This window comes from Haliotis rubra, unplaced genomic scaffold (assembly GCF_003918875.1).
Source record: "Haliotis rubra isolate DU_JTF1 unplaced genomic scaffold, ASM391887v1 Scf302, whole genome shotgun sequence".
NCBI lineage: Eukaryota > Metazoa > Mollusca > Gastropoda > Lepetellida > Haliotidae > Haliotis > Haliotis rubra.
Window position 1 is genome coordinate 33,209 of NW_025766972.1, and position 72,089 is coordinate 105,297.

General features: G+C 42.7%; 2 protein-coding genes and 1 pseudogene across 2 annotated transcripts in view; 2 read left to right on the plus strand and 1 right to left on the minus strand.

The window, feature by feature from the left end:
* Nucleotides 1–5,730: 5,730 nt before the first annotated feature.
* On the plus strand, nucleotides 5,731–28,323 carry LOC124282743 (metalloreductase STEAP4-like). Its single transcript, XM_046718764.1, has 2 exons — nucleotides 5,731–5,776; nucleotides 26,418–28,323. The coding sequence occupies exons 1-2, from the start codon at nucleotides 5,759–5,761 to the stop codon at nucleotides 27,864–27,866; spliced, it is 1,467 nt and encodes a 488-aa protein (XP_046574720.1). The 5' UTR covers nucleotides 5,731–5,758; the 3' UTR covers nucleotides 27,867–28,323.
* A 13,031-nt stretch (nucleotides 28,324–41,354) lies between these two features.
* LOC124282761 lies at nucleotides 41,355–59,735 on the minus strand (annotated as a pseudogene).
* An 11,449-nt stretch (nucleotides 59,736–71,184) lies between these two features.
* The window catches only part of LOC124282762 (monocarboxylate transporter 14-like), a 3,307-nt gene continuing 2,402 nt past the window's right edge, over nucleotides 71,185–72,089 (plus strand). Inside the window, exons 1-2 of the mRNA XM_046718788.1 lie at nucleotides 71,185–71,374; nucleotides 71,890–72,033. Of these exons, the coding sequence (XP_046574744.1) occupies nucleotides 71,185–71,374; nucleotides 71,890–72,033 (334 nt within the window). The remainder of the gene's footprint in view (nucleotides 71,375–71,889; nucleotides 72,034–72,089) is intronic.

Here is a 72,089-nt window from a genome sequence, read left to right on the forward strand (position 1 = left end):
ACATCTTGAATGTGCGGACATCATGTGAATATGTTTATGACAAATGTTGTACATAGTTTTACACTGAAGTTTTTCAACATGCAAGACTTCTTTTTCAAGAGGGGGAATGTTATGAGAATGTCTTATATATCTATACATAATTCTGTATATAAATTTTTATATGTCTGAAGTCATTCTAAAATATATTTACATTCCCTAACATACCTGTTCACCTTAATTGAGAAGCTATGCTTACCAGTGACCACTCTCCATTGTCTGTAAGTAAGCTGGGGTAATGAAACAACGATGTTATATAATTGTAGCTTGGGTTTTTGACTTGTTCAAGCAAGGTAACACACATATGTCGGCAAGTTTAAACTGTCTACTTGAATATGCCATGTCGGCATAAAGTGAATTTCATGTGAAGGATTCTATGTGTTATTATTCTGAGGAATGTGATGGAGCAGGAACAATTGTATATCAAGGTGATAACCAAAGTAAGACTTTTGACATATACCATGATACTTGTTTTGCACATTTGTATATATGTATAGACTGCCAGTATTAAAACTATTTTAAATTGTTGTGTGATCTCTCCACTCGTAACACAGTGGTAAGCGAGTTGAACCGACATCAAGCTCCTACGTTCAGACAGTGAAATATCGAGATCAACGATGCATTAATAATTGTTATCAGCAACTGAAACAGAAGATAGTCCAAGCCTCCTGTCCCAGTGAACGGGAGAATATGCCTGTTTTGTGCGGAGGTAAACTGAATGACTGACTGAGTTTGGTTTTACGCCGCTTTTAGCAATATTCCAGCAACATCACGGCGGGGGACACCAGAAATGGGCTTAACACATTGTGCCCATGTGGGGATTCGAACCCGGGTGTTCGGCGTGACGAGCCAACGCTTTAACCATTAGGCTACCCCACCGCCCGCGGTGGTAGACACGCAACAGAAGACGAAACCCTCTTTCGTATTTATTGTCACTTCTACTCGCATTTGAGATACAGGTTATTTTTCAGGGACTGAATGTGACATCCCAAGTTTTATCTTTCGTGGGTGCAGTCCCACATGGGCACAATGTGTGAAGCCCATTTCTGGTGTCCCCCGCCGTGATGTTGCTGGAATATTGCTAAAAGCGGCGTAAAACCAAACTCAGTCAGTCAGTCAGTCGTGGGTGCAGTATAGTGTTCTATTCCCAGAGGGTGTTTCAGTTGTGTTAAATAATCGTATTATTTTGCTATTTTGCCATCACGTTATTGAATGTTGGTTGGATTTTTTTATAATCCTACAACTGTCATTGTGTTTTAATCATATTTTAGAAGGGGAGGGGTACGGGCGGAACTCTTTCCACGCTGCATTGCAGGACATTGTCATTTGTAGAGTGGTCATTTAACTCCCCTATCCAACTAAAATGGGTGGAATTTGTGTCTAAAAGGAGAAAACAGTATCATACATTTAATTTTAAGTGCAAACAACTTACTCGCAACGGGCTCTTGACCCAACAATGTTAGATCATGAAACAAGATTATGACGTCATTATGGAGCTTGACGTCACCTGCTGTGACGTCATTTGACAACAGAACTGATAATGGCCCGTAGTTGAGGAATCAGCGGGCCGCTCATTCCTGTAACTTGAAGGCTGTTTCATCATAATTCCGTCCATTTTATCTATAATACTATGATCAATTCATCATTGTCAGATTTAGTCTGTGTGCACATAAAACGTGTGTAGTTTGAAAAGGGAACTACTTTTTCAGGCGATGGTGTAAGTTCAAGGAGTGATATGATTAACCTTTGTCCTAGAGGAACTTTGACCTGGTTTAAATAATGAATTTCTTTCACGAAAAAAACAGCGTAAAACGAGTTGAATTAGAATGGGGATAACTGTACTGTGTGTGACGAATTGGGGACGTATACCGGTGGTTATATAGCCGCAAATGTAACGTTATATAACCACTGGTATACGTCCCCAATTCGTCAAACACAGTACAGTTATCCCCTAAATAAACTATTTATCTCTAATCTCTCTCGGTCATTTGGTGGAAGTTCATTCAGACAAACGTTGTCTTAAATCGGTCACGTTAACATTGATTTGAAATTGACATGCAATTGACATGGAACTGCAGGCTTTGAAGCACGTAAAGCGGGTTCACGCATAATCTGTGAGCTGTAAAAACCAATCAACTTGGTTACAGGCCGGGAGAGCCACATTTCCGAAACAGACAGCCAAAATTGATGTGGCTCTCCCGGCAATAGTTACGGTTGCGTGAACATGGAATGTGGCTCTCCCGGCAATAGTTACGGTTGCGTGAACATGGGATGTGGCTCTCCCGGCAATAGTTACGGTTGCGTGAACATGGGATGTGGCTCTCCCGGCAATAGTTACGGTTGCGTGAACATAGAATGTGGCTCTCTGGGCTTTTCTGTCAAAACATATTTAGTGATTCAAACGCGTTACCCTATCTAACAAAACAAGACATGTTTCCTCATAATTTTATTCATATATTTTATTTCTATAATTATCACAATATAATATACTAATAGGTACTTTACATATAATATTACAACATAATAATAAATCTTAATATGTAAAACATAATAATGATAATGGTTTAGTTTGTTGCCATGTGTACAAACAGATAAAATGGCGTAAGATCACAAAATATCATTTACAAACATTATTTTTTATACCCCCTACTGCAGATGAAGGAGGTCGCCCACATGGTCCGTATACACCATGTCACTCAGGCGTTGGTTCAGAAGCTTGGTCTTCAGTGATGCAATACGAGCGTCAATGGTTCTGTATTTCTTTCTTCGTGAAGGTGCTGTCCACTGGTCAGATAGTCTCAGGACAGCAACCTCTGTGAGAGACTGCTCACGCTGAAATAGCTTTACTATCTCGTAAATGTTAGGGTGGCTTATAGCGGCCCAGCTGGTTTTCGAAATCAGTTAGATTAATCTGGACATTCAACGCTCTCTTTATACCCTATAAAATCATTCTATACGTGAAATTGATGCAAATACTGCTTGAATAGTACTACGTGTGTAAACAGAAAATAGAAAAATGTTACTTTGCAAGCACAAATGTTAACAAAGATAATTCTAGGTGTTATTCAACACTTTTTCACAATATCAAAGACACGTTGTACTTGTTTTCACTAATGCAAATCATCAGAAAATGTTTTTAATGAAATCATAGGAATGATTCTTTTACAATTTTACACACTCTACAACAGTTGTTTCTTGTTTAATAATTGAAAAATGGTGACTTTAAAAGGTTTATCTCTGTCTCAAAGCAGAATTTTATTTCAACCTTTCTCTTGGACATTTAAATCACTGTTATTGGGTTTTTTCGGCATGGTCGAAAATATATCGTTCATAGTTTTTAAGTAATTCATAAAGGTAGGAGGGTAACGTTTCTTTTGGCGTTTAGTGTAGGAACAGTCTTTTACCGGTATTGCTTAAACACCACGCTTGTGAGAAGGAAAGATTATTCGTTTCTTGTGAAAACAATATTATACATGGAGACACTCTTTTACCGGTTACGGTAATCCATTATTTAATTAATCTATTGGAAATATGGCTTTACCGGCTACAGCCATGCAATTGAAATGTGGCCTTCCCGGCAATAGCCATTTTTGAAATGTGGCTTTCCCGGCCTGACACCATCAACTTAACGTGTGGAAAATCACGAACTAACACCTGGCTCAAGCGGGATGTTTTTAGAGGCTTTACGGTGTCCGGCTCTCATTTCTCATGACCCATAGGGTGTTATGCTCCACTTTCTTGGTTAAAACGGCTCATCTCGAATGAAACATTACCGAATGTATATGATATTGGTTGAGTATGGATTTCTTTTTATATAGGTAACGAATTACTTATCTCCCATCAATACCAAATGCAAACTGTCAGGTAGGCTTAATCGAATATATATTTCACTCAACATTGTGGTAGATAATATGACTCATTGTCTGGAAATAGACTCGTGTCCACGAAACGTTTCACCTATAGCACTGGCACTGTTCGAACTAGTTTAATAAATACAATACATTATGCAGACAGGAATCATGTCAAGAATTTATTTCTCCAGCTGAAATTAGTTGATTAATTTCACTTTTGACCTTGTTTGATTTTTTAAATTTTTATTTATATATTTTTTTAAAAGATTCTTTAATGATCTGAGTGCACGTGAATTAATACGCTCAGCGGTTCAAGTATTGATCCACGGTTCACTGTGACCTTGTAAGTTCACGTGAAAGGACTTGGGGGATTACACACGTGAGTGACCTACTTCCGGACAGGTGTGTTGATTCATATGCGCTGTAGATAAACAACATACCCTATCGGGAAGTAAAATTCTAGAACCGACAATTACTGCATTCTTTTGTTAGCTCACTATTACATCTATAATGTCACAATAAAGGCACTGTCTGGGATTACAGACTTCCTATTGTTAGTGACAATCTACGCGGAATCTCTAAACGTCAACTGAGTAAATATATCTTTTATGTAAGATCTTTATCGGGCATGGGTACGTTAACAGGAACATGTGTTACGTATCAACGTACAACTCGGCGAACCATAGTCGAGGCATTATCTGTACAACTGAAATATAGGTTGAATTAATGGGATTTAAAGGGATATAACTGTAAGAATAACAACAATGATAACAATATGATGATGAGTGAGTGAGTTTGGTTTTACGCCGCTTTTAGCAATATTTGAGCAATATTACGACGGGGGACACCAGAAATGGGCTCCACACATTGCACCCATGTGGGTATTCAAACCCGGGGCTTCGGCGTGACGAGCAAACTCTTTAACCACTAGGCTACCCCACCGCCCGATATCATGATGATAACAATAACATACAATTATAGACTGGTGATGAGGTCAATGCCTGTTTTTTATGGACCCGCGAAAGCAATATTGACCTCTTCGTCCTCGGTCAATATTTCTTTTCGCATAAAAACAGGCACTGACCGATTTCGATTTCACCAGTCCATGATTGTTTTATTATGTAATAAACGAAAAAAAAGCTTCTGAAAAACAAAACATGTCCATTTAGTCAAGAAACGTAATTTTATTTTCACTACAAACCAATGACGTTATGTCAACAATACTGTGACATGTAAACAATAGAATGACGTCATAGGTTGACGCCCCTATCTATTTTTAGTAACTCAAGTCAATATAACTTTTGGTCGGACCTGTGTTGGAGTCAATATGCTTTTCTGTCGACGGTCACGTGACCGCCTCTACACCATTCGGGTAGCTGGAAATATATGCTTACATTATAACAACTATGAAGATGATGAATAATGATGACGATGAACATGTGCCGGTATGACTTCCGCCCGTATCCCCCCTAAATTTTAACGATGGGGAAAAATTTCTTTGAGTGGCATTTTTAGAAGTTGGATATGTCATTCAGTATGTTCAGATACAATTATAGTAATATGTTAAAACTCATCCTTATCAGATGAGAAATATATATTCAGTTGATATGATTTGACTAGAATGAAATGTAAAGGGGGATACGGGCGGAAGTCTTTCCCACATACACCTGCCACGTCTGTACACGTCAAACACGCATAACGCAATTCGAAAATCTCCTGATATTGACAACTGAAAACATGTTGATTGGCCAACTGACTGTCGGTTGGGCGGGACGGGTTGAAATAGACAAGCTCTTGTCGCCTGGAGTTGATTAGTCTTGCGACAGCCGTCGGTATCGAGCGCACGAGCCGCACGCGAAGATTGTACTGCAATGGCGTGCTGTCGGCAGGTGAGTGAATTGCTGTCGTAAATAACATGAAATTAACACGGTTTTGACATCTGAATGTTTGAATATGTCACTGTATATGCAGGTGCTTGTATAAATGGCACGGTCATCTCAGGTTCTGATTATTTGTGGTGGTTGTTTAGCCTAGTGGTTAAAGAGGTTGATCGCCACATCAAAGTCCAAGTCAAAACATTGACTATAGTTTGGCATGAAATGCATGTGGACCCGTTTTTTTGTAAATATCTCTTCATCCAATGACCCAATCGATCTCAAACTGTGCAAGTCGATGTTTTGTCAGACAAACTAATCACATTGTAAATCAGACCCGTGAAGATCCGGGTTAGAATTGGTCTTCAGTAACCCATGCTTGTCGTAAAAGGCGACTATGCTTGTCGTAAGAGGCGACTAACGGGATCGGGTGGTCAGGCTCGCTGACTTGGTTGACACATGTCATCGGTTCCCAATTGCGCAGATCGATGCTCATGCTGTTGATCACTGGATTGTCTGGTCCAGACTCGATTATTTACAGACCGCCGCCATATAGCTGGGATATTGCTGAGTGCGGCGTAAACCTAAACTCACCTCACCTCACCTCATTGTAAATCACCGATTTCATGCATTTGTATTAAAGAATCTGTCTATGTAACTGTCAACAAAATAAACAGCAGAACGCAGACTGCTTGCAGAGGGAGGGAGCCAATGACCTGTAACAGCGGCAGTGTTGGGTCAAAAAGGTAAATGTACGTTCAGTTCATGATAGTTACCTGTGCACTGCATAGTGATAGACCGTTTGGATCATTCACATTGACTACTTCTAGCTGTCATCATGAAAGCCTATTCAGATGATGCTAAACGTTTAATTAGAACATCCACTTGCACAGTTTGAGATCTATTGGATCATTGGATGAAGAGATATTTACAAAAAACCGGGTCCACATGCATTCCATGTCAAACTATACACAACAGTCTCGTTTCCTGCTGACTGGGTTCCGTCCTATTGGGCAATAACAATAACCAGTCCAGAATTTTGAGACCAACTCGATCAACTGGATAGATAAATATCCATCATTATTATTTAATACATCTAATCACTTGTATATTGCAACACTTCGCTCCTTCTAGTCCTTGCAAACACGTCGTGCAGCGTGCTCCGTCGTACAGCGTGCTCTGACAAACGGAAATCTGGAAATCTCAAAACGAATCTCGGCGGATAGAAATGTTTGGCGGTATTGTACAGCCTTGATAGTGTATCAATCACATTGTACGTTAGATGAACACATTTAATAAGCGCAGAAAACACATAACAGGTGTAACCAGTGAGCCAGATGAATTGTGAATCATTTTACGACCTCATCAAACCTGGGCAGTCTATGACGTCTTAGTTAACGTCATGGTGCCTAAACCTTGCCATAAAATATAGAAATACGATTTTTAAAAAAAACATAAACTTAAAATTCATTTGTAAATACCAGCTTCTTATGAAACTAGGAATTGCAATTTCGTGTAACCATAGTTGTTTGTAGTGTCTCTTTTCACTTTCATACGAGAAAATTCGGCTCGGCTGAAAAGAAGGTCATTTTCTGATTTGGTTCATGAGACTCTTGTTTCGGTTTGCGGGTTTGATTCCCGAAATAGGTACAATGTGTGGAGCCCATTTCTGGTGTCTCCCGCCTTGATATTCAAGTCAAAACATTGATTACACAACAGTCTCGTTTCATGTTGATTGAGTTCCGTCCTATTGCGCAACTTAGTACAATAACCAGTCCAGAATTTTGAGACCAATTCATTCATTCATGAAACAGCTAAGCACTTGTATATTGCAAGACTACGCTCCTTCTAATCCTTGCAAACACGTCGTGCAGCGTGCTCTGTCGTACAGCTTGCTCTGACAAACGGAAATCATTTTGCGTTACAACAATACACTGAATAAGCGCAAAGAACACATAAAAGTGAGTCAGATGAAATGTGAATCATAGTACGACCTCATCAAAAAGGGGCAGTCTGTGACGTCTTAGTTAACAACATGCTGCCTAAACCTCGTCATAAAATATAGAAATACGACTATTTTAAAATTTAGAATTAAAATTCATTTGCAAGTACCATTTTCTGATGTAACAAGGAATTGGAATTCAGTGTAACAATAGTTGTTTGTAGTGTCTCCTTTAACTTTCACACGAGGTAATTCGGATCGGCTGAAAAGCAGGTCATACTGGTTAATGAGACTCATGTTTCGGTTTGCTGGAATATTGCTAAAAGCGGCGGGAAAATAAACTCACTCAGTCACTCAGTCACTCACTCACTCACTCACTCACTCACTCACTCACTCACTCACTCTCACTCACTCACACACACTCACTCACTCACTCACTCACTCACTCACTCACTCACTCACTCACTCACTCTAATCATCTGTGCTTGTGTTAATTAGTAAGATTTAGTTTCGCTCTCAGCGACACCGACATGCATGCTATGTAACAAAATGCCACTTAGTCTATGCATATTACACAAAGCCCAACAGACAATTTTGTTCTGTGGTGTTGGTATTTAAAAGCAGTAATGTATATTTATGTTAACTGTTCCTATTATGAATAATATCGCAGTACTGTTTGCTACAACTGTTCTAATATGTAATCATATCCAACATCGAGAGATTTAATTATGATATATAGCTCATAGCTTGTGATTAAATAAATATATAAATGGTATCCATTAAGAATATGTAAATACACATGCCGTTTTACACCCTGAGAGTTGTATACGCCCTTGGCCTGATGTCGACAGAGACTTATTATTAACAAGTAGTAGAAGTAATGGGGGTATGAGATCAAGTCCAACAAAAGCCTCTGCAAAGCTGTATTTCACAAATAAAGCTTTTGTTAGACCCTTAGATCTTACCCGCCATTGCCTACTACTGTTTGAACCCCCAGTTAACTTCCCGGCCACACGTTGCACTACTGTGTCGCACGTGGCACTACTGTGCCGCTATGACTGCGAACTAGCACGTGTTACGTTGACCTCGATGAAACAGTTTAATGTGAATCGCCTATGATCTCTTTGGTGTTTGTAATAAAGGCTTGCTGGGCTTTTCGTACTCCCTGTTCTATGTACTTTTTTTTTCTCGTCTTCGCTGATAGCAGACTTACGAGACTAGGATCGAATCTCTTGTTTCATTTTGTTATATTTTGTGAGTTCAGAGAGGATTGAACGAAACTCTTCCTCTGAGATCCCACTGTCAGTGAGTGCCGTGTTCAGCTTTGCTACGGCCAGAACCCTGATCTCATCGTGTTTCAATGCCTTACGATGCAGTCTGCGGGATGCAAACTTAAGCACCAACCCTGCCATCCCTACCACCCCAGCTGTTATTTCAATGCCTAGAACTATAGGTGTGGCCACGATGGTGGCTAACAACCCAACACCTGCCGCCCCTAGTCCCATGCTGGTTGTCATAAGGGCAGTATCAGTCCCGTCCACGATATTGAAAGCTCTATGGTACTTCTTATATAGTGCTTTCCGAGTGTCACGGTCTTGTTCTAGTTGGCGTTTTACATCACATAACTGTCTCAAGCGGAACCCGTCTACGGTTTCCAGGGTCTTCGCTACTTCCTCTACGACTGGGTATAGCCCCATCCTGTGTGTATATAATATATCTTACCAGATTTTTTTTAATTGGGCTTTTGTTAATAGTCGGTCAACGTACTTTAGGCTTATAAGGTTTAGATTCGGGTGTACGAAGATACTGGAAACGATAATAGGGGACTTTTGGGCTATGCCAACCCCCGGCAGGTCTATCGAGGGGAGCAGTAATGTCCGTTGGTCCCCCAATTGTATGGCGATACGGCAACGTTTGGAGGATGATACGGTGTTATCCCAATATACTGACACCCCAGGTAAAAGGAGCAGGCCTGAATCCCTAACAATACTACCCCCTAGCATGACTTCTATGATGAGTGTGGAGTCTGATGCCATAACTACTAAGGTATTGGACTTCAACTCTGACTCCACGGGTGGCATTAACAGGTTGCCCGGGTGGCTGGGGTTTTGGTAAGCTAGCACCTCTCCATAACTCAGTATGAAAGACGTGAGGGTGAAGCCGGTGTTCTTAATTTCGGTGACATGCCCCTCTTCATTTAAAGAGATGTAAGGTGAGGTGAGGATTATGTTGATCAGCCATTTGGGTTCTTTAAAGTCTGCCAGAGGCTGCCGTATGTAGGCGCCGTCTCTTAATAGCAGAACGTACAAGGCGTCTTCCTCGTCGGGCTGATCGAATCCCTCCGTGTCTACTAGATCGTTAAGTGTGACGTGGGGGCGATCGACTATTGCTGCCCGCCTATACACGTTACCTTTCAAGCATAGGGCATACAAGGCGCCTACCTTGCCGGGCTGATCGAACCCCTCCTTGTCCCCTAGATCGTTAAGCGTAGCGTTGGGACGGGGCCTAGTCATTGCTATAATACTATTACGAGATAGTTTCCAATTGTTTTTCTGATAATCTCTCAGGGGTGCACTTCACCCCCATGAAGTGTATGTTGCCGGGTAGGAAGATCTTGGTTAGTGATATCGTGTCTTCCACGATCACGGTGACTCCCTGCAGACTGGTTTTGGAGTCGGCACCCACCTGCACATAAATAGTGCCAATGTGATACTGGTGTCGTTGCCCTCACCGGAGTTTGACACCCTTTACGATTTCAACTTCATCCGGTGATGGTTCCCCTAGGTAGACTTGGATGGCCAGCATTGAGTTCGTCGGTAGACTCTCCAGGATGTTGACCACGCCTTCGAATTCAGCCACCAACTGCAATGTCACGTTTTGCACGCCCGGCTTGCTAGATAGCATGTGGGCTGCCATACTGGCGACTGGGCTGATGACTACGCTACGTCTATGAGCCGGGACGTAAGCCACAAGCAGGGTTCCATTATTCAAGACTTTGTTTAGGTAGTTGTATTTTTTCTCCGTGAACACGTAGGGGGAGCCGAGCCTAATATTGAGAAACCAGTCGACTTTAGCGGGCAACAACACCCACTTGTCGTCGTCGGTTAAGATGAGGGAATACTGCTTATTTTTGGTGACGGTAGTGCTCTCAACATCTTCTAAGTCGAACAGTTTGCCTCCGAACGATGGGTACACTGCCCATCTATTATCACCGGTCGTACCGAGTGTTGGGGTCTGATCCTGAGGTATCTACTATATCGCTTAGGTTTCTAGTACCACCAATGATGGGGACTTCAACGCGTTTGTAAATGTTGTTTTTCAGTTGCAAGGCGTACAATTTACCATCTATTAAAGGGTCGTCGAATCCGTGTATGTCCCCGAGGTCGGAGATCCTCGCATTGATGCATTTTTTCACCTTCATTCCGGGGCCTTGTGCACTGGTCATTTTATGTGCAGCGTTATATTGAGGTATCCTATATTCACGGGATTATGATTTATATCTAACACCGATTTTATCAGCTCAGGAATGTTGCCCTGGGTTAACCTCTTATACTGCCGTGGTGAAAACGACTCGGTTCTGCCGTCGTTGTATTTCTCCGTTTTCACTGGTACTGCTCTCAGTATCGTGGAATGGTGACCCCCTTGAATGTTGTACGTTGAGCTCACTTGACCGAGATGAATGCACAGCTCTCGGTACGATACTAGGTCGGGTAACTTCGTGCCTGTGACGGTAGTTGTTGGTTTTATCTCGTCAGGCGACGTACCGAGTGTCCTCACCAATGGTCGGCTGAGCCTCAAGGGGTTTCTTCCATTGTTGATTAACACCACTGTGCCATTTGCGTCGTTCAACTTGAGTTCGGCTCCCAATGGTTTGAAGACCTCGTCACTTAGTGAGCACACGCTGTAGTAGCAGTCAGTTATCTGGTTGCGGGCGCCACCGACGAACAGCTTGTTTTCGTTGACGTTGATGTTAGTCCATCGCGGTAGGTAGGTGATATCGCAGAGTGCGACTTCGAGTTGACCTGACGTGTTATCGATCGCGTGCATCAGCTGAACGGCCTCGCCGTTCGTTATTCCTGGAAGTGTTATGTACTTGTTAGAGTATATATGCTCATTATATAATAGTTTTAAAATGTACCCCCAAGGAGGAGCATCCTCCCAAGGAGTGTTTTACTCCCTTGGAGTGTTTTACCCTAAACTGAACATAGATTTCCCACACAAGATCGTGGTCGCTGATGGGTTGTATTTCAACGCCCAGTTCATAGATATGTTCGACCGGTATAGGTTTTCGGTGACTAACGCTAAGGTAGTTCATGCTTGGTTCAACAAACCGATGCAGTTCTGGCAGAATCAACTCAACTTCGCCGTGTGGTGCGCTACAACGGGGTGTGGTGTGACATTAACCGACACTCGGCGTGGACCGCTGAATCAGTCTGTGTTCACGTTCCACGTGTACTACCAGATCAAACGTATCCTCAATGAGATCAGCGCCCCGCTCCCACAGGACAAAGCATGGAACGCAGTAAACAACGAGTACGATAGACGGGCCTACGAACGTATTTGCAACGAATTCGAACTAAACCCGAAGACGGATTGGCGTTTGCCGGAGCAGAACCACGGGTTGGGTCTCCCCATCGTTCACAACATGCACCTCGTGGATGCCAGCGAAAAGATGAAAGAATGGGGTTACAAGTCGTATCATCACCTCACAACAAACGGGTGGGATGACCGTTACATGGCTGTAACCCTGGTGGTTGGTGGTTGGTGGGGTAGCGATGGGCTTATTTGGTTAAAAATTCCTTAGCCACTACATACACCAGACCCGCCACGGCGACAATGGCTGCCCACAGGTTTTGACTAAGCCACGTGGCAGTTTTAGCCAGAGCGCTCAGCAACCACGAGACGATGCTACCCAGGATGCCGGGCAGGGCTTCTGCGGCCTTACCAGACAGTTTAGCCAGGGCCTCCCCGAGGGATTTCAGATGTTTTTTTATCCAGTTACCACCACTTGGTGGTGTGCCACTGCCGCCAGCAGGCGTGGGGGTACCACCACTCAGTGTCACCACCAGGGTTGATATGATGAAGCCAAATGCAGTCAGAATGCTGGCGATGGTAATGCCTTGCTCTCGGAAGAGGATTTGGATCCTGTCAGCTAGCGTGGTGTCCTGGTAGAGGACTCGATCAACGGTTTCCCGCGCACGGCTGACCTGGGATCGAAGCTGGTCTCGGAAGGAGGATGCCGTTTCCAACTGGGTCTTCCTTTTCTCTTCCAAATTATGTATTCATTCCTCGATGGTGCCTTTCAGAGTCTCGTCCTCCGTTTCACCGAGTTTGACATTTTCATGGGCGATGTGGTCGTCTATCGCGTCCAGTTTGGCCGTGTTGTTCACGAGATGTCCACGAATGGTTTGCATGGCCTTGTCCAGCCCCCGCAGTTCCAGAACGGTAAATTCGAACCCGGGTAAGGGTTTGTTATGGTAGGTGGCCAACAGCTTTTCAATGCTATCAGTCATGTCTTGATCCGATGTGGCACCCCTGACGTCTTGCAGATCTTGAACGGCCTCCGGGGGAAGCTTAGGCCGTGCGCCACCGTAATCTATGAAGCCTAGTTTATCGCGGATAAAGTCACCCCCATGGCGACTGCCGAGTGTTGATAAGGCAAGCGGTTCTCTTTTACGCTTATTCATGAGATCGATCTCCGGTTGAGCCTTCAATCGCAGCGTGCCCTTGCCATCGAAAAAAAACTTGGAATAGTTTCGCCCCAATGGCCCGACGTAATTTTTATCCCCTTTTAACCCATCGTAAAACCCGTTGACGGCCTGCTTCATGAGTTCGTTGCCTTGCGTGAACGAGGTTTCATCCTCGAACGCCTGGGCACTATCATCCCACATATCATCCATAGGTATATCATCATGACCACCTTCAGCCATTATTTAGTATTAAAACTTATATATTTCATTTATATAACAATGTATGGTAGGAAACTAGATCCTTTCCGAAGATCAAGAGAGCCTCTAGGCGTCAGAGCCGTGCGACAGTCGGTGACCATCACCAATAATCCCAGCAAGATAGACCAGAATCAAACGCTGCTTGTTAGATTTCCAAACCTGGGTGAGAATGACCTCATTGTACCAGGCACGGTTCGACTGGCGTTCAACCTCACGTTGACCTCCGACAACAACAAACGCGAGCTAGTGCGGAACGTAGGTCGAGCCATCATCAAGAAAACCACCATCAAGATCAGTGGTAACGAGGTGCTGAGCACTGACGACAGTGATGTGTTTCACTGCTACGGGGACCTCTGGAAAAGCGAGGGAGAACGCGTCAATGACGTGTATCAAGGTATCAGCAAATCGACCCGGTTGCGCATGGGATACGGCTTCAAGCAAGACCAGCTAGACAAGATATCGGACGGTGAAAAGGCCATCGCCCAAGCTTACGGGAACAGGTTCTGCGTGCCGCTCGACTTTGAGTTGCTCACAGGACATGCACTGTTTTACCAGGCGCGCTGGGTGATAGGCTTTAATACGAGCTCACGTTTAACGACTACAGCAAAGTCGTGCGTACGCCGAACTCGCGATGAGGCCACTTACACCATAGACAACATCTCTCTGGAGTTCGACATGGTCACTAGCCCGGAGCTGGCCAGGCAGGTTCGAAGCCAGTACTTTCGGGGAAGTACGACCGCATACTGTGGCATAGATCGGTCGTCGCGGGATAAGAGCGACACTGTGTGGAATATCAACCCTGAACGTGCCGACGCGATCGATGAAAGGCATCCTGGTCGTCCCCGTGGAGGATTACGAGCTGTTCCGAAGGGACAGCGAGAAGTTTTTCAACCCCGAAATTGAAAAGGTGGAAGTGAACATTGAGGGCGTGCCCAACCAGCTGTTCAGTCATGGTATGAGGCCATACCAGCAGTGGGATGAGATAAAAAAGCTACTGGCCATCAAACAACACCCATACATAACCAAAGACCTGGACCTATCGTCCGTGCAGATCGGTGAATACTTGACCACCAAGTACGGGCTGTGGCTGGACATGCGATCCACGGATGATGATAAATTGCGCGGTAGCGGTCGCCGCATCGACAACGGCAGCGAGGGGATAACAATCCAGATTACCAAGAAGGCTCAATCCGCGGGCACGTTGAAATTATATCTGTACGTGATTATGGATGCGCAACTTAATATAGACAATGGGAGATTCGTGCAAGCCATCTACTGATTTGCCTGCCGGCATTGATTTGCCCCGCGACCCACACTGCGTCATAGTGTGCGGACAGACTGGTTGTGGGAAGACCGTTTTCGTGCTGGATATGTTGGAGGGGGTACTACAGGGATGTGTTCGACAACATCGTTATCATGTGCCCTACTCTGAACATGAATAGAACGTACACGGAAAGACCTTGGGTGATGACGGACCCGGACGTACACAGAGTCGTCCCGGGGACACGTCTGCAGGACTGTTTGAAAGCTTATCACAACAAATTTAAAGGGGAGTCGACGCTGTTCATACTGGACGACTGCAGCGCTAATCTCGAGATAACAAAAAAGAGAGACATGCTATCGTACCTGGCCTTCTCCGGCCGGCACACAAATCACAGCGTCTGGGTGCTAACGCAGAAGTTCAACTCGGTGTTGAAAGACCTCAGGGAGCAGACGCGATGGGTGGCCTTATTCCACTGCAAGGACAGGGATTCGTTTGAGGAGTGTTTGAGAGAGAACGATGTGATGAGTAAATTAGAATGGGAACGGGTGAAGAAACAGCTCGCTGAAACTAAGCATGCTAAGTTTGTGCTCAAGACCGACCAACCCGTGACCCATAGGGTGTTTTAGCTTAGCAATGCTAAGTAAAAGCTAAGCAAAGCTAAGCAAAGCTAAGCAAAGCTAAGCAAAGCTAAGCAAAGCTAAGCAAATGCTAAGTAAATGCTAAGTAAAACTAGACTCGGGGCCATGATGACAAAGACTATAGGATCGGCTATGACCCAGATATACACTGGTATTGCGTCATACTTCCTTCCCATTCCCCAGGAACGCCGACTTTACCTGTGGGAGGCCCTTGACAAATGCCAAAGATGAGACCTGCTCCATACCGATGCGAATACATACTTATGGGGAAGAAAGAAGCCTGTGGTAGAAGATGTAGGACTGAGGGGTACTGTTGTTTCCACATGGGAAGCCCTAACTACACGTGTTCTGTGTGTGATATCGGGGTGAAAGGGCACTACTGCCTATGCAAAGCTCACGGGGCGAACGTAGTCAGACATCATCTCATCTACAAGAATAAAAAGGCCTACATAAAAGAATGTAGGCACCTTCTCAGGATAAGTCCCCAATTAGAGACTGTGCACACCTAGGTATAACTATGTTTGTGGAAATTGAGCCCAGGGAAAGTTGCCTGAGAAGCTGGCAGATGGATGTGGGGAAAAGTATAGATATCAGTGTCCTCAAACCCATGATTGTTAGCGAACTATATAAGGGGTGCTCATTTACAATCATGGTGAAAGTAGGGTTTGATGTGCCGTGGGCTGGGCACACTTGGAATTACTTTGATGGGGGGCGAGTAGATGTGCATGGGGAGATAGATATACTTGTTGACGACTCGTTGCAAGTAATACAAAACACCCTACTATGCTGCGCATGTTCCGGGTGGGCCGAGGGTATAATCGATAAGGCCTATCTAGATATTTACTAAAGGATTTTATGAGCGCCTCACTTTTTTTTATCAAGGTTGGCCCTTGCCGGCGGCCCAATTAGAGATTGATATACTTAGGTGTGTACGCAACTATGTCTACTATTCGTGAGCTCAAGCAGATCGCGAGACAGCGGGGTGTAATTGGTTTCTCTAAAATGAGGAAATCAGCCTTGTTGCGGTTACTAGGCCTGCAAGCCCCTCCCACGGTAAAACAACTAAAACTCCGAGAAAAAGAGCTAGGGTTGACAGGTTATTCCCACCTGGGGAGAGCCGGGTTAGTCACATTATCACACATGACCCCGTAGCAAAGCCCCCCACTGTAAAACAACTAAAAGCCAAGGCACGCGATTTGGCGTTAGGTGGTTATTCCCGTATGAGGAAGCCACAGCTTGTAGAACTAAACAAGACTGCCTGTTTTCCCCTGAAGTCGTTCTGATTAACAGTGGCTGGATAAACGGGCTCGTTTACGGAGGTAGTGTTGTTCTTGTATGCATACAAATACATGTGTTGTCATCCATTTTGGGTGTACAATAAAGATCCGGGTTAGAATTGCCTTCAGCAACCCATGCTTGTCGTAAGAGGTGACTAACGGGATCCGGAGGTCAGGCTCGCTGACTTGATTGACACATGTCATCGTATCCCAGTTGTGTAGATGAAGCCCATTTCTGGTGTCTCCTGCCGTGATATTGCTGACATATTGCTAAAAGCGGCGTAAACCTAAACTCATTCACTCACTCAATTGTGTAGATCGATATGCATAATGTCCACCATTGGGTTATCTAGTCCGTACATTATTTACAGACCTCTGTCTAATAGCTAGAATATTGCTGGAACGGCGTTATACAAACAGACAAACAAAGATTGCAATTGTCCAGAGAATTTTCAGTCCCGATGAATCATGTTTAGACTGCATGATTCATTTCTAAAGTATTATCTTTCTCTTCAGATTGTTTCGGATAATTCTTGTATTCTACAGCGGAACACCGTTTGTACAAACCTACATTATCAGTACACCTCGTTACTGACGGTTTCTCTTAAGAGCGTGAAAGACAGGCCGTTACTTCATGTTCTGTTCTAATTATTCATTATTCCGGACGATTTCACAGAGAACTGTACTGTCGGATTAAAGGGGCTTCGTTATATGCAGGTTTAAGTTTAACATTGAGACGTATCTAAAGCCACGGTTTGAGTAAATGTCGTATTTGGTATCTAGATAATCAACGCCAATGTTGTTAAGGCGAATGGGTGTTGTTTTCTAAAATGTGAATAATTCAGATAATAAATATAACCTGTTTCTGAATCAGACTATACAACAGAGATTTGATCTACATAAGTGTTGTATTGTTCATTGTTTAAAGCCACATTCCGCAATATTCCAACTACATGGCGGCCGTTTGTAAATAATCGAATCTGGACAAAAGAATTCAGTGATCAACATCATGAGCATCGATCTACATAAGTTATTACAGGTTCATTTTGTACTCACCCGGTGTGAGAACAGCCATAAATAAGCAATGACGTGAAGCTGTTCAAAAACCCGTTATTAAGGTTATAATTTATAGCAAATTATAGAGCGTTTACATTGTCTCGAGTTTATTGTTGTCTGAGCATCTCATAAATCAGCGACATTGATCAAAGCGCCATCTCTCCACACAGGTAGACACAGGTGACCAGGGAGGGGGGTAGGGTAGCGATGGCTACGGGCTGCGGATACAGTTACAGTAATACATGCAGCAAGTGAAATCTATGTGTGTAATGTTCCAGACGATGGTGGTGTAATTGATACTGGTATTGTCAGAATTACAGACGAATATGATAAACAGAGTAGTTGCATTCATGTGCCGTGTGTGTGCGTATGAATTGTGCGTGTTTAAAACTAGTTTTAGAAACTGTTGTTAATTTCTAGAACGCGAAACTTCAACAAGGCTTCAATGCAACTCAAAATAATTAAAAGAAGGTAAGGTGAGGTGAAATTGGGTTTTACGTCGTGCTTGAGAATATTTCGCTCATATGACGAAAATAAAAGAAGACATTTACATGTATTATTATGTTACTACTACTAGTAAAACTGACCATGCGGGATTCGATTCCCCACATGGGCACAATGTGTTAAGTCCATTTCTAGTGTCCCCCGCCGTGATATTGCTGGAATATTGCTAAAAGCGGCGTAAAACTAAACTCACTCACTCACTCAAACTGACCACGCTGTTTTTGAACGCCGATTATGATAACGATGAACGTGGGGGAGTTTGTGATGACTACGATCATGATCATGATGACAATTATGACAACAATGCACCGCCTCCGTGGTGCAGTGGTTAGAGCGTCCGCCCGGAGAGCGGAAGATCGCGGGTTCGTTACCCGACTGCGTCATACCAAAAGACGTTAAAATATAGTACTTGTTGGTCCCTGCCTGGCGCTCAGCATTAATGGGTACAACAAGGACTGGTTGGCTCGGAGTCAGAATAATGTGTCTGAGTAGGGTATTCATGCTTCACTGCGGCATGGTATCTCAGTCGGCTAACACTATAAAACCAGCTTCAGTCTGGGCTAAGCAGTCGCACATACACATACACACGCATGCTCGTCGTCATATGAGCGAAATATTCTCAAGCACAACGTTAAACCCAATTTCACCTCACCTCACCTCACCACACCTCACCTCACCTCACCTCACCTCACCTCACCTCACCTCACCTCACCTCACCTCACCTCACCTCACCTCACCTCACCTCACCTCACCTCACCTCACCTCACCTCACCTCACCTCACCTCACCTCACCTCACCCATGACGACAATGCTGATAGTTATGATGATTAAACAGTATTTCTGGAGGAATATTTGGAATATGATGATGATGATGATGATGATGATAATGATACATCTACAATAACACCTTTAACACCGTGCACGTCTACACCACAAACCATCCTGACGTTAACGGTTGTGTTGACAGCCACCGCCCCATTTACTCTAACACACCTTATTTAAACCGATCGTAATTCGCACATTTAACATTTAGTGCCTCATTATCCCCAACATGCTGCAAAATATGTCATGACATTTACTACAGACAGACAGACAGCAGCCCATTTAACAGAAATTACACAACTCCAACCAAACAATAACAAGCAAGGTCGACAGGTCAGCCTGCACTTCCACGTATCTGTGAGGGTCAACCAGCCATTTATTCACAAACTCACTGCAGGTAAGGTACGTATGTTGTTTACTGGCTTGACTCAGTCTCTGATACTTCCTGAAAGAGTCGCATCGATTGAGAGTTTAACAGTCCTATTTAAGCTTGCAAAAAATGCAAAGCTGTGTGTTCTGTTATCTTCCAGATATGCTTTTAAAACCACTGCATAGATATATTTATATTTTTAGTTGACCGTATGATTATTTTACTGCTACATCTGTGTTCAGGGGCGGTGGGGTAGCCTAGTGGTTAAAGCGTTCGCTTGTCATGCCGAAGTCCTGGGCTCGATTTCCCGTATGGGTACAATGTGTGAAGCCCCATTTCTGGTGTCCCCAGCCGTGATATTGCTGGAATATTGCTAAAAGCGGCGAAAAACTACACTCACTCACTCACATCTGTTTTCATGGTTGCGGCACTTTTTACTTTGAGGATACTTGTTTTGCGTATCTCCGGGGAGAGCTGGTCATCAATATCTTATGCTGGTGTAACCGTTGGATATTTCATGACGGAATAGACGTAACGTACAAAATATTGTTTTTTATTGCTGATGTAACACTACTGAATATATAAAACAGTGCAGTATGTTTGTTTTTATCATAAATATTCGATAAGAGGCGTACTGTTTGTTTTTATCTGTATATTCCATTTGGAAACAGTCATGTCAACGTCAGTAATATCAAGGCCTTTATGGCATCAAAATCTATTTTTAGAATAGCCCCCTGGCAACAGGTTATATTTAGAATAGGATCATTATGGTATCAAAATCTATATTTAGACCATGAGTCATATCAACATCTGGTGTTTCTATTTTTAGACCATAAGTTATGTTTCTATTTTTAGACTCTGGTGGGTATATAAAGTCCACCAAACAGCCCCATGTCATACACAGCTCAGTCACTACACCTAGTGATTACACATTGTGGATATACAAACTGGTGTATTTCTTATTGGATTACTAAACAACCTTGGATTATAATGTGTGATTCACTGGATTTATATTTTCAATAGCTCAGCCTCTCAACTACACATCTCTGGACTGATTAAACATTGTGGATATACTACCAGTGTATTTCTCTTTTATCTCAAAGCGAGCACCCGTTATCACAGTATCAATTACCGTCTGACTAACTATAACTATAACTATTGAGAATGTGAAATTCAAATGTATACAACGTCCTACCTTCAGTCCTTACATTGTAACACAGAATACATCGTAACACAGATTAAGATTTTCATCATCATCAGATTGAACGAGTGTTGGGGATAAAGACTATTCTAGTGTACATGAAGTCAACTTACCTCTCTTCATCATATCCATATGAATGACATCAGGGAATAACACATCCATAGGTACCAATTCATGATGTTTTGTTGGGTATGACAAGACACTCATTCATGTGGAGACAACATATTGATTCACACTGTTCTCCAACTATGAATAAGACATTTGCCCACCCATGACTCCGATGTAAACACAAAATACATATAACAAACATTTTACTATGACAGTACTCAACCATGCATGTACAAACATCAACAACCCTCTCCTCCTCCTCCTCCACAGCAGCAGCAGTAGCAGCAGCAGCACTCCTCCTCCTCCACAGCAGCAGCAGCACTCCTCCTCCTCCACAGCAGCAGCAGCAGCAGCACTCCTCCTCCTCCACAGCAGCAGCAGCAGCAGCAGCACTCCTCCTCCTCCACAGCAGCAGCAGCAGCAGCAGCAGCACTCCTCCTCCTCCACAGCAGCAGCAGCAGCAGCACTCCTCCTCCTCCACAGCAGCATACTCTCACTCTGCCATCGGTCGTGGAAACACAATATCGGCTTTCATCAGAAAAAACACAGTTCTCCATTTTCGATAACGTCAATTTCGATGCTGAGTTGCCCATTGCAGTCGGTTTTGGCGATGATGAGCGGTGAGGACAGGACCACGGCATGGTCAGTGACAGCAGAAGTGTCTTTCACGCAAACATCGACACACTGTATCGGCACTTATGGGTCTCTTGTGTGTCCCAGTGGTCTGGCGAGCTGTTTCGGTGGCTCTGGTGAAGCGATCCTTCAGATGATTGTGCACAATCTGTCGGTCTTGACGTTGTGATGTTACTGCAGGTCATCCACTGCGTGGTGGGTCTGGGATGCTGTTAGTGGCCTGATACTGTTTCTGCTGTCGGTAGATTATCCTGACATGAACATTTAAAAGATTGGGTACCCTCCGTGTTAAGCTTGCAATCGTCCCAAGGCTTGGTTCCTCTCATCTCTCGTAAGTCGTGGTATGGCGATTGTGTCAACACAAGAATTATTTCAGGCGAGTTTGGGACTCGCTTTCATTGGTAGGGTTGTCACGATATGCACGTGCATTTTCGCGAATGTCATACGGAACCTTTTACCGCTTCTGTCTTTTTAGGTACGTTTGGTCCATATGCTTTTTCATCAGAAAACACACTGATGTTGGTAATAACTGTCAATTTGGATTGAAAAACATGTTAACAAAACGGTACAGTCATAGTGAAAACACCACCTGGTAAGAACAAAATTAAGCATTTGGTTTTGAAAATCGCGTTTCTTTTGCGGTTCAGTATACAATGAATATTTATCAACGAAAGTAATGTAGTACCAGTCTCATGATTGCAATGTAATTTTAGTTATCAATACACTCGTAAAATGAAGGTACTTTTGTATGTAAGTATATGTGCGTGTACGGATTTGACTGGGGTGTTATTTCAATTTGAAATCCGGATGTTTTCGGCGTCCAGCTCCAATATCCGTTATTCTGGGAATATTGTTCATCACGGATGTGTGGATTACATCAGTTATGTCGGAGGTTTTTCATTCGATGTTAACTCACCTGGCTTTTGTGGGTTCATTTAGTCAAAATATACAAGTGAGTTTGGCTTATTGCTGCTATGATCTGCATTAGACACACGTTGCATAAACGGGATCAAAGCCCGCGGTAAATCGGGTTTTAGACTTCTGAACATTTAAATGTTTGCCGAAATCCCCGTAGGGGCATTTTTAGAACCCTAAGTAAAAAGTTGAATCACAACACAAATATCCTAAGTAAATCCCACGTTTAAAACATCCCCTGTTTGGGAATTTAAAAACCCCGAATTAAAAATGGGTTTTTTATAAAACCCGAACTAACTTGGGGATTTATAAAACCAGTAGGGGAAATTAAAAACGCGAAGTAAACTAGGTTTTGGACGTATAAAACCTTGCTGAAACCCCTGTATGGCGATGCAAACGTTCAAAACATATACTTGTTCTTAATTTACTATTGTTTCCTAGAGTTGCTGAGTTTGGTGTTGGTACTTGTGATGTGTCCGATCACTTACCAATATGATTGGGGGCGGTGCGGTAGCCTAGTGGTTAAAGCGTTGGCTCGTCACGCCGAAGACCCGGGTTCGAATCCCCACATGGGTACAATGTGTGAAGCCCATTTCTGGTGTCCCCTGCCGTGATGTTGCTGGAATATTGCTAAAAGCGGCGTAAAACCAAACTCAGTCGGTCAGTCAGTCAGTCAGCCAACATGATTGGTGCACTACAGTCAACTGTACTATCAAATTCTCCAACTAGTAATTCTGCAGAAAGTACTTCAACAACAATATGGACTAAATATGTGTGGAATGGAGAGCTCTGTGATCTGTTTATCTCTAAGTTCCAAGAATTGTTTGGAAATATCCGTAGTTAATTTTATCACTGTATAGACACCAATATTGAAGATTCATTAAATGTTTTCACTGAACTGTATCAACGAGCTGCAGACTACGATAAGAAGATATTTTCAGGTTACCATAATATTAATTCCAAACCTCAACCCCCATAGTGGGACCAAGAACTTGAACAATTAAAAAATATGAAATATAAAGCATTAAGAGATCATAGAGACTCTAACCTGGATATTGTGATTTATAAAACCTTGCGTAATTCTTTCAAGAAGACTTTCAACAGCAAACGAAGAGCATACTTTGATGTACAAAAATATAACCTTACTGCAGCAAGAGACAACCCAAAGGAATTCTGGAAAATATTAAAGCAATCAGGTTCAACCTCAACATGTGACACTACGTACGATATAAGCTGTGAAGACTGGTTCAATCACTTCTCAGGGCTTCTAACTGAGAATTCTGATAATGTGTATGACAGTGATATCAATTCAGAGTCCATCAAGGATGAAGGGCTAAAAACATTAAATTGTGACATTACTGAAAACTAAGTCTTACTTCCCATTTATAAACTGGCAAACAATAAGTCTCCTGGACCAGATGGTATTGCAATTGACTTTATTAAAGCTTCTAAGACTTTTATCAGCAATTATTTAACAGTGTTGTTTAACAAGATTTTTCAAGGTGGTATTTTCCGTGTTTTGGGGTAATAGCATTATTTGTCCTTTTCACAAATCTGGTGTACAAAGTAACCCCAATAATTTTAGAGGTATCTCTCTTATTGATTATGTGTGTAAAATATTCACTTTCATTCTCAACAGTAGGTTACAGGTTTGGCGTGAGGAGAAGGATATTATTCATGAAGCTCAGGCAGGATTTAGGAGTAATTATTCTACTAATGACCACATTTTCGTACTTCAAGCTATGGTACAGAAATATTCATGTAAGAAGAAAGGAAGGTTCTATTGTCTGTTTATAGATTTCTCAAAGGCCTTTGATACAATTAATCATAAAATTCTCAAGTCTAAAAAAAGTTGATATAGGTGGTAAATTTGATAACATCCTTGTATCAATGCATGGTAGGTTGTCAGCTTGTGTCAGAACATCCCAAGGTCTTTCAAGCTATTTTGATTGTAGTATAGGTACTAGGCAGGGTTGCACCCTCAGTCCCCAATTGTTTATTATCTTTATTAATCAGCCCATGACAAGTATGGAGCAATTTGGTGCCGTGGTATATTTATTACACCTGATCTTAATAATCTATATATGCTCTAATGATTGCGGATGATGTTTCCTCAGTCTCGGATACTGCTTTCCAGCTTCAGAAGAAGATTCATGGTCTTGAGAAGTTTTGTCAACTTACTGGTATGAAGGTCAACATTGATAAGACTGAAGTTATTGTTTTCAGGAATAGTGGCCCCCTTTAGACAGTATGAAAAGTGGTTTCTTTAGGGTCAAAGACTGGGAGTTGTTTCATACTATAGGTATTTGGGTATTGTGTTCACTCCTAGGCTAGTTTAGACTAAAGCTCACACTACTCTTGCTTCTCAAGCCAATAAAGCCCTTATGGCTATCTGTAGATACCAAAATAGAGTAGGTTATCTGTCATGTGGGGTTCTTTTTAAAATATTTGATGCTATGGTTAAACCTATCCTTTGTTACGGGTCAGAAATTTGGGGTGTTACCCATTGTAAATTCATTGAACAAATCCAGATAAAGACATGTAAATATTTCTTAAAATTGGTGAAAATACATGCAACGATATGGTTCTTGGTGAATGTGGCAGATTCCCACTTCAACTTACTGATATGTCAAGGGCAGTTAAATATTGGTGTAGACTTTTAACTCTTCCAAGTTTTAGATTACCTCATCAGTTTTATTTAATGCTAAAAGTCTTTGGATGAATCTGGACGGACGACATGGGCATCTCATATCAAGAATATTTTATTTAGATTTGGGTTTGGCTTTGTTTAGATTTCACAGGACATTGGCGATATTGATGGTTTCATTTCTGTTTTTAAGCAAAGATTGTCTGATAACCTTTCACAAGATTGGCACTCATCCCTACAACATACAACCAAGTGTTCTATATATACTTTCAAGTCCATCCTGAATGTTGAAACTTTTCTCAGTGTACATATTACCCAATATTTAAGAAAAAAATTAACAAAATTTAGATGCGGTAAATTTAAACTTAGTTCTGGACGGACGACATGGGCATCTCATATCAAGAATATTTTATTTAGATTTGGGTTTGGCTTTGTTTAGATTTCACAGGACATTGGCGATATTGATGGTTTCATTTCTGTTTTTAAGCAAAGATTGTCTGATAACCTTTCACAAGATTGGCACTCATCCCTACAACATACAACCAAGTGTTCTATATATACTTTCAAGTCCATCCTGAATGTTGAAACTTTTCTCAGTGTACATATTACCCAATATTTAAGAAAAAACTTAACAAAATTAAGATGCGGTAAATTTAAACTTAGTTCTGAGACCGGTAGATATAAAAATGTCCCTTATGATTCAAGATTCTGTCCTTTTGACCACAAAATTGATATTTATTAAATTGAAGATGAAATACATGTTTTACTTTTTTGTAAAGCCTATCGAGATATAAGGAATAGGTTTCTGGATAAATGTTTGAAACATCCTATTTCACAACACAGCTTTTTAAACATAATGACTTCAACAAACATAAATTTTATAAATAATTTATGCCTATTTTTATATCATGTTGGGAAATAAGAGATTCTGATGTTTTTATGTAAAACGCATGTAACTTCTTATCATATCTATGAATGTATTTTGGGCCAGTGGCCTATTATTGAATAAAATGTATGTCTGTATGTATGTATGTCTGTATTTTTTCCTATGGTAGATGGTAGGTGCGTTACATTTTGCATGTGTGGATACATACCTAGACCAACATATAGTCTTTGAAATAAACACATGTTACGGAGAAAACGTTCCAACATATATTAATAAATATAACAAAAAGGAGCCCAAGGGCTTTCTTCATTTTTCAGCCCGCAACTGTGGTTATCTTGACTTCCAACAAATTATAGACTTGAATGGTTTGTATTTGGTATTTTTGTTTCAGGGTCTGTATGACAGCCTAATGCATCGTTTTCACATATACCTTTTTATGATTCAGAATATCGGCGGACCCAACCCACCAGAAGTTGTGATGGAGGGAGAAAATAAAGAAAGTGCCAAGAGAGTTGGAATCATCGGAACTGGCAATTTCGGAAGAGCTCTTGCAAAACGGTTGATCTTTTCTGGCTATGACGTCATCATCGGCAGTCGAAGCCCTGGGTACCGACAACTATCGGAATATGACGAGTGCTTGTGTGACCTTCGGCTCACAACCATCACGGAATGTGTGCGAATGTGCACCGTTGTCTTCATATCGGTTCACGTGGAGAACTTCAACGATACATTTTCGCCGCTGGGAGAGCTGTTTGCAGATAAAATTGTCATTGATGTATCGAACAGGGAAAACATCTCTGGCAAAATGTCCAACTCAGAATATTTGATGACCTTTCTACCAAAAGCCAAAATCGTCAAGGCCTTCAACATTATCTCCGCTTACGTCATGGAAAACGACATCGCCGGCGGAAGTAGAAAGGTTTTCGTCGCCGGAAATGACGTCACGGCTCGAGATGTAGTGTGCAATATTGCGCGTGATATGGGTTTTGCGCCTGTGGACTTTGGCGGTTTGGTGTCGGCACGCAGAATAGAGGCGTTTGTTCTACGATTGTTCCCAGGATGGAAGGTGCCAATATTCTTCACGTTTGCAATATTCATCTTGTGGTGTTTGTACATCACATACATCTGTTTCATAGCCAGGACGGCGTATAGATGGGATCAGATTTTTTTGAAAGTGTTGAACAAACCACTCTGCACGACAGCCATTACGTTAATGGCCTTGACCTATATGCCTGGATGTATTGCTGGATTTCTGCAGATGGTTTATGGAACAAAAAACAAACGTTTTCCAAAATGGATGGATTACTGGCTAAAATCAAGAAAACAGTTGGGTATCATTTGTTTCATTCTCGTTTTCGCGCATGTGCTGATATCCATTTTGTTAATAAGCCCGACGTACTACAGTTCATGGTTTCAATCCACCGCCATAACTATACCTGGCAACCTAACTACCGACCTTCACCTTCCTATGAAGACACTGATGATATGGAAAGGCGAGGCCGCGTGTCTCGTTGGCATCATTGCCTTCATCTTTCTTTGTCTCCTAGCAACCACTACTCTGCCTTCTGTCGGGGATTCGTTGAACTGGCGCGAGTGGCGTTTCGTCCAATCAACGCTCGGCTATACTGTACTGTTTCTTTCCATTTGTCACGTGATGATAATGGGAGTTCCTGGCTGGGTGAAGTACGGATTTCCTAAAACTTTTGGTTTCATTTCATTTCTGTGTCTTATACTACCAGTGACTGTGTTTATAATGAAACTGATTCTCCTGCTGCCTTGCGTGAACAAATATGTGTCCAAAGTACGAAAAGGATGGGAGCGAAACAACCACCCGTGCTTACCCCACTCCCGCGTTAAAACTCGGGGGGATACGGAATTAATGCGGATGCTGTGAGGGGTCAATGTCAACGAATTTACGTACACCAACGTGCGACTGTGTGGTGTGATAAAGAAGGACCTTCCTAATCCGGACCTGGTTAATCCAGCAACGCTTCCGTTTTTGTTCGTCTGTTGGACTGTAGCTGTGGTACATTAATATGCTGGCGACCTGTAAACATTTGAGTCTGTAAAGGATTATCCAGTGGGCGACACAATGAACACCGAGCTGCGCAATGGTGTGTGTGTGTTTCACTGGGAGTTGCTGTGCTTTCATTGCCAGCAGCTGGTGTAATTTCACCTGGACACCTTATCTCTCTCTGTGTGTGTGTGTGTGTGTGTGTGTGTGTGTGTGTGTGTGAGAGAGAGAGAGAGAGAGAGAGAGAGAGAGAGAGAGAGAGAGAGAGAGAGAGAGAGGGAGAGAGAGAGAGCTTTAAACATCAGCTTTTAGAACTATGCATGTTTTAAATTTGGTTTAAAGCATCAAGATTCCTTTGTTTTCACAACGACGTACAATATTCTTATCAGTTATCCATCTCCTCCACTTGTCTAATGGAGGGAGGCCTTAGACGATACACATCGTACGTACTTATCACAGTGGCAGAACCAACAAACCCATGGTCTTAGCATCTTAGAAATATCGGATTTTATGATATCGAATCTCGAACTTTAAGACCTAAGTGTGGTAAAATGCTTTTTCCGCAGAAATATCACAGAAATTGTCCATTATTGTTGTTTTCCATTATGCGTTTAGGGTACTATTACAGTGCATATATTTCTTCATATATTTTTATATTTTTCACAAATTATTCATAACAAAGAAAATTTGTATACGTGCAAGTTGCAGTGCATAGTGTGTCTTGTTTATAGCCCCGCATGTCAAGCACAGTAGTAGGCAATTAGCAAACGCATCCACGCCAACCTTAAACTAATTAATCAAAGATGAAGCTAGTGAGCTGTGTCGGCTCTGGCCTTTCTTCTCGGGTACATACCTTGGTCAAGCACAGATAAGTAGTCCCATCACAGCAGGAGCATGTCTACCACCAACTGTGTCGTAATCGAAAATCAACCTTTGTTGAACAAGATCGAGATTACCATCATGCCATCCTCTTTGTCCTGTCGTAAATGCCATGGTCAAGCGCTGACAGATATTTTGTTAAGCAGCTGGCACAAGCTGACCGTGGCTACACCATAAAGAAAATCAAACCTTGTTAGGTAATCATCTTCTTACCACCTACCTCGTGTAGTAAACCTTGTCAGCATAGGGTAGATAACGCATATGGAAACTTCAACTTTATAGAAACTTGATAATGACAAACGAGTAGAGCTGTGGGGTATAAAATCCTGGGTTCTTCCATCTCAGACACACTTGCTTGAATAAACCCTGGATCTCACAGCTCTGCCTCCTTTCTTATTTCAAGGTAAGAAACATTTAAACTTTATTATTGTTTATGTTTCACTTGTTATTTCTTTGTAGTTATCGTCTAGAAAATGTTAGAGTTAGGTTAGAAACATTCCTACAACATTGAAGCACTTTTTCATTGCAAATGCTAGTTCTAGATAACCGATTAATTATAAGGCACTATCCAGGGATATTTATTTATGCACATTGCGTCGTGGGCTCCTCAAGTTTATGTTTTTCATGTACAAACGAATATTTCTTTTCTATGTTTCGACACACATGTGTGTATTCCCAGTCTTTGTCTTGTTTTATTCATTTGCGTGTTGGATCTGTATATGCAGTTTAGATTCCCGTTCAGTAGCCTAGATTCTAGTAGCTTAGTCATAAAAACAGTTCCGAGAGTTTATACAATCATTTCCAGCAAAGACGAAGTTTTATGTATTTTACTATAGTTCGCCGATCAAATGATAGTCGTGTAGATTTACCTCAGATACGCGCGCACATGATAGGTATAACAGCCAACATTTGTGTTTTGATATTTCACCAATACTATAAGAATTCGAATAATGTTGTATTAAACGTTCCGTTCCGCGTGCAGTTGTACAAAAATCAGTAGAAAATGGTATTGTCTACTCTTCATATTACCAGAAAATATACATTCAAATCCGTGTAGTTTTTACAGTCTTTGTTCCGTATTTATTTAGCTCCGTAATTTAAGAAATACGCGTAGCCAATGACAACAGCGCCGTCCTAGTACATTATTACATATTCATTTAACTAAGTTACTGTCTTGTTTTGTAAAGCACAAAAATGTAGCACTACAGCATTACATATATTCTAGGTCATGGCTTAACTCCGTATAGGTCGAAATTGCACGTTGCCAATAGCAATACCACCGTCGAAATACACTTACCGTAGTCACCCAAATCATTCATGATAAAACAAGCTTAAGTAGTAGTACTCAGGCTAAAACTATATCGTCTGTCCCCGTAGTTACACATATTTATATCACTCTCTAGTTCCACTTACCGTATCTACCGAAATTATTGTATTGAGAAAATACATGTTAACATTACAGTTAAAATGCGTACAGTCAATACCGGAGTTAAATGGTATATGTCAAACGCGCCGTTTACCGTATTTTCTCGAGGCATGTATGTTGATAACGGAAATTACTTACACAAGTCATAAATCGTTGCCGTAGCTAATGCATTAAGCGTGACATTCCGTAATAATAGTAAATTCCTGCCGTAGTCAATACACTAAGCGCAGCATACCGTAATAGTCATAAATTCCTACCATAGTTAACGCAATAGGCACTACATACCGTAATTGTCATAAATCGGTACCGTAGTTAACGCATTAGGCGCGACATAACGTAATAGTCATAAATCCGCACAACAGTTAGTGAACTAGGCACTACATGCTGTAATTAAACTGTTGGGCGCTCCACTAAGTACTTGTTCTTTGCAATTGTTGTTGATGATTAATTTATCCGTCAGGTTATGTTATTTATCAGTACCGTAGTTACTCAAGAAAATGTTGTATTATTTGTATTATGTTTCTGTAAGCAGTTACCGTACATACCCTGTTGTACCACACTTTGCATATATTACCGGACTTAGATATAAACTGTATTAGGATATCATTGATTACTATTTCTATTATTGTGTGTCATTATTATGTATGAATCGATGTATTTTGAATGTCATGCAGACACTTGCTTGAATAAACCCTGGATCTCACAGCTCTGCCTCCTTTCTTGTTTCAAGGTTTCAAGGCTTGCTCCCTATAGCTAATTCCCCAAATCGAGGCCTGACACCACCTTTAGTACACCTAGCGCTAAAGGTCGTCCTTCAACGGACACAAAAACAAAAGCTGTCTTAGTACGAAAGCATTCACATGAAAATGCATTTTGTATGATCAAGACTGACTGACTGAGTTTAGTTTTACGCCGCTTTTAGCAATATTCCAGCAATATCACGGCGGGGGACACCAGAAATGGGCTTAACACATTGTGCCCAGTATGATCAAGAAAGCTAATGTATATCTACTGAATGTATATATATGTATCTGTATATAAGTAATGTATTGACCATTTCTATGATACAAATAAACTGTAGATTTCCCTCCTGTCACTGTTGATCATGTGTTTGGGCTGTTTCATTATGGGGAGTGTTTGGTTACCGCCGCTTTTCAGACGGCGGTGTCTGAAAGCTTGGGACTGGACAAGACAATCCAGTGATTGATGTCATGAGCATCGATGCATCAGTCAACCGACCCCGTTAGAGTGAGTGAGTTTAGTTTTACGCCGCTTTTAGAAATATCACGGCGGGGGACACCAGGGATGGGCTTCACACATTGTATCCTGTGGGGTATCGAACCCAGGTTTTCGGCGTGACGAGCGAAAGCTTTAACCACTAGGCTGCCCCACAGCCCCTCTACGTGGATAAACTGACAACAACTGTCTTGGGTGTCAGTGATGTACAGTTGTCCATTCGGATTTTGTTTGATCCTCACAAGGTCAAGTCTACAGTCATGTGAGTGGCACCCCCACACCAACAATGTACAACGCCAAACGGTTCTTGCTCCAAGATATTACGCTGTGCATTTGCAGTGTTTCTGCGGCGGCAAATACGAGCCCGGCCATCGGTCATGAACAAAATACCTTTTTGTTTGTGCATATAATATTCCATACGAATGACAAGTCTTTATGGATGATCAACTTCTTTATTGCGTTGACGGAAGGTTGCGGGTTCGATCCTCGACCCCGTCATACCAAAAGACGTTAAAATATGGTACTTGTTGGTCCCTGCCTGGCGCTCGGCATTAATGGGTACAACAAGGCCTGGTCGGCTCGGAGTCAGTATAATGTGTCTGAGTTGGGTATTCATGCTTCACTGCGGCATGGTATCTCAGTGGGCTAGCACTATAAAACCAGCTTAAGTCTGGGCTAGTACAAGCAGCCGCACATACACATACACACGCATGCACGTCGTCATATGAGCGAAATATTCTCAAGCACGACGTTAAAACCTCACACCTCACCTCACCTCACCTCACCTCACCTCGCCTCGCCTCGCCTCGCCTCACCTCACCTCACCTCACCTCACTTGTTGTGTTGATCATCCATAAATCTTGTAAGTCCTTTTGCTGTATTTCCTTTTATAACCGCCCCGGCGCTTATATTTCTAACGGACTTCCAGACCCGGTGCTTATTAGAGGCCCGGGGCTTATTGCGCTGAGTGAGTGAATGAGTTTAGTTTTACGCCGCACTCATCAATATTCCAGCTATATGGCGGCGGTCTGTAAATAATCGAGCCTGGACCAGACAATCCAGTGATCAACAGCATGAACATCGATTTTCACAATTGGGATACGATGACATGTGTCAACCAAGTCAGCGAGCCTGACCACCCGATCCCGTTAGTCGCCTCTTACGACAAGCATGAGTTACTAAAGGTCAGTTCTAACCCGGACCTTCACGGGCTGCATTTACTGGGAGATGTGGTAGACAGGAAGTTTTAACTAACGGGACCATTCCTTGATAAATATATTTTTGGGATAAAAGACGTACCCGGCGCTTGTTTCTTAAACTGCTGCTTTACTACCGGTGTTTATTAGATGAAATACGGTATTTACAACTTCTAGAAGGCCTCTCAAACAGTGTATAATAGTCCAGGGCAAAACTGCACTTACACTATCCGGCTTTTCCGCTGATTATTTATACTAAGCAGCAAAAGAAACGTCGCAGAAATGGATAACTGTAAACTCATTTAATGTTTTGATTGTATATTTTTGACAACATCTCCAACTTTACCTGAGCAAAGACATTCCTTCCCAAACTCAGAATGGAACCCAGAAAATGGTCTCAAAAACGCAACCTGATCTCGGAGATGGTACGGTGTTCTCCATGTTTTTCATGCAACTCATGCTGCACGCGCTGTTCACAAGGACCAGCCCTATAAAATGCACCCCCAAACATGGTTGAAACATTCACATTACAACGTCAGCAGGATGCCCCTTCTCACGACAGCTCAGAGGAACCAGGCGCTAGGAAGACTTGAAGCTGGCCACACTGCACAAGCCGTTGCCAATCACTTCCAGGTCAACGTTCGGACCATCTACAGGCTGCAGCAACGTGTCCGGGCCACCAACACCACAAATGATCGCCACCGTACTGGCTGACCAAGGGTGACCACAAGACGACAAGACCGCCATGTTGTGCGACAGCATGTACAGAATCCCTTCATGCAGGCATCCGGAACAGCATGCCAGACAGTGGGAACACACGGAAGACCAATCACTACTGATACAGTACGCCGACGTCTTAACAGCGGGAACCTCCATTGCCGTAGACCTTACCGTGGACCTTACCGTGGACCTATCCTCACCCCTCGTCATCGGCGTGAATGTCTACAGTTTGCCCTGCAACACCAAAACGGGCAATACAGGCAATGGAGAACTTTTCTGTTCACAGATGAGACTCGGTACTGCGTATCAATTGCAGATGGCAGAACAAGAATATGGCGACGACGTGGCCAGCGTTACTCAGATCAATGTGTTATGGAAAGAGACTCATGGGGAGGTGCAAGCATCATGGTATGGGGTGGAATAGGCCTGAGCCAGAGAGTGGGTCCTGTGGTGTTCCAGAATCTTAGTCCGGGGAGAGGAGGCGGCATCACAGCGGTGCGCTACATCGACCAAGCTCTCAGACCCCACGTCATACCACATTTCGCACGTCACCGGAACAACATTTCCCAGCATGATAACGCCCGGGCCCATACTGCCAGAGCTACACGGGACCTCCTACAGCAGAACGGTGTCAACATTATGCAGTGGCCAGCCCTTAGTCCATATTTAAACCCAATTGAACATCTTTGGGATGAAATTCAGAGGAGACTGAATAATGTCATACCAAGGCCGAACACAGCCGATTTATTGCGCCAGGCCTTTCTCAGAGTGTGGTTCCAGGTACCAATGGCCTTCATCAATCGATTGGTGCACTCCATGCATGGACGCTCTGCTGCAGTTATTGCCACTCGTGGTGGTCACACTAGATACTGAAGTCAAGAGTCTGAATGGACTGCAAACGTTCACGTAATGTCTTGGAATTGTGCTGAGTTATTCATTGATGTGTCAAGATATTGTACACAAAAAGTGTTTTTGATCCGCTTATTATGTACATTTCTGTAATGATTTGATTACAGTGCCTATCTAATTTTGAATTCGTACTGACGTTTATTCTGCTGCTGAGTATATATATTTAGTCACTGATAGGTCTTCACATTATATGAAGCAGTAATCTGAACTTTATATACCTGATATAAGAACCTGAACCTGATTATATATATTCTATCTATTATTTATCTATGCAATATGTATATATATATATACATATTCTATAGACAGTAAGGCAAAATGTACCTTGATGCCAGTTGTTTTTTCCGATAGAAGCCTCTGTGCACTAACTTGAAAACAATACGAACTAGCACTGGAGAGAGCACTCGTAAAATCTCTAAAACTGACTTGTCGCAAGTGAAGCATATTGTGAGTGATTGAATGTGGTTTTACGCAGCTTGTAGCTACGATATCACAGATGGGAGACATGGGACTTCACACATTGTACCAATCCGCCGTCAATAGGTGAGGTGAGGCGTTTATCGTTAAGTTCAATTAATTTAATTTACATAGCCACATGTACGTGCTTTGTAGCCCGTAGAGATGCCCTGGCCTGCTACAGATCAAAATAGATATTCGTATTTTATCCTCAAAATGCTCAACACAAGGGCCACGTTCTATAAAGCAGTCATAGCAGAGCGGTGGGGTAGCCTCAGTGTTTGCAATACTTTAATTTGCCAGTTGACCATCAGGGCGTGCTGCTGCCTGCAGGCTTTAAAATCTACAGGCCCTGAATGAAATCTGCAGGCCCATTTTGTTAAAGTCAAACCAATAAAAACAAAATAGACTTCACTGTACGCAGTTTTACACTGTTTAATTCTGTCATTATATGGAATGACATCAAATTCCTGTTGAAAAAATAAATTGACAGATAGACCACAAGGGCCTATAAATATTTGAAACTGCCGGTCCGATACAATAACAAGCGTCGCTGGGCCTCCAGGCTGGCGATTATTTCGAACGCTGGGTAGCCTAGTGGTTAAAGCGTTCGCTCGTCACGCTGAATACTCGGGTTCGATTCCCAATATGGGTACAACGGGTGAAGCCCATTTCTGGTGTTCCCCCGCCGTGATATTGCTGGAATACTGCTAAAGGCGGCGTAAACTAAACTCACTCATTCACTCATAGCGCTATGGTGACCTCAACTCCCATAGTTTATAACAGTCTCACGACAGTCGCAAAATATATGACTATTACATTATAAGATGTTCACTGGCCACGAGGGGGACATAGAGGGTTCATCAACCCATGGGCCCCGAGGGAATCAGTGAACAACGTCTTTATCTTACCGAATACCTCAGTGTTAATTTTGAACTGTTTGAAGAACGGGTCTTGGATCATAATAAGGAGTACCGGAGTTAGGCAACAGCCGAAACACTACTAACACGAAGTACCAAACGAATTCCCACAGTTCGGCATTTCAAGCGGGTAACGAAAATGTTACTCGCTTGTAAGCGGGGTATATTGATTCGCTCAGCCAATCAGAAAACGACATTTATGTGTGAGGTAAGATAAATTTCTTGTGAGTTTCCTGCACGCAAATGTACATGGAACATTAACAATCTTGGATGCATGCATGATGCTGCGTAAACGTAATGATACGGCTGGCTAAAAAGATTGATAATAGGAAATGGTGACGATGGGAACGATTATTAATGATTATTGATATGAAAATTATATAATAATGTCTGACAAACTGTTGCAATGAAATAAAGTTTTAAATTTACTCAGACATAACACAAAATTAGGTCTTTAATTATGGGCTGCTTCTAAATTATGTAAAGGACGGTATTTTGATAGTAATGCAAGACTAAATATGAAAGAGGCTCGGTGGGTAACAAAAAAGTACCATCTTTTAACGTATTTTGGTTTGACACGCCCGGGGATCGAACCACAGACTTTCCGCTCATTGGGAAGATATTCTATCCAAGTGGGCTGTCGGTCCTTAAGCGAAATTCCGCTATCGCATTATTGCCCGACAAATAGGGGATGAAATTGAGTGAGTGTGGTTTTACGCCGCCTGGGTGTGTGTAGTAGTGGTGGTCCGATTAATTGAAATAATCGAAGATTGGTCGCAATGACTAAACGACCAAGCAATCGATCATGTTTTCTCATAATCGAACACAAACAATTCTGGAACACTTGTTTTTATCAACAATATTTTTCACAAGGCTGGTTTTGTCTGTTGCATTTCATAAGCACTACAAGCTCATTCCAAGTCATGATTGAATATATTTTAAAGACAAGAAATTTATGTTCCTAACATACTAGTCATCCTTTAAAGATGTGCAATTTGCAAAAAAAAAACCCCAGGAACTGCATGTTTTTTCTTTATTTTTTGTGCATTAACAAAAATAACCAGGAAAATTTCATAAATGACGCTAACCAATTATTTTCGATGATTGATCGGTTGAAATCAATTTGAGATTTTAACCAATTCCCAACACTAGTGTGTAGCTCTGCTCGACTGAACATAAGCGGATACACCAAACGGAGGAACCGGGAACCAGTGAATGTTAAGGGTCAATAATTTACCTCCTTCACAAAGGGAAATCACTGAAATGTGGAAAGTCTGGTCAAAACAAACCAGAAAATTCCTCCAAAAAGTAAGAATATTTTGTTTAAAACAGACAATTGTTAATTGAAAGACAACGTGAGTTTATTAGATTCGAGACCAGGATGAACACATACATTACATTATGCTGGAAAACAATAAAAATAGTTTCATCTCACAGCACAATGGTAACGGTTTCAGGGGTTCAAAACACAAAATTCTATACAATCACATAAACATAAGTTTCACTTTAATCATGCACATTTAGTTCAGAGCTGCAAAAATAAACATCCCTTGACGAAACAAAATGAACATTATAATGCCTCAAATTACAAGTTTATCACCCAGTAAATGGATGTCCCGCCACGTTTCCATGACAACTATGTCAAGCGTCATATGCTCTCCCAATGAAGACAAAGTTATTATCTTACAGATTCACTGACTGACTGACTGACTGACTGAGTTTTACGCCACTTTTAGCAATATTCCAGCAACATCACGGCGTGGGACACCAGAAATGGGTGTTCGGCGTGACGAGCCAACGCTTTAACCACTAGGCTACCCCACCGCCCCTACAGATTCACCATAAGTGTGGTCTGGACATACGACAAAGCATACTGACAAACATTTGTGACTTTTTCTATTTATAATTGTTTACTTGAACATAGTCCATGATTATTAGGCCAATAGTGGTTGCTTTTTATGGTATTGTGTGGAATTTTAGGGTGTTTGTGTGAACACATACTTGTAGTGTATGGATTTTAGTGAAACTTGAGACATTCACTAACCTGAACCCTGTTTCATAAAGCAATCGTTACAATAATCTCATTCTTTAACAGAGATACAACAGTCTTAGTGCTAAGATTATTTTGTGAAACAAGGCCTTGAATATTGCTGATTGCACAGGGGGCTTGAAACGCTAAAACTGCCACCAAGGCATATATTACTGACGGGGTCTTAGTACTATATAAAAGGATACTAAGACCCCGTCAGTGGCAATATATGCCTTGATGGCAGTTTTTAGCGTTACAAGCCCCTGTGGATGATTGGAAGCACCTCTAAATGTCTGAAATTAGCATCCAGTTAGCAAGCTGTGATATCAACATCTTTCCAGGTTAGGCCAGACCAATGTTATTTCTTGTTTTACGGATCCACCGGTCGTATTTTTTCATTGATAAGAAAAGAAAAAAACATTTCCTCGCTCAAAAAATATAATCCTAATATTTTCATTAGTGCCATTGTTGTTATTCAGTTCAGGCAGTAACAAACTCGTTTTTATTGGCCAAAATTGTAAACTTACAAGAAAATGCTTGATTTTTTTTTTGCCCTATATACACTTCATAAATTGCCAAAAGTAAAATGCTTTTAGTATTTAAAAGGAATATTACTTTGATTGGTGAGTTTAAAAAAAAATTCCTTCCTGCCTTCATTTTCTGAGGACAAAATCCGTAAAACAAGAAACAAAATTGGTCTGCATCTTATCATACTTCTGTTTTAATGTCAGAGAATTGTTGTGTAAAAATTACAATACCCTGACATGGAAAATGAATGCGTTGTTTGGTTTAAGGCTTGAAGGTACAACACTCATATATATGTTGCAGGAAACACACAGTGATGCTGATCTCAGACGATTACCACTTTGGGGGAAACCCATCAACATGGTTCTGACAAACCCAGAAACTTAACAAAGGCAAACCAAGATTAGAACCAATGGAACATGGAACCTGGCTCAAGAGATACACTTTTGAACAGCAAGTTCCTCCGCCTATGTGGGCCACCTGTGTCCACCAAACACCCTCCCCCAAAACAGCATATCGTCCTGAGGCATTTTTAAGAGTGAGTGAGGTATGGTTTTAAGCTGCTTTTAGCAATATTCCAGCAATATCACAGCAGGGGACACCAGAAACAGGCTTCACACATTGTACCCATGTGGGGAATGCAATTTTAAGAAGACATCTTAGCGAAATATCATTTGTGTTGAACACATTCAAAGTGCTGGGACAATTACACTAATTCAGTCTGTTACTCACATGACCTTGTTCATTCACTGCTTTATTTACAGTATCAGGTATTCATTCAAAACAATATGCAAAACTACCATTTCTTTTCTATATCTCAAATATGAATCATGGTCATCTTAGTGACTGATTAACTAAACAAAACCTATCTCAGGCAAATTTATTGGCAAATGACCAATGACCCTGACCATAAACAAAATTTAATTGGAAAAACTATGATCAGAATAGTGCCATTGTTGCTATTCAGGCAGTAACAATGTCGTTCACCCTGAAAATTGCACACAAACAGCAAAACAGATGTCTCCAGAAACATGGCGGACAGTTCAATCAATCAGTATGACAGGAATTTAAAAAAAAAAATGTGTTTATTGTACCTGTTTGACAAAAAAGTAATTTGTATTTTTATTCAATTATTCTGCAAACCATAAGATAAATTTATGGCTTGAGAAACAATTCACTCACATGAACAACCCCTGAAACTTGACAAGAGAATGACAAATAAACCTATAAAATCACGAAAATTGAGCAAAAATATGAAGCACATGGTGAAAATGAAACTATAAATATATCACATGTACATATGATACTTGTGTAAATGGCTCATGGAAGGACTGGACATGAAGATGAGATCACAGGAAAATGAAATTTGATGAAATCAATGGGAATAAAATGACTGACTGACTGAGTTTGGTTTTACGACGCTTTTAGCAATATTCCAGCAACATCACGGCGGGGGACACAAGAAATGGGCTTCACACATTGTGCCCATGTGGGGATTCGAACCCGGATCTTCGGCGTGACGAGCCAACGCTTTAACCATTAGGCTACCCCACCGCCCCGGGAATAAAATGACCTGACCTGTCAATCTTTGGTATACCACGAGACTGTTGAATTTTCATTCACTCAAAGTCAATAACCCGCCGGAGAAAAATATACTCAGTGTAAAGACTAGACACACATCATTTGAATTGTCATCAGAATCACAGCTGTGTTTAAATATTTCATTATTGGATTCATTCGAGCAACCTTGAGTTGAGACAAACTATAAAAATCGGATCCGTAAAATGGAACTTGAAAATTGCACTGGAAGGACTCACACTTTTTCGAAATTCAAAACGTATGACCCAAGACAGATCTTGTAAAGACAAGGTTTCAATATTTTGTTAGAATATACAGTTACACAAACACAATAGTTGATCTTTATTTCAATGTGTATTCACCAAGCAGAAAATGGGTACCCGGTGGGATAAGTCATGTAACCATTAACCTTCTAGCGCTTCACAGGCAGCTTGGGATTCTGGGTTAATAATAATCAGATTGTTTTGGCGCTTCAAGCATGCATTGCACATGGAGAAATGCACAAGACAAACAGACTATTATCATTATGATGATGATGATTTATTCGCTTCACGACGTGAATACACATGTATCAAAAATGATTGTGATCTAATACTCAAAAGAATTTAAGGACCAACCAATCCTTTCATATTACTATGTACCATGTCTTGACAGATTAACTTGAGTGATATGAAAGAATATGGTCCTTAACATCTTTTGAGCAGTATATATTTATTATGCAAGTACACTATGGTTGCAAAATGCAAGAACTGGTCTTCTTTAGGCAGATTCAAATATAAGTCCTTTTCAAGCCTGTTATACTATTAATAAACTATGGAAGCTCATTCAAATTTAACACGGACATCTTGTTAAATTTAAGGCCTTAAAAGATATCTCGTCAAATTTAAGGCCTTAAAAGATATCTCGTCAAATATAAGGCCTTTTAAGACATCGTATCAAATATAAGGCCTTTCGAGGTTGATTCCAATTTAAGTCCTTTTCAAGCATGTTTGAATTTCCTTAATTATGGAAGCTCATTTAAATTTAAGGCCTTAAAAGACATCTTGTCAAACGTACGGCCTTTTAAGACATTGTAGCAAATATAAGGCCTTTCAAGGTTGATTCCAATGTAAGGTTTTTTTAGGCAGGAATGCACAATTACAAGTCATTTTAATTTTAAAGTTTGAGTGGAGCACCATATGGACAATATTTATGCTTTCATGTTAACAAGTTTCACAATTTGGCCCCATTTTAACAAGCGAGTGAGTTAAGTTTCGATGTTGCATACACGCTGCCATGTCAAGGGGTGGGTCAGCAGAAAACAGGAATAGAACTGGGTTTTCTTCATGATGAGCTAACACCTTAACAACAAGGCTAACTGACCACCAACTAATGAGTAATCCCATTCTGTTGTGAATCTTTGAAAAATTAAAGTCATGCATCAACGAACTAGAACATATTTCCTTTTGTTGATATTATTTTAGCACATGAATCCAATCGGGCACGTGAAGCACTTCACCTAATCCCTGATCGCAAAATGCTGAGACTGGAGCTGTCTTTGGTTGGACCTTTGGACACGGAGCTTTTCCGCTGTTTGTCAGACGTGAAGCACTTCCATATGCGAATTGTTTTTCGTCAGCAGCAGCGCTCGCCACCAGCTGGTTGTCTGGGGACATCGTCAAACACAACACACGGGCAGAATGACCTGAAACACACAACCGGAAGTTGCTGACCATAGCAGCTGTTTACATATTCTGATAGGCCAGATCAATTTTATTTGTTGTTTTACGGATTTTTGTCCTCAGAAAACATAAAGGAAGGAGGGAACAATATTAAAAAATAAAACTAGAAAGTGTTTTTACTTGTAAAAACAGACGTCTCCCCTTCCCCAATTCAACGTTGAGACCTCAACAGAAAAAAATAATTGAAACTGAAAAAAAAATAGAATTGAAAGAAATGTTCAAACCCCAGAAAGGCACATTTACAGGATATGGAGAGGCAGCATAGCAAATTTGGTGAAGATGGGTCAATTAGATTCAGAATTATGCTCCGGAAACAAACTTTACCCTTCAAAAAGACAAAGTCCAAATTGTTGCCATGAAACCAGAAAAAAATAAAATTGAGAAAAAATCCCCAAACCCCAAAAAGGCACATTTACATGATATGGAGGGACAGTATAGTCAAAATTTGGTGAAGATGGGTCAATTAGTTTCAGAATTATGCACCGGAAACAAACTTTACCCTTCAAAAAGACAAAGTCCAAATTGTTGCCATGAAAACAGAAAAAAATAAAATGACTCCCACCCCTCTCTCACACACACAAAAGGCACATCTACATGATATGGAGAGTCAGTATACCAAATTTGGTGAAGATTGTTCAAGTAGTTTTAGAGTTATGTTCCGGAAACAATGGGAACGCCAACGCCGATGGAAACTCAGCCAAAAACAATATGTCTCCCGGAAGGGAGACATAATCACCAGTCAAAGTAATATTCCTTCTAAATACTGAAAGTATTTTACTTTTGGCAGTTGATGGAGTGTATATGAGGCAAAATACAATCCCCCAAAAAATTTCTTGTAAGTTTACATTTTTGGACAATAAAAACATTAGGATTTTAGTTTTTGATCGGGGAAAAGTTTATAAGTTTACATTTTTGGCCTAAAAAACATTAGGATGTTATTTTTTGAGCTGGGAAAATTAATTTATATTTTTTTCATATTCTTGGAAATATACGACTGGCGGATCCGTAAAACAAGAAATAATTGGTCTGGCCTTATCAATATTTTTCTATCAGCTTTTTCAAATATTTATTCTTCTTTTCTCTGCACTTCATATTCCAGCAACATTCCATCTAAAATAAAGGTCAATATACCTGTGAGATCCACCAGTTTGTCCATGTTAGGATACTTCCAAATAGACAGCTGGTTCTGGGAGTACCCGTGCCCCGAGATCAGCTCTTTGTATTCCTTGGACCACAACATGGAGCACACCTGACAACAAAAGAGTGAGTAACAATCCAGTGATTGACATCATGAGCATCGATGCATCAGTCAACCGATCCTGTTAGGTGAGGTGAAGTGAAAGTGGGTTTAACGTTGTGCTTGAGAATATTTCACTCATATGACGATGTGCATGCGTGTGCATGTGTATGTGCGGCTGCTTGTACTAGCCCAGACTGAAGCTGGTTTTAAAGTGCTAGCCCACTGAGATACCATGCGCGCAGTGAAGCATGAATACCCCACTCAGACACATTATAGTGACTCTGAGCCGACCAGTCCTTGTTGTACCCATTACTGCTGAGCCAGGCGGGACCAACAAGTACCATATTTTAACGTCTTTTGGTATGACGGGGTCGGGGATCGAACCCGCGACCTTCCGCTCTCCGGGCGGACGCTCTAACCACTACACCACGGAGGGCTCAATTGCCCGAGTAGACTGACCTGGGAGTTTGTGTCTGTGGCGGCCAGACAAGCACCTGTTGTCACATTCCAGAATCTGATGTGGCGGTCAGCTGTCCCTCCACCACTGGCCAGCAGATGAGGTTGCCATGGACACCATGCCAGAGCCTGCAGAGAATAAAGGATTCTGTTAATGTACAACACACAATCTGAGAGAAATATTTTGAGTGTCGGAGATATTGACATGTGCAGTCTGGGCTGGGCATGAAGCAGTTTATATCTGATGTCATAGTCAACAAGAAGACAAAGTCATCAATATCCCAACAGTGTTTGCCATGATGCAGAAAACCTGCGTATTTGACGCACAAAATATCTCAAATACGCAGTGAATTTGGAAGCTTAGCGTCATTGTTGATAATGCTACTGGGCCCTTAGATAATCTAAACTTAGCTAAACCTGTAGAGGTTTCCAATTCTTTGAAGAGAATCATCCTTAGGGTACATATATGCATTTTCTGCTGCTGAAAATGTCATGTGACAGTTGTATCAAAGTTTTAATAAAAATATTGTACATTAAATAAAAATCTTTTTTATTTATTATACGGCCCCTACCGTGGAGAGTTACCCCCTGCTACGCATGTGCAGCCAACCAGGTAAGCACCTAGGCCCATGTCATCATTCCTTCTGCTGAAAAAATCAGTGAACAGAATTGGCGGGAGGTGGGTGGCCCTACCCCAAGGGACGATTCTCTTCAAAGAATGTAAACCTCTACAGGTTTAGCTAATTCTTTTCATAGAGATCGTCCTTGGGGTACATATATGCATTAACGCCCAAAGACCGGAGGCTAGGGAGGAGGGAATTCTGTGAAAGTACACAGAAAGGGCGAACATTAGGAAGAATGTAACAGACGGCACAACACTCACCTGTCACGTGTCCCGAAGCTTCCGCAAGAGGCATGATGGGAGGGTAACCGACAGGGAGGAAAGTACTGAGACCCGACCTCTCAGGTTAAGCAAAGCAATATGCACAAAGTGCGAAAGTCAAAAACCCCGCCCACATCGTGAATCTATTAAAAAGCACCGTAAGGGGGAAAACCAACTCAAAACCGACTATAATCTCATGAGAGAAATCGAAAGTAGTTAGATATGATAACAGCAGATATATCAATTATACACAATTGAAAGCAGCGTCAACTGTCCAGATAACCAAGACTCAGTCGGTCAGGGTGGCAGGACAATGTCCACTGGAGAGAACAGAACGGCCAAAATGCGCACGATCACGAGAATGTGTATCGAGCTGATAAAAGTGCCTGATAAAAGTGCTAGGCCTGCTCCAAAGAGCGGCAGAGCATATCTCGTCAATGGGCAGTGCCGATGCAAAAGCCTTTGAAGTGGCCACTGCCCTGACCAAGTGAGCCTTCAACCCCTCAGGGGGAGGCTTGCCCTTAGCTTGATAAGGTCTGTTTGCTAGCCGGCATGCCAGCCTTCCCGCCAATGTTACAACAGAACAGATGGGTACCCGTACGGATCTCTTGTGTTTGCTTGATATAGACCTTGAGGGTCTTACGGACATCCATCGGGTGAGTGTTCGTTGCAGAGGTCCCCGATGTGGAAGGCTGGGTAATAGTAGGAAGTTCGATAGGAGCTATCACATGGAAAGCGTGATCGATCTTCGGACGGTAAGTATCCGGGAGGCGAATACTGACACGATCTGGATGGAACACAGTCAGTACCGGGTCTGCCGACATAACATGTAAAGTCGCCAACCCTACGCCCAGATATTACCGCCACCAGAAATACGGCCTTCCATGTTAACAGCTGAATGGAAATAGCCGATAGGCGTGAGAACGTAGGACCGGACAGCCAATCTAGCACGATTGACAAATCCCAAGGATGCCTGACAGCAGGTCGAACCCGATCCACGCCAGCTAAAAAAGCTGCATAAGAGGTTGCTGCCCCAGAAGAGCACCATTGACATGGGTGTGGAAAGTGGAAATAGTGGTGGAGTAGCCACGAATGGTCGAAAGCCGCCAAGCCTTCTTCCAAACAAGCTTGCAAAACTCCAATACTCAGACTAAATCTGCAGAAAAGGGATCTGCAATCCCCCTATCTGAACACCAGCGCGCATAGCGGGACCACCTATTCTCATATTGAATGTTTGTCGAATCCCACCTCAAAGCCAGAATTGTGTCTGCAACTGCTGCAGGAATTCCGCGTGCTTCGAGGCTAGACCTGACAGAGGCCAAGCCACCCACTCAATCCTTGGATTAGGGTACCCGTACGGATGAGTGGTGAATGAGTGAATGAGTGGTAGAGGCGGTAGCGCCCAGAACACTTTGCCCGTCCAATCCAGCAGGCAGGCGTCGGAAGCCAACACCCTCTGGTCCGGTATTCGAGAGCAGAACACGTGTATCTGATTCGTCCCGCCGGACGCAAACAGATCCACCTGGAACGATCTGTACAAATGGGAGATAACTCTGAATATCTGCCGGTTGAGCATCCACTCGTGCGGGGCCAGGATCCGGCGAGAGAGAGCGTCTGCTCGCACGTTCTCCAGCCCCGGGAGATAAACATGAATCACCTGACAGTCACACTGGTCGCACCAGAGGAGAAATTCCCACGTCTCCCGAAGGAGCGCTAGGGACACCGTGCCGCCTTACTTCAAGATGTATGTCATGGCCGTAGGGTTGTCCAACTGAAGACGAACCACCTGGCCCTGAACATGCTCCCGGAAGCATTTGAAAAGCAACCGCAAAGCTCTCAGTTCTGAGACATCGATGTGAAGGCGGGCTTCGGCTTTGGACCAGAGTCCGGACACCCGATATACTTCCCAGAACACAGACTCCAGCCCGTGAGGGACGCATCGGTTTGAACTGTAAGAGCTGGCGTCAAGATTCCCCACATTGGTCCACCACTGAAGGTCAGGAGACAACCACCCGGGGACTGTGAGACACTTCTCCAGATCCTCCCGAGTAAGCCCACAAAAGCTTGCTGTATAGGGCACATCTTCAACCGTGCAAGCCACATTACAGAGATAATTGCCGCCATATGACCCAGTAGACGGAGCCAAGTCCGCGCTGGTGCCTGGGGCTGGGAGAGGAACGAAGACACCATCTCCCGTACTCTGGTGACCCGGTCGGGCGACAAAGAGACAAGACCCTTGTGAGTTGTGAACCGCGCCCAGAGAAAAAACAAGTCCTGGGTGGGTACCAGGTCGGATTTCTTGAGGTTTATGATAAACCCCAGTCGAACTAGAATGTCTATCACCGTGTGGTTAGAATCTAGGCTCGCTGGCTGAGTTAGAGAGCTGAGCAACCAGTCGTCTAGGTAAGGGTAACAACGCCTTCCTTGCGACCTTGCGAGGGTAGCCGGCACTAACATGAGCTTGGTGAACACCCTGGGGGCAGTGGATATGCCGAAGGGGAGCACCGTGAAGTGGTAATACATCCCGTCGTAAGAGAACCGGAGGTACTGCTTGAACGATGGATGAATTGGCACATGTAGATACGCATCCTTTAGGTCGATCGACGTAAGCCCATCGCTGGTCTGAACAGAGGAGATCACCGAGTTAAGCGTCTCCATCTTGAAGGTGGAACCTCTTGCATGCGATTCAACCCCTTGCGGTTGAGAATGGGACGGAACCCACCGTCCTTCTTCAGAACGAAGAAGTACGTGGAATAAAACCCCGCCTGTTCCTCGCCCGGTGGTATGCGCTCTATTGCGGACTTGTCCAGCAAAGCCTGAACTTCGTCTTGCAGCATACCCGCCTTGACCGGACATGACGGCACCGGAGTGCGACGTATGCCGGTGAACTCTGGCGGGCCTTGCTTCCTGACGGTGGCGGTGGATAGCCCCCAAGTGTTGCTGGTAGCCTTCTCCCACTCCGGCAGGAATAGAGAAAGGCGGCCCCCCACTGGGACGTGTGGTAAGAGTGCGTGAGTGGTCCCCTGCAAATGAACTGGCTGGGACGGACCCACGGTGACAGCCTGCAGGTTTAACAGGAGGTCGGGGCAGACCCCGCTACCGCGAAAAGGCTGCTGGGAGCCAGACGAAGAGGTCTGCTCCTTGCCCTTACCTTTGGCGGGACGGCTCCTCCTCCGACCTCTACCCAGCGGCCGAAGCCAGCCGGCAGACTTGTGCGTAGGCTGCGCCCCGGAGGAAGAACCCGCTACGGGAGTGCGAGAGTGAGAAGCCCGTGGTTGCGTCAACAAGGCCTTAGAGTCCCTGAAGGAGGTAGCTGCTGCAGCAGCCTCCCGAATGACCTGCTGTGCCCCCGGAAACAACGTCGCTCCCAGCCGAAACGGAAGGGCCAGCAAGGTCTGCTGTGTTGCTGCCGAATAACGGGATGTAGACAGCCACAGCTTGCGCATCCCCATGACCTCGCACATCACCGTAGACACGGCAGACCGCAGAGAGTCTCTCATCAAGTGGGCTTGTACTTCAGATAATTGGCGGAGCAGAACAACATCGGAGAAGCGTCCCCAGTGCTCCCTTCAGCCTTCAGAGCCGACCTTTGGATCGAGGAAAGGTACACCTCGTGGACCACTACCGCACCTGCTGCATGGCATTCGGTAGACTTCCTCGTTGGGACTGCACCTGAGGAAGCCGAGCCTCCCCCGTCGGCGACCGAAGTAAACACGCACTCGTCACCCACCAGCACAAAGAACAGAATCATCCCCCAGCTGATATCTCTTAACAAGTTCGGGTAGATCGAACCGGAGGTGAGAACCAACCACGAGGGGATCCATCACGTCCTGCACCAGGGAAGGCAAGATACGAGCTGTGTCTGCGAGGGTTGCCTAAGGGCAAACTGAGGCTTGGGGTTTATACTCGGCAATACGTTGCCTAACCTCCCAGAGAGCCGACGAGAAACGGAAAGTATCCTCCGACTCCTCGACCTCCATAGCCTCGGCACCCGAGCCCGAGTCAGAATTCGGGTTTCACGCGTGAAGAGGAGCGAACCCCCGACCCGGTGGGAGGCGAGCCACAGACGCCCGGGGAAGGGAAGAGCCGAAGGAACTCTCAGCTCCGGGACCCGACAGAATACTCGAAATGTCGCGAGACACGGGAGGAAGCCCGGACAAAACCGGCTCCTCAGCTCTCATGGGGCAGGGTGCCCCAGGGACCGGAACCCCAGGAATCCTCAACGGACCCTGCGCAAGCACCGAGAAGGGGACTGGGAGCGAACCCTTCCCCTCCGGGATAGCTGAGGCGTCTGGACAGGAAGCCAAACGCAAAGGTCGCCTCCAGGCCAAGGGATCAAGCCGGGCTTGACGATCCCACCCCCAGACTCTCGGTCCCTCATTCAGAGTGGGCGAGGAACTCCTGCCGGAGACCTCCAACGGACTTATGAACAAGGGACTTCACAGAGTCCATATGCTGCTGAAACAATTGTGTGATAAGTGACATATCAAAACCACTGGATCGGGATTGAGATTAAGAGTGCGACTTATGCGAAGACCTAGGTTAGCTTGCTTAGCCTTTTTGGCCTTGGATGAGGGAACCTCCTGGGTCAGTTCCCCTCCCGCCTCCCGCAATTCCTTCTAAAAAGGAAGTCAGCCGCCCGCCTCTTCTGGGCCCGGGGAAAAGGCCATACACAGTTCGCATATGTCAGGGTTATGCCCTGCTTTCTCCAAACAGCATAAGCATTTGTCATGCTTATCAGCTCTAGGGACATTCTGCCCGCAGACAGTACATTCCAGTAAACGCCTGAAAGCAAACGCGCAAGCATGTAGCTAACGGTGAACACAGCAGCATAAATATACACTTACAAAACATTGAAAATTACGTGAATGTGACAGCGCAACATCAAATACTTGGTTCATAACGCAATATTTCAACCGGGACGCGCTAAACTTCCAGACTCACCTTGACAGCAGCTTTTCGGTGGGTAGAGACTCACCTTGACAGTAGCTTGGTGGTGGGTACAGACTCACCTTGACAGTAGCTTGGTGGTAGGTAAAGACTCACCTTGACAGCAGCTTGGTGGTGGGTAAAGACTCACCTTGAAAGCAGGTTGGTGGTAGGTAAAGACTCACCTAGAAAGCAGGTTGGTCGTATGTACAGACTCACCTTGACAGTAGCTTGGTGGGTAGAGAAACCTTGACAGCAGCTCGGTGGTGGGTAAAGACTCATCTTGAAAGCAGCTCGGTGGTGGGTAAAGACTCACCTTGACAGTAGCTTGGTGGTGGGTACAGACTCACCTTGACAGTAGCTTGGTGGTGGGTACAGACTCACCTTGACAGTAGCTTGGTGGTAGGTAAAGACTCACCTTGAAAGCAGGTTGGTGGTAGGTAAAGACTCACCTTGAAAGCAGGTTGGTGGTAGGTAAAGACTCACCTTGAAAGCAGGTTGGTCGTATGTACAGACTCACCTTGAAAGCAGGTTGGTCGTATGTACAGACTCACCTTGACAGTAGCTTGGTGGGTAGAGAAGCCTTGACAGCAGCTTTGTGGTGGGTAATGACTCACCTTGACAGCAGCCTGGTGGTGGGTAAAGACTCACCTTGACAGCAGCCTGGTGGTCTGTAAGGACATGGAGGGGACTGACATCGGTTCCGAGGGTTGTGTCCCAGATGTTAAGGAGGTTGTCATTGCCGCCACTGGCTAGGTATCGACCATCATTTGACCACTTGAGACCGCACACCTCCTGGCTGTGGTTGTGTAGGGATCCCACCATATGTTCGGCCGCACGGACGTCGTGGTGATGAATGGCACCTGTTCGGCTCCCACTGCAACAATTATTACCAATTTTACTCTGTAAATATTTGGTCTCCAATATTAAAAGCTCAGTATTATGTTAACGATAATCAACACTGCAACATACAAACCAAAGGCTGATAGAATGATTGTGGAAAGATTGTTGGCTGTTTAACACCGCACTGAGCAATATTCTAGCTATATGATAGTGCACTGTAAATAGCTGAGTCTGGACCAGACAATCCAGTGATTGATATCATGAGCATCGATACTGTTGGCAATGCTATGTACCAAGTCTGACCACCCGATCATGCTAATCGCCTCATACGACAAGCTTGGGTGGTCAAAGACCAATTCTAACTTGGATCCTCATGGTTCATACACAGAATGATAACTGACCTACCCACAGTGGATAGATTGTCTGACTGGAGGGAGGAAGAGTGAGTTTAGTTTGACGACGCACTCAGCAATATTCCAGCTATATGGTGGCGGTCTGTAAATAATCGAATCTGGATCAGACAATCCAGTGATCAACAGCATGAGCATCGATCTATGCAATTGTGAACCGATGAAATATTAACCAAGTCGGTGAGTCTGACCACCTGATCCCGTTAATTAAGCCTCTTACGACAAGCATGGGTTACTGAAGATCAATATTCTAACCCAGATCTTCATGGGAGGAAGAGGATACTCCACCTGTTACAACAAGCATAGGTTGACAGGCACCAATACTAGCCCAGAATCCACTCAGTGGTAACAAAGTGCTGAATATGTTTAAGAAATTTAAGAAATTTTGAATTTAATTTTATAAATGGCAAAAAATTGTTTCAAGTAGTGATAGAACACAGGTAAATTTTGTAAATTAATTTAAATGTTGGCCAGGGCCCGGTCCTCAAAGCGATCGTGGCGCTTAGATGATCGTAACTCCCATACTTTAATATAAACTTCACGACTGTTGTAGCTACAACCGGCTTTGAGGAAAGGGGACCCGGTTGCAAGCCAAGATGGCCACCAAGATGGCTGAAGAAAGAAAAATGGATTCTTGAACTGATCCAGTTGATGGAGCATATGGCAGCAAAAGTGGAAAATGTGCACTTGAAATTAATCAGCAGACAACTATAACAGTACATGTGACCATTTTGGTGCTGACCTGGAGAGGATGTAGGAGTTCCAGCTGAGGCGCCACTCTGGCTGCATGGCCGCCCATCGTCCTGATCAGCTTCTCTTTGGTGGTGTCCCACAGCTGAAACACGACAGGTAGCTTTACTTCAAAGATCTGACAGCTCAGGTTGGAATTGGTCTCCAGCAACCCATGATGATCAGATTATTTGTTTTGTTTGTTTAATGCCGCAGTCAGCAATATTCCAGCTATATGAGGCAGTCTGGACCAACCAATCCAGTGATCAACATCATGAGTAATGATCTATGCAATTGGGATGAACAGGACTTGCTGACTTGGTTGAGTGAGTGAGTTTAGTTTTACGCCACACTCAGCAATATTCCAGCTATATGGCAGCAGTCTGTAAATAATCAAGTCTGGACCAGACAATCCAGTGATCAATAGCATGAGCATCGATCTGCGCAATTGGGAACCGATGACACGTGTCAACCAAGTCAATGAGCCTGACCACCCGATCCCGTTAGTCAGCCTCTTCACGACAAGCATAGTAAGCCTTTTGTGGCAAGCATGGGTTGCTGAAGACCTATTCTACCCGGATCTTCACGAATGGTCGACTTGGTTGACATGTCATCATATCAAATCATGTTGGATATTATTTTTATAATTTTGCAAAAATAGGTTAGGAATCATTAGATATGTTCAAATATATCGCAGTTTCCATTACATGAACCATAGTGAGTATTACTTGTGTATTTGTATTACTTTAGGTGTGCCGCTCACGGACACTGTGAATATATTTCATCCGTGCTATACAATATATACCCAAAGAATGCAAATGAAGCACTATTTCCATCACTGCCTTTTCATCCACGTACCTGCACTGCACCGTTGTTGATGCCGACCGCCAGCACATTGCCCTCCTTTATCCAGCCAACACTAGATATGTACAGGTCGAGTGGACAATCGGAACAGGTGAGCGATGGAACTGTTGGTGGCATTCCACAGGTAGAGGCGCTGCCCAGACACACAGCCAGGAGGTTGGTGTTGGACCAGTCCAGTAGGTTCAAGTCTGAAAGCAAAAACAATTTTTTGGGGGATGATCTTTGAAAATATTTGGGATATTTGCTTGAGAAGAGTATTTCTCAGTCAGCTGCTAGTTGTTTAATGCTGCACTCAGCTAAATTCCTGCAATGTGGCAGAGTGTAAACAACAGAGTCAGACAATCCAGTGTTTGACATCTTGAGCCATGTACTTGGAGTGAGTGAGTTTAGTTTTGCACGCCGCACTCAGCAATAGTCCAGCTATGTGGCGGTGGTCTGTAAATAATCGAGTCTGGACCAGACAATCCAGTCATCAACAGCATGAGCATCGATCTGTGTGATTGGGAACCCGATGACATGTGGCAACCAAGTCAGCGAGCCTGACCACCTGATCCCGTTAAGTAAGCCTCTTGCGACAAGCATGGGTTACTGAAGGCCAATATTCTATCCCGGATCTTCACGGGTGCCATGTACTTGGGTGTGATGATAGGCAAGTCTCATAATCTGGGTTCGGTTAGCCAAACTCATTCACTTTATCATACAGATTGTACACATTTCCGTGCAAATTTCTGGCCTCTTATCCAAATGTACGCACAATAACAATGATCGGTCAAATATGGTCACAGTAATCATCCGGATGTTCACAGACAACCAGGATACGGTGGCGAGTAGTTTATGATTATGATTGCTGTCACTGACAACACTGACTACTCACAGTAATCATCCATCATGTCTGGAGCATCGAGAATTAAGCTCGGGTTCTTTAGCAACATATCTGGTAGCCATGGATCGAGCTTGTAGGCGCTTGTTGGTGCTGTAGAGGACGGACAGACTGTTCATGTGACCTGGCAATAGAGGAGGCAGTGTTACGACATATAGCACACGACTGACTGACTGAGTTTGGTTTCACGCCGCTTTTAGCAAAATTCCAGCAACATCACGGCGCGGGGACACACATTGTGCCCATGTGGGGATTTGAACCGGGTCTTCGGTGACGAGCCAGCGCTTTAACCATTAGGCTACCCCACACGCCCCATATAGCACGAAGAGATGAGGCACTGAGATGGGGGTTCATGATTCCTTATATTATCTTTAATTATTTTATGATACACTTGATTGTCATTGTACTTGATGTACATTGTGATGTGCACGCTAGACTTCTGTATAATTATAGTGCAATCCCAATTAAATATCATGCCACAGTTTAACATGGATTCTAAACATTAGGTGAGGTGAAATTGGGTTGAATGTCATCCTGGGCCCAATATTGCCGAACTATGTCCAGATTTCTACAGGAAAGCGTGCCCCATAGTCATAGTCATGGGGCATGGTTGTGTTGTGTTGTGTTGTGTTGTATTGTAGATGTAATGAGGTGAGGTGAGGTGAAATTGGGTTTAACGTCGTGCTTTGAGAATATTTGGCTCATATGACCGGCGTGCATGCGTGTGTATGTGTATGTGAGGCTGCTTGTACTAGCCCAGACTGAAGCTGGTTTTATAGTGCTAGCCCACTGAGATACCATGCCAAAGTGAAGCATGAATACCCTATTCAGACACATACTGACTCGAGCTGACCAGTCCTTGTTGTACCCATGAATGCTGAGCGCCAGGCAGGGACCAACAAGTACCACATTTTAACGTCTTTTGGTATGACACCGTCGGGGATCGAACCTGCGACCTTCCATACTCGGCGGACGCTCTAACCACTATACCCCGGAGGCGGTCGGGACCAACAAGTACCATATTTTAACGTCTTTTGGTATGACACCGTTGGGGATCGAACACGCGACCTTCCATACTCGGTGGACGCGGCTCTAACCACTACACCACGGAGGCGTTCGATTCTAAACATTAAACTTACACTGACACATTATACTGACACTGAGTGAACCAGTGCAGCAAACCAGTAACATTTCCTATGTTACCGGCTGGGAACGTCGAACAGTGGGAATTCATTTGGTACTTTGTGTTTGTAATTCTTTATCTCAATATTAATTGAGTCACGTATTATGTACGGAAATTACAGGCGCTTTGTGAATGCGAATTGATGAAAGGAGATAACTCTAAATTTGTTTTGCTTGTCATCTGCTGGATTCTATGTCATGTGAAAGTCTAGTATTGGCTAAAAGCCTAACTCTTTATTATCATCCGATATCGTGCTTCAAACAATTCAAAATTAACATTGAGGTGTGCGGTAAGATAGATATGTTGTTCACTGGTCCCTCAGGGCCTAAGCTCAGGCAACATAAACAGAGGTTACTACATCGTCAACTGGGGCGATGGGGTAGCCTGAGTGGTTAAAGCGTTAAGCTCGTCACGCTGAAGACCGGGTTCGATTCCCCAGATGGGAAAAATGTGTGAAGCTCATTTCTGGTGTCCCCTGCCGTGATATTGCTGGAATATTGCTAAAAGCGCGTAAAAACTTAACTCACTCCAACATCAACTTCCACTGAACAGACACTACAATATTTGTGGTTTCAATATGACAAAGGCAATATTGTGTTACACTCATTGTGTTTTCCTACCTTCCTTGGCCTGTGGGGCCTTGTTGGTGTAAGAGAGAATGTTACACTCCTTTGGTTTTCGATCCTCCAGCCAGGGTGTCGTTGAGTTGTTGTCTGTAGGTGTTCTCTGTCTGGTCGGCGTCGTTCTCATTGTTCATTACAGCGTAGTGGCCCATGTCCATGTCGGTGGTGGAGCGGTTGGGGATGAACCTGAAGAGCACATGGTGAGTGAGTGAGTGAATGAGTTTAGTTTTACGCCACTTTTAACAATATTCCAGCAATATCACAGCAGGGACACCAGAAATAGGCTTCACACATTGTACTCGTGTGGGGAGTAGAACCCGGTCTTTGCGCGGACGAGCGAACGCTTTAACCTCTAGGCTACCCCACCGCCCTGAAGAGCACATGGTAACATAGTCAGAAGTATATCATAATGGTGCTATCTGACTGCTGATGGCTAATGGTTTTATAATATTACTTGGCTAACTATTCTTTCCTATTGTTGGGCTAATGGTGTTATCCTAACACTGTGCTAAATGTGTTACTAGTATACTATTTCTGGGCTAATGGTGTCAGGGTTTTACACGATGCACAAATGTGGAGAACAGGCAGAAATCCTAAAATACTGCGTCCAAAAGACACACAAAAATAGTTGTAGTTATCTGTGTCTGTAAGTTCACCGGTCAGTCATGACCACAGTCCAGATGTCCACTGACTCATACCTCTGGAGTAATTATCTCAACGTACACTACACTACACCAGAGCTACAGATAACTTTTTGGGTCATTGAGTTATGTACTCGCTTGTCTTCATCTCAATTGGGTATCCTAATTTTCCTTTGAGTAACGAAATAAATTGTACTCACCTCACTCAAACTCAATTGGGTATTTTGCCATTTTCCATTAATTTTAAATATATAATAAAATTTATAAGTTAGTGTTTGTGATTTACATTTGATCTGTAATATGAGAAACGATGAGAAAGACTGCAAGTTGTCAAGTTCATGTCCTGAAATAGAACCTCTCAATATACTTTAGTTATTTTATCTATCCACCGGTATGCAAGCTACGATTTGACAATTCTGTGAGTACGCATGCACGATCACATTGTTTGAGTATTTACGAAACTTCAAGCGTGCTTGTACATAATAGACTTAATAGGAATTGAGTTTACACATAAATATTTGCAGCTTATCTGTACCTCTGCTACACCATTTCAATACTTTCCAGGACCCGCATATCACCAACATGGGCCCGTACCATTTATTGATGGGGGTCCAGGGGACCCCTACTTTTGTAAGTCACAGCAAAATCCTGGGGTGTGGTGTTATGCTATTTCTGGGCTAATGGTGCTGTCCTACTTCATAAGGACTAAAACTCAGAATTTATCCCTCGGATTCCCCAGTCAAACTTTGAGCCAACCAGACCATGTTTAATCACCTGAACCATTTGCCAGGCAACAGCAAATAATACCTTCTGAATTCTTTACGTATGACACAAACAGGGGGATCTAGCCACCTGTCTTCTCCCTGGTGTCCGTGAAGATTTGGGTTAGAATTTGTCTTCAGCAACCCGTGCTTGTTGTAGTGAGTTGGGTTTTACACTGCTGTTAGCAATATTCCAGCAATATCATGGTGGGTGACACTAGAAATAGGCTTCACACAATGTACCCCAGGGATTTACATGGAGTCCTGAATTTGAGGGTCCTGGGACTCATACTCTTAATTTTCAGGGGTCCTGGACAACAAAAAGGGGGTCCGGGACAGTTAAATATTATTATTAATACTGTTATTGTATTGTGTATCATGATCATCACATTGTTACAGTAATTAAATTGCAAATGATACCATAACCCAACTAGTAGCAAACTTAGTGATAACTTATTGTCACTTTATTGGAATTTTTACAAAATGTATTCGGACCTTTTCTGAGTCTCTTGACGCACTAATAAATTTTGTTGCGTTCATTGTCAATTTTATGTGTATAGAACGCAGGAATTCGCGTCCTGTAAATCCCTGGTACCCATGTGGGGTATCGAACCCAGGGTTTCGGCATGACAAGCGAATGGTTTAACCACTACCTCCAAGCTCGTTGTTAGAGGCGACTAACAGGATCGGGTGGTCAGGCTCGCTGACTTGGTTTAGACATGTCATCCTATCCCAATTGCGTAGATTGATGCTCATGGTATTAATCACTGGATTGTCTGGTCCAGACTCCATTATTTACAGACCGCCGCCATATTGCTGGAATATTGCTGAGTGTGGCAAAAACAAACAAATAATCTTTTCTCTGGGTAGACACCCAATCCACATACACCACGGAAGCTGTTCTAAGTGTTTACTGGATAAAGGCTAGGGCTGGGACGATACACTATGTCACGATACGATATGCATCGCGATATTTTACTTGCGATACGATGTATCACGATACATACACCTTGAAAGAATGACACAGTATTAAGATTTAAAATGGTATATTTCAAGGTATTTGTGTAATAGTAAACAAACAAGTAACTCTATCACACTTGCATATTTTTCTCTATATAAGTACTTTAACATGTTTAAGATAATACTGTTTTGAAAAAAAAGTTGCGTATCGTTTTATATCGATACACCTGTCAACGATACGATAGCTGTATCAAACTTAAATGTATCGTGATGTATCGGTGCATCGTCCCAGTCCTAATAAAGGCCTGGGTAGATGTACAATATCATGATTTCCTGGTCACATTATTTTAAGGCAGTATTATCCCCGCTAAGTATTACCTGTCTTGCACTCCATGTTTTGGCGTTTTGGGCGTCTTCTTGTTGGGCGTCTTTGATGTGAGGGTGGTGCTGGACTTGCCCGGTGTCTTCCCGGGGGTGAGGGTTGTGAAGGGGGTCATTTTCCCACTGCTTGGGGTCTTAGGTGTCTTGCCTGGAGTTCTAGACAGTCTCTGTTTCCATGGTGACAGTAGAGCTACAATGAAGAGATTCTGATAAGATCATATTGCAGGATTTTGATGGAGTTGCTATGAACAGTATTTCACTTAGAGCTGTGATGATATATCGTAGTATCGCTAATCGTGATACCTTATCTGACGATAAATATATCCATAATTGATCAGTTTGATCGTTGACCTCAGAGCTCCTGATAAGATTTAGCTCATGTGGGTACTGTACCCACTGTATTTTTGTGGAATGGGTATTATGAATGTTGAGTGGGTATTTCATTTTCCGTTACCCACTGCTTTCAAATATGTGCATATTTCAGTCACTTTACTCACCTAAGTATTATGTTATTGAGTAAGTTTACTAAGCAGGTATGTTCTGCCTTATGTCATACCTAATCAAAACCAACTTAAATATAATGGAAATTATTTCATAAAAAATCACTCATCCTATACTGACATTACAACACTTGTCCTATAATAACAGTACAACTTGATAGCAATCGATGTCTTTTTCATTACGCAAGCGATTTTTATAAATATATTCCGGACGCATTTGTTATAAACTTTTTGCGTATCTAACATTTTAAATGTGTAATTGGTATGCAACAATTATTTTTCAATGCGTAATTCTAAGCGTATTTTACCCGGATACGCAGCTTATCTGGGCCTCTGGACCTCAAAATTATTAATTTTCACTAGAAATTGACAGGCATGCCATTGCTATCAAATATACTTTGTAAAGAAAATGCCTAAAGATAGCATATCGTGATATGCATCGAATCGAATCGAATCGAATCGAATCTTTCCAAGATATACGATGTGCATCGTATCATGACATTTCTGTATTGTCACACCTCTAATTTAAGTTATATCTTGTGACAGTGTATCAGATTAACAATCGGGGGACAGTACAAGCTGATGCATGTCTCGGGGGTTTACTACTTCAGGAGTGAGTGAGGGAGGCTTGAACCCTATTTAAATTATTTCCACACAACCAGAACATAATTTTGAGTTCAACCCAAGTAGTTTCGAGCACTTAAATAAGGTGAAACATGATTGGTTGACGAAGGGCTAATTAGAAAATGACAATTGTTGTTAGTAGACAACGCCAAGTTGAAAATGGATTTGACAGAGACCGACATAAATCAAAAAAGCTGATTGGTGTTGAGAGTTAAATGAAATTTTTAACTTGTATGAAGAATCGATCCATCGAGGGTCCAATATTGAAAATCAGTTGAATCAAACCGAGGTCAGGGTGAATCTTTGCAGCCCAGGGCTCCAATCAGTATGTCCTATTATCAATCGTTTGGAGCTTGCAACAAACGTGGGTGAACAGTTAGAAATTTTACATCCGCTTTAGGGAACTACGTGTGGTGAAATTAAAGGGATTCAAGTGTTCTACTACCATTCGCATAGAAGGAGATAAGCATATAAGCATGAGCCAGGATAAGGAAAAATAAACGTTTTTTTAAAGCTCTGATCCATGTACAGCCCCACTGATCACAGGGTACAGTGTTCGCGTTACGGAAAAACCTAACTAAATCTACATTTCATGCATGATATTTTCTACCTGCGTGTTCTGCACACAAAGCATTTTGTGTTCTAGAAACAAGTAACCGAAAAACATATTTCCCCCAAGGAAACAACAAAATAAAATAAAGTTTCTCTCCGCTAATTTGACTTGCGATTGATGACAACATGCTCTGAAATGCAAGGAAATGACGTCTAAATTCCAAAATTCGCTCATATGACGACATGCATGCGTGTGTATGTGTATGTGCGGCTGCTTGTACTAGCCCAGACTGAAGCTGGTTTTATAGTGCTAGCCCACTGAGATACCATGCTGCAGTGAAGCATGAATACCCCACTCAGACACATTATACTGACTGAGCCGACCAGACTTTGTTGTACCCATTAATGCCGAGCTCCAGGCAGGGACCAACAAGTACCATATTTTAACATCTTTTGGTATGACGCGGTCAGGGATCACTACACCACGGAGGTGGTTACGTGCTTTAGGAACACAAAGCTTGTTTTCCTACTGCGAACAGTGGGGTATCAACAGTTTATATACCTTGATCAGGAACATTAACTCGGAGGCCACTCTCAAGAGCCTTCCTTTGCCACCTCATCATGGGAGCGTTGGGCATAGGGCCGTCCATCTTGGTGACCTCAGACAGCACACTCTCAAAGTTGAAATGAGACATCAGGAACTATAGGAAAATAACAAGTCACTTCTTCTTCAACAATCATGGATAAGGCTTGAACCAAAATGTTATGGAAGCAAATCATGTGCCAACCATTTGTGGAATATTTCAGCAACATCACTGTAGAGGGCACTGATATCTTCTATGAATTTTACATGCAATCTTTAGGTATGACACAAACAGGTGAAGGAAAGATTTCCGCCCGTAACCTGCACATTTTTTAAATCATTCGATGCCTATGAATATAGGCCAATGGTTTTTATAAACACAATAAACCTTACCCTAAACCCTGGAAATAATCCTAATAAATAGAATACATTTCAATTGGGGATTAGGGGCAGAACTCTTACCATGGTGAACAAACCACCAGCCTTTCTCTGGCTAGATGGTCTATCCACATGCAATGGACTTCAAACACTGTACCCACATTGAGAATCAAACCCGGTCTTTAAAGTGATGAGCAAACACTTTAACCACTGAGCCACCTCACTGTGGAAGGCTGATGTTAAGTGGTTAGGGTATTAATCCATTCACCACCCTGCAGTATCATAAGACAAACGTATGTGAACAATTGTAATTAGTGTCAGAAAATACATATACACCCATGCATTATACATGTTAGTGAACGCTATGTATCAGTAAGAGTTCCTCCCGTTCCCCCATCCCAAATAATATGAATACATATTCTAGAATTAAAAACAAAACTTAACACAACAATTACTAGAGAACTCACAAAATGATTAAAAGTCCAAAATTTAAGTTAGGGCTAGGTTTAGGGTTAGGTTTAGGGTTAGGGTTAGGGTTAGGGTTAGGGTTAGGGTTAGGTTTAGAGTTTGGTTTAGAGTTGGGGGAACGGAAGGAACTCTTTCCCATTATACATTAGCATCGGATCCTTGAACGCAATTAGTGAACAAGCTTGTGAACTTGTGAATTGGTCTATTTGTTGTTTTGACACTAGATTTGAAACACTGGACAATCAAGGGGACAATAAAATAAACATTTCATGCATTTCCTAAACACAACATCATGATTCTAAATTATATTTGTGTAACATGGAATCTGTCGAGCGCGTGAGCCCAATACGTGTTGGAAACACCATGGAACACTGTTTTCACGTGTGCTAAGTTCCAGCATGAAAAGAAACAGGCATATTCAGTGTCCGTCATTTATGTGTTCCGTTCCAAAAAGTCTCACATATGTCTACGACAGGCACTCTTCAAATGCAAACAATGTGCAAAATGTATCATAACTAACAATTCTTACAAGTGACAATCACTTCGTTTTCCCTCTTGAAGACAAAATAACAACAGCCTCTGTTCAAATTTGCCACTCTCATTGAACTTCACGTGATAACCAATTAACATTTCCGCCAAGGGCGGTAACTATCACAATTGTTTTTTAGGGGACCACTAAACAACTATTCCATTTGCACTGGTTGACAAAATAACATTCAGTACTTGGATACAAGGAACTACATTTATAATTACTTCAGGCCAATATGTGAAAACAGAATGCTTCGGACTCCCACTGGCGAGCAGAATATCTCATTATGACGTTCAGGCTGCATAACATTCGGGTTACTTCTTGCGTATTTTTTAAATAACTGAAAAATTCAGCCCTTAAATTATTATAACAATTGCATAGAAAATACAGTGATATTCGTGTTCTATAGAATTACATTTACATGCATTACATATTCGCTCATTTCTTGGTTCCTTACTTTGTCTACCAGTCTCTCTCTGTGTGGAACGAAATGCTCGTGTTATATGATATACTTTTTTTCAAGTTGGCCTTTTTATGATTGTTGTAAAAACATAGTATTCTGGCTAGCTATTCTCGAAACTTCGTAAGTCCTACGAACTTCTTAAGCCCATTCTTAACACACTGGCTACGATCAAAGTTAAGAATTTTAGGGCTACGAACGTTTCGAGAATAAGGGCCAGGTGTCCACTTTATCCAGATAAAACTCTGTCAAAAAAGAAACGCAACCCCTGTATTTTAGAGATTTTGATCTGAAGTTTTAAGACGACACAGCATTTTATTATTTAAGACAGAAGTCTGAAATTTGGCAGAATAATAACCAAGATGGGCATGTTTAAAATTGTCATTTCAAAGTCATCTCACAGACACCAGTTTGTCACCAGGGGGCGTCTTTCTCAGTATCTCGTATGAGCACCACGAGCTGCAATCACTGCACGGCATCTCCTTGGACAAGAACGGATAAGACGCCGGATTCTTTCCGGGGAATGGCTCTCCACTCCTCCTGCAGTGCAACGCCGAGCTGTTGCAGCGTCTGTGGCGGCGGCTGACGTTGACGTACGCGTCGACCCAGAGTATCCCACAGGTGTTCAATAGGGTTGAGGTCTGGTGATTTAGAGGGCTATGGCAAGACATTGACGTTGGAATTCTGCAGAAAGTTCATTGTTGCACGTGCAGTATGAGGCCGGGCGTTGTCTGGTTGAAAAATCTGTGTCTGTTGGTCAATAATCGGGAGAAGGTGAGGCTGTAATACGTGGTTGATGTAACGTTGGGCTGTCAGGTTCCCTTCAACGATCACCAAGTCTGATTTCTGGTTGTATGAGATGGATCCCCAAACCATAACGCTTTCTCCGCCAAATCTGTCCCCTGTCGGACGCAGATGGGCGCAAAACGTTCATGACGTCTCCTATACACACGTTTTTCTTCCGTCGTGATGTTGCAAAAGAAAACAGGATTCATCAGAAAACCAGATGCGCCTCCAGTTTTGTAAAGTCCATATCCTTACGTTGTTGCACCACCTGAGTCGTCGGCGGAGATGTAGGGGCGTAGTACAGGTCCAACAACTGGTCTACAGGCACGTAAACCCGCTTCTTTCAGACGGTTCCTAATCGTTTGAGCTGACACTCTCCTCAAACCTGGTATTTGTGTGGCAGTCACGGTTGGTAGGGCATGCCGATTACGCAGGTGATGGACCCGGATGTACCGATCTTGAAGGGGTCGTGATTCTTGGCCTTCCACTTCTCGGGCGATCGTTGGTCAAATTGAAGTTGTTGTAGCGGCTCCAAAGTCGGGATATCGTTGTTTTGTGAACATTTAGGTGCCGTGCAACAGTTCAAAACTTTCTCCGGCGAACACGACCAATGGCGATATTTCGGTCGGCAGCACTCAATCGTGGCATTTTTCACACAGCTTTTCGGCGACAAATGAATGAATATAATACGAAAGCACATGGGCTTTTATACACCCCTACATTAACTGCCATTTTCATGATTTGCATGTGTTGTGTGCGAAGTCACCATGAGGGTCATTTCATGCGTTGTGACGGAATAAGCAATAAAATACACTTATGCGTACAAATGCAGTTGTTTGGATGGTAATCTTCATTAATTACGTGTATAATTTCAATACATTCGAATAACATTTAGTTTGGAAGCAATAACTTCATTCAAACGAATTTTTCATATCTGAGGACAGGGGTTGCGTTTCTTTTTGACAGAGTTCAGACCATTCCAGTTTATGCGATAGTTTCGAATCAACACTTACCAAAGTAGCTAAAACGCACATAAAATGTTCAAAATTATTTTGTCTGGAACGAAAGTTGCTGGTGGCCTTTTTCTTAACTCACCAAACCGGGCTACGCATTAGTGGGTGAGGTTGGTTTTACGCCGCTTTTAGCAATATTCCAGCAACATCACGGCGGGGGGCACCAGAAATGGGCTTCACACAATAGTCATTGTACCCATGTGGGGAATCCAACCTGGGTCTTCGGAGTGATGAGCGAACGCTTTAACCACTAGGCTACCCCACCGCCCCAGCTACGCATTAACACTGGTCCGTGATTACATGATATGTGTCATCGTATACGTATCCTAGAGGCTGGAGCTTTCAATCACTGGAATGTCGGGTCCAAACTCGATAAAATACAGACCACCGTAAATGCTGAAATATTGCTGAGTGAGGCTTTGAACGAACGAACAAACGCACGCATGAAAGAACGAACAAACGCACGAACGCACGCACGCACGAACGAACGAGCGCACGAACGAAAGAATCACTCGGTTTGTTTACGTATACATTGTATATGTAATACATTGTCTAAGACACACAGGATAACCATATTTTGTGCACGTGACTCAATCTCACATGACACAAAAACCTTTCGATTGTCGTGAACTTTGCATAACTGTATACATAGCATTTTTCAAACTTCAATTAGGACTAGTACTTTATTGTCTCTTGAACACGCCTTCAGTAACTATATATATAGCTACGGTCTGGTTAGGTATGAGACATAGTGAATTTCAGCAATACCACTTTGCAATTTCTGCCCTGTCGACTTGACCCACACGAGGGTTCTTGTGACTAGCATATTGTTGCTGGGCACATACTCTTACCAGACAGAGATTGTTTTGGGTAATATAAACAATATAGCGCTGGTGAAATACGAAAATATTTTGTAATTTAAAAGGTGAATTAGAAAAAGGCCACGAACAATAAAGAGAAGCAGGGTGATCCAGAGGCCGGTTCAGGGGGTTCGAATTCCTGGATCCGCCTATGAGAAGAGGCTTTCTGGGGTCCGTAACAGCCATTTTGTGGCGTAGCTGCCCTCAGTCGACAGCTGATGGCATCGTCTAATGCTGTGTATATGGTGTAATCAAATGGATCAACGTACAGACAAAAACCAGTTAGTGCGATTTGAATAGGTCCTAGGGTGACCGGACAAAATCCACCCGGACAAAATCCACCCCAAAATTGCCACCCCGGACAAAATCCACCTCTTCTTAACAAACAAATGGACAAAATCCACCCTTCTCAAATTGCTATTGTTAAAAGTTTTAGTGTGCATTGTTTTGATAGCATTTACGTTTTCATAATTGGCTGTTGTTCCTAGATGTTGTTTCAAACATTAAAGGTTTCTCCATTTGTCACATTTTGATCACTACTTAATCCTCTTTCATGTATCATTAAGTAGTCTCACACTTTGATCATTACGTAATCCCCTTAAAGAAGGGTGATGTTTTTGCAAGCCTGATTGGAGCCCTTTATACTCATGTTTTGATATAACATACTTTTTAATGAGTTTGAGATCATCCTGTTTTTTTTAATGAGTTTGAGATCATCTACTTAAGATAAAGGCTTCTATAGAATATATATAGTTTGTGTCAAAAATGCAACTTCACCATACGTCATGGAAGTGATACGAAACAACAAGGGTGGTTCGAAGTTGCTATATCAGGGTTATTCGTACATAAAGAAGAAAGAGAGCAAGTCAACAATTAGGTGGGAGTGTTCCCAACGGAAACCGCTGTCTTGCAAGGGTTCAGTGACCACAGACATGGAAGTAAAGAATTAAGGACATTCCCACCCTACTGTGTGGAGACTCCTCGACTGTCTGAGAAAAGACAACGGTCTTGCGTGTACAGCAATCTACAGGTCCGAAAGAGGTCAGCCCCCTAAGAAAAGAACCAGAACAACCACCAAACGTCTCCACGAACGCCTTGAAGGTCTGTGCAAGACCTACGCAGCGAAGGACAAGACACTCGAGGAGTTTCTCCACGGCGTCGGCCGTTGTTTGCTTTTTGGAAATTATTTAGATGTTTACTCATAGATATATCTGAATGTGTGAAAATATATGCTGTTGTCATATTTATATATGTATTGATGCATGTATGAGTCATAAATGTGAAATGTGCAATTGTCATATTTATATATGCAAAAATGTGCTTACATATGTATTTTGGTTGTTTTTGTTATTGATTATGAATGACTGTTATGAATAAAATTCATTTCTGTGACTAAACATGTCATATTTTGTTATTTGTTATGAATTACCATGTCAAACTCAATAAAAGAAACTGAATTAAATTTTATGTTTCGGGTGGCAATTGTCCAGGTGGTAATTGTCCGAGGTGGCAATTGTCCTAGACCCACGGCCAACACCTTACCCCTATTTTTCCGCCATTGTCTTTAAAGCAAAACTATAATCTGAATTATCCATGAATGTTGATCTTCTTCTATTGCACCCGGCAATATTGCAGTTATATGATGGCGGCATGTGAATAATCGAGTTTTGACCAGACAATCCAGTGATCAACAACATGAACATCAATATACGCAATTGGGATACGATGACACGTGCCAACCAAGTCAGCGTGCCGACCACCCGATCCCCTCTTACAGGGCAGGGCAGGGCAGGGCAGGGCAGGGCAGGGCAGGGCAGGGCAGGGCAGGGCAGGGCAGGGCAGGGCAGGGCAGGGCAGGGCAGGGCAGGGCAGGGCAGGGCAGGGCTTTATTCTCATAAATCATAAAAATGATATAGAGAACATACACTCGTATATGATACAGTAACATATAAGTGGGAATATAAGAAAAGACTGTGAGCAGGTTTAGCAAACAGTGAGAGTTTAAATAATAGTGGGGTATAATCTGATTTCATGTGTGAGATACATTGTCCATATGTGGACTATTACAAAAATATTAGGGAAGTATATATTCTTACGTTCAACACTAAGATGCGTACATGATAGAATGACATGAACGTCGTCACAAATAACATTATTTTTACAAATAGTACACGTTCTGTTGTCCAGATGAATATTAAACCCTGTTCCCGTTTCAATAGGTATCTAACATTAGCATGGGTTACTGAAGACCAAATCTAAACCGGATCGTCACGGGTTAACTTGTAAATGCCTTTCAAGAACTTAAGATCATTCATGGGTAGAATGTCCTACGTCTTACGTCATCTGCTAATCCAATGCAGCAGTTTCATAAGGCCTTCTTTGAGTGAAAGAGAAAATCTCAGAAACGACGCCCAAAGTCCACCCCCGACTCACCCTGTTTTACAGGTTTTCCTGTAGATGTCCCTGGCACCCGTCAGTCTCTGTGGGTGTTGATGCTATGCAGTGTTGTCAAGCTTTGGGATAGTAGGTAACGTTCAGGTTGATGGCATTCCTTCACCGATTTTAAATATTAATTTACATCAATTGAAGTTTTAATTTTACATTCTTTGCCTTTTTATATACGTGATTGTTGAAAAAAATAATGTCTGAGAGTTCTCTCGGTGATAGAGAGCTGGGTTTGTAAAACTTTCATGTATCCATCCGCGACATGACTGAGACGGTGTCCTGTAATATACCCATCTGTTTCACCTTCTTCATTTTTATTTAAATAGTAAACTTTTAAAATCTTGTAACCACTGGTAAGTATTCTATGCGTCCATTAATCAATACATAATTTCTAGATTCTATGGAGCACTTGATGCAGTGGGGTAGACTAGCGGTTAAAGCGTCCGCTCGTCCCGCTGAAGACTCGGGTTTGATTCCCCACATGGATACAATATGTGAAGGCAATTTCTGGTGTCCTCCGCCGTTGTAGTGCTGGAATATTGCTAACAACGGCGTAAAACCTAACTCACTCACTCACTCTCCCGAGAATTACAATTTTCATCCATGAATGGATAGGCGTGGGTGTGCACGCATACATTCTTTCTGACAGCTCTGTTGTTAATTTCATTCTTCATCAATGACTATTAACATACATATGTTCTTTATAGCACCTCTGTCGATATTTCCAATCTTCACCCATGACCCACCAGAAGGATGCAGGATGGACGTGGGTGTGCTTGATGATACACTCTATAACGAACACATATTTTTTGTAGCACCTCTGTCGATATATCCAATCTTCACCCATATTACTCTAATCAACCTCACCCTTACTCTACACTGAACAACCTCACCCTTACTCTACACTAAGCAACCTCACCCTTACTCTAATCAACCTCACCCTTACTCTACACTAAACAACCTCACCCTTACTCTAATCAGCCTCATCCCTACTCTACACTGAACCTCACCCTTACTCTACACTGAACAACCTCACCAGTACTCTACACAACCTCATCCCTACTCTACACTGAACCTCACCCTTGCTCTACACTGAACAACCCCACCATTTGACCCCATTTGAGTTGGTCAGTGACACAAGATGGAGATCCGACCAAAAGGCTGTTACAGTAGTCCATACGAGATGTGACTAGGCTGAGGTGGAGAGTTTTGGAGGCATCTTTGGTCAGAACGGTCTGGCCTTACTGATATTGTGGAGATGGAAGTAGCAGGTTTTAGAAACATACTTGACGTGTTCCGTCATACTTAGATCTTGATCGATGACAACACCCAGATCCTTCACAGAGGAAGAAAGAGGAATGGTTGCTCCACAGACACACACACTAGTAATGTCACACTGCTTGCGTTTTCCAGCCTGTCCCGGAAGAATGGACTCTGTTTTCTCTTAATTTAATTTCAAGGCATTTGATGACATCCATACATATCTTCTGGCAACAGTCTGATGTCTGACAGAGAGACGCTCTATAGTTGACTCTGTGTTTGGTTGAAATAACTTCCACAGCTGCGTGTCATCTGCGTAGAAGTGGTCAAGATTAAGGATTGCTACAACAGAGCCAAGTGGAACAGTGTAGAGGGTGAAGAGGATCGGACCAAGCACGGGACTCCGCACTCAAGCCTAGATGCGGTTGACACAGACTCACCAACAACAACGGTTTGAGTCCTGTCCTGTAGATAAGATGCCAGCCAGGATAAATCTGAATCCAAGTTCTGTATCAAGTCTTTTGAGGAGTCTCTGGTGATCAGTCGTGTCAAAGGCACTGCTTAGGCCAAGTAATGTGTGCAGGGCCACTTGTCCTTTGTCAATACCACATCGTAGGTCATTCGGGATCTTCAGCAGAGCCGTCTCTGTGCTGTGGTGTGCTCTGCAGGCTGATAGGAACACCTCATAGAGGTTATGCCAGGAAAGGTGGCCCATGAGACGACTGGAGACTGCACGTTCAATGAGTTTGGATTTATCCTCCTAATCAAGGCTTGATTTCTTCAGATGTGGCCTAACTAGAGCTGACTTGAGTACACTTGGGACATAACCAGATGAAGTAGAACTGCAGGGCTCCAGATATTTTTTCAACATCAGGAGTACGTACTCCTTATTTTTTCAATACAGGAGTACTGGAAAACTTTAAGAGTACATTTAGAGTACTGAATGGGATTTAAACGAGTATCAGTAATCTTGTGTTTCGTTTCATATATGCACCACAACATTGCAATAATCAATAAAACAATACATTTTCAGATAAATACGTCTGTAAATGATTCTAAGACCGTACACCACTGCTGTGGTGCGTATCTGCTACGTTTTCTAAATTATTTCCTACCGTATCGTGCTTATTTTATATCCGTACATACGCCGATACGACCCTTATCTTGAGCCCTGACTAATAAAACCTTATAGTAGTATTTTGAGCCCTTTTGGCTAAGAAGAGTTAATAATCAGCACTAATGTTGGTAAATATCAGTGAAACTATCAATATGAGTAAGATGCGTGCCATCAAACATTTTTGGAGGAATATCAGCTTCATCCACAGCCGCAGAAGACGAAATCTTGTTATGAATGCTCTTGGATCTTTTTGTAGAAATAATCCGAAAATGTCTGTGCTATAACTTCATTGTCATCAGATGTCGGAAGTGTTGATTCAAAGTGTTTACTCAAGATACTGAGCAAAAGTTTGAACAGCAACTTTGGACATGACTCGTTGGCTTCAATCTTAGAATTGAGATGTTGATTTGTCTGATGACCGTTGTTGAGTGATTTTTGGCTGAAATATACATTTGGCGATGAATCTCCAGGAAAGATTGTATTTCATCATTGTCTTTTTTCGCTTGTCGAACTTCAGGTGTGAAGTCCTAAGCAGATGTTTTAGTGACTGGTATGACTCTGTCCTTCACTGGTGCAAGTTTGTCTATATAGCAGCTCAGATAGAACCCTATTGTATAGCAGAACGAGACTCTCAGCATCAGGTGGTGGCTCAAGTATAAGGTCTGAGTTTAGCAAATTGTCTTTAAAAGTATCTATATCCAGGGAGCGCATGTTCCTACAGCGAGTAATCTTCACGTTTGGACTGGGTATTGGGAGGTCCAAGCTCACAAATATATGGAAATGGTCAGAGAGCTGTAGATCCTATACAGGTACACAACTGACACACGCGTCTGAAGCACGGGTAACTATCCAGTCCAGAGTGTGTCCACCTCTGTAGCTTGCCTCAGACACTTGTCTCAGTCATTGAGATTAATTATTCGTTTAGTGTCATGGTTATCCTTGTCAAAATGGAAATTGAAGTCGCCTACAATGATAAGAGCTACTTCGTCAACTTATCCAGTGTGTGCCGAGACGGTGCCGAGCAGTAATTGCTGCCAATGGTGTCCATACAACGAACTGACTTTGACGCCATCTTGTGGACTCAAGCAAACAGAAACACAACAATAAAGGCTTTGTCTATAGACGTTTGAATTTTCACCTTTTTTACCATTGGGATTACATGAAATAATAGCTCTTAAACTAATGCAAGAAATTCTTCGAAAAAATGGCTTGTGCGTTTCTTTTTTGGAAGAGTATATTTCTGGGTCGCAGTTTCATGTTAAGACCTCTTCTATAGTTGATAAACAGGGTAAAAAGTATATTCCTTTTTCATATTGTACTAGTTCTAAACAAAATATATGCCTTGTGAAGAAATGGGGTTTTTATTCATCATTATAACTTTTAGAGCTAAAAATGACTCTTTAATGTAAATTTAAGACTAAAGTCAAACTAAAAAGATCTGGTGACTTACAGCATATGAGAAATATATTCCGTAACCAAATATGCATGGTATTGATATTAAAACCATTGTTTTGTTCCGAGTTTTTGCAACTTTTTCAGTTCCCGGTTAAATTTTGGCGGCCATCTTGGATTTTGAGCTAAAAATAGGTTTTCGCATCAATATTCAGATTGGAACCAAACATTTTTTTAAACTCCTTTAACATATAAACACAAAAGAATATATGATTTGCTTTCATCAAAAAACTTTCACGGAATCCCATAAGCTCCTTGACTACCATGACCCACCAGAAGGATGCCGGACGGGTGTGCTTGATGATACACTCTATAACGAACATATTTTTTGTAGCACCTCTGTCGATATTTCCAATCTTCACCCATAACCCACCAGAAGGATGCAGGATGGACGTGTGTGTGCTTGATGATACACTCTATAACGAACACATATTTTTTGTAGCACCTCTGTCGATATTTCCAATCTTCACCCATAACCCACCAGAAGGATGCAGGATGGACGTGTGTGTGCTTGATGATACACTCTATAACGAACACATATTTTTGTAGCACCTCTGTCGATATTTCCAATCTTCACCCATAACCCACCAGAAGGATGCAGGATGGACGTGTGTGTGCTTGATGATACACTCTATAACGAACATATTTTTTGTAGCACCTCTGTCGATATTTCCAATCTTCACCCATGACCCACCAGAAGGATGCAGGATGGACGTGTGTGTGCTTGATGATACACTCTATAACGAAAACATATTTTTTGTAGCACCTCTGTCGATATTTCCAATCTTCATCCATGACTCGCCAGAAGGATGCCGGACGGGCGTGGGTGTGTGTGTTGGGCTCGTTCTACATCCACTTCATTGTGTTTGGACTCATGCAGTCCTTCGGCGTAATACACGTGGAGCTGCTTGATCATTTCCATTGGTCAAGAGGGCACACTGCATGGATCGGATCTCTTCTTAGTGGTCCCGTGTTTCTGTTCGGTAAGTTTGTGATTCAGGTATTGGTTAAAATACAATGTCTCGAACTCGGTTGAGACGAATTCTCGGTTGTGTCGAACTCATCTCTCGGCCCCTGCCGATTTCCTTATATTTATTATTATTTCTAAGCTGACGGATGTGTCGAACACTCTGATAAGTCGAACTGTTCCGTTGGTCCCGACGAGTTCGACACAACGGGGTTTGCCTTTAATAAATGTACTTTACACAATATTTTATACATTAGATATTCCAGGTTTGTTTGAAGTTAAGCAATATTCCAGCTATGTGACAGCCGTCGCATAACCGAGTTAGGACCAGTCGAGCCAGTGATTGACATTCTACACATTGGGGGCGGTGGGGTAGCCTAGTGGTTAAAGCATTCGTTTGTCACGCCGAAGACCCGGGTTCGATTCCCCATATGGGTACAATGTGTGAAGCCCATTTCTGGTGTCCCGTCGCGGCATTGCTGGTATATTGTTGAAAGAGACGTACAACGTACTCACTTATTCCTTCTTCAGGGCCAGTTGATGCTGCAATATATAATACATTTGGACCGAGGGCAGCAACGATCCTGGGAGCTGTATTGGCTTCCATCGGCTGCAGCATCAGCTGTCTTGCAGACAGTCTTCTCTACCTGGATCTCAGTTATGGCTTTCTCCAAGGTGGGTACTAAAACAAATCCTGTGTGTTTCCTCTGGGGCGGTGGGGTAGCTTTGTG